Source organism: Dryas octopetala, chromosome 9 (assembly GCF_963921425.1).
Source record: "Dryas octopetala chromosome 9, drDryOcto1.1, whole genome shotgun sequence".
Lineage (NCBI taxonomy): Eukaryota > Viridiplantae > Streptophyta > Magnoliopsida > Rosales > Rosaceae > Dryas > Dryas octopetala.
In genome coordinates, this window is record NC_141374.1 from 6,383,189 (window position 1) to 6,453,184 (window position 69,996).

The 69,996-nt window shown below is 37.4% G+C and overlaps 7 protein-coding genes across 7 annotated transcripts in view; 3 read left to right on the forward strand and 4 right to left on the reverse strand.

The window, feature by feature from the left end:
* The first annotated feature begins 10,987 nt into the window (after positions 1-10,987).
* Positions 10,988-13,996, forward strand: LOC147273458 (SNARE associated Golgi protein family). Its single transcript, XM_086256574.1, has 4 exons — positions 10,988-11,406; positions 12,446-12,716; positions 12,795-12,965; positions 13,435-13,996. Exons 1-4 carry the CDS (start codon positions 11,198-11,200, stop codon positions 13,558-13,560), a joined length of 777 nt encoding a protein of 258 aa, XP_086112700.1. The 5' UTR covers positions 10,988-11,197; the 3' UTR covers positions 13,561-13,996.
* A 1,938-nt stretch (positions 13,997-15,934) lies between these two features.
* On the reverse strand, positions 15,935-19,231 carry LOC147273459 (RNA-binding (RRM/RBD/RNP motifs) family protein). The gene is made up of 6 exons (XM_086256573.1): positions 18,246-19,231; positions 18,074-18,132; positions 17,846-17,915; positions 17,600-17,725; positions 17,359-17,487; positions 15,935-16,634 (listed from the first exon to the last, which is right to left on the reverse strand). Exons 1-6 carry the CDS (start codon positions 19,134-19,136, stop codon positions 16,164-16,166), a joined length of 1,746 nt encoding a protein of 581 aa, XP_086112699.1. The 5' UTR covers positions 19,137-19,231; the 3' UTR covers positions 15,935-16,163.
* Positions 19,232-26,242: 7,011 nt separating this feature from the next.
* LOC147273460 (Tetratricopeptide repeat (TPR)-like superfamily protein) lies at positions 26,243-28,190 on the reverse strand. Its single transcript, XM_086227565.1, has 3 exons — positions 27,682-28,190; positions 27,405-27,577; positions 26,243-26,644 (listed from the first exon to the last, which is right to left on the reverse strand). Exons 1-3 carry the CDS (start codon positions 28,144-28,146, stop codon positions 26,524-26,526), a joined length of 759 nt encoding a protein of 252 aa, XP_086083691.1. The 5' UTR covers positions 28,147-28,190; the 3' UTR covers positions 26,243-26,523.
* A 7,291-nt stretch (positions 28,191-35,481) lies between these two features.
* LOC147273461 (ER-based factor for assembly of V-ATPase) lies at positions 35,482-38,974 on the reverse strand. The gene is made up of 4 exons (XM_086227446.1): positions 38,696-38,974; positions 38,428-38,566; positions 36,721-36,806; positions 35,482-36,356 (listed from the first exon to the last, which is right to left on the reverse strand). Exons 1-4 carry the CDS (start codon positions 38,957-38,959, stop codon positions 36,228-36,230), a joined length of 618 nt encoding a protein of 205 aa, XP_086083572.1. The 5' UTR covers positions 38,960-38,974; the 3' UTR covers positions 35,482-36,227.
* Positions 38,975-45,243: 6,269 nt separating this feature from the next.
* Positions 45,244-49,060, forward strand: LOC147273462 (cinnamoyl-CoA reductase-like SNL6). The gene is made up of 4 exons (XM_086257563.1): positions 45,244-45,481; positions 45,624-45,778; positions 47,183-47,374; positions 48,364-49,060. The coding sequence occupies exons 1-4, from the start codon at positions 45,343-45,345 to the stop codon at positions 48,805-48,807; spliced, it is 930 nt and encodes a 309-aa protein (XP_086113689.1). The 5' UTR covers positions 45,244-45,342; the 3' UTR covers positions 48,808-49,060.
* Positions 49,061-55,392: 6,332 nt separating this feature from the next.
* LOC147273463 (uncharacterized) lies at positions 55,393-61,195 on the reverse strand. Its single transcript, XM_086228221.1, has 2 exons — positions 60,928-61,195; positions 55,393-60,869 (listed from the first exon to the last, which is right to left on the reverse strand). Exons 1-2 carry the CDS (start codon positions 61,193-61,195, stop codon positions 55,393-55,395), a joined length of 5,745 nt encoding a protein of 1,914 aa, XP_086084347.1.
* A 3,814-nt stretch (positions 61,196-65,009) lies between these two features.
* LOC147273464 (Zinc finger (CCCH-type) family protein) overlaps positions 65,010-69,996 on the forward strand; it is a 5,189-nt gene continuing 202 nt past the window's right edge. Inside the window, exons 1-2 of the mRNA XM_086228506.1 lie at positions 65,010-66,441; positions 69,567-69,996. The exon at positions 69,567-69,996 is cut by the window's right edge and continues 202 nt beyond it. Coding sequence (XP_086084632.1) covers positions 65,694-66,441; positions 69,567-69,847 — 1,029 coding nt within the window. The 5' untranslated portion in view covers positions 65,010-65,693 and the 3' untranslated portion in view covers positions 69,848-69,996. The remainder of the gene's footprint in view (positions 66,442-69,566) is intronic.

The following is a 69,996-nucleotide window of genomic DNA, read 5'->3' on the forward strand; positions in this document are numbered from 1 at the left end:
GAGGTTTCGGTTTGGTATTGCAGTAACCGATGATTTAAGATTTCCAAACCGTCACCGCGACCAACGCTTCACCAGCGGTTCCGTTTCCCCGCCCCTCTAGTTTTTTTTTTATCGATTTTTTAGTTTTCTTCGATTAGTCGTTTAGATTCCCAGCCCTAATCATATATATTGGTGTACTGGTAATGGTAGACATATATTTCCTATTGAACGTTAACTAATTCGTCAATATACAATAGCAATAGATACATATCAAAGGGTAAGGTGGATGTGGAAAGTAATTTTCGAGGAACGAAACAAAAGAGTTTCTATAGTGGAATGAGAGATATATAAAATGTGCATGAAAGGGTAAAAAATCCAAAAACCAAAAATAGCATTCATATAATTCGACTACAACATACCAAGACGACCATAATACCAATAATTTTTCAATTATTTGGAGAAAAACATAAATAAAGCCATTCTCACCGGCCTGTTATGCGACAATCCAAAACATCTGATCTTAAACTCAAAATCAACTCTTCTACATCTAAGCAAAAAATATTCAGCCAATAAAAAGTCAAAAAAAAGGAAAGTTAAGGTTTTATATATATATATATATAATACATCATAAAATAAAATTGTTATACGAATTCATGAATCGATTTTATAGAAAAGTGTGATTAATTTTAAGGGTACTTTACCTAGAAGGCCAAAATGAGAAAGAAACTTACCCCACAATCCACCCAGTCCAATACTTAACTTCCAGGACAAAATTCTTACCGTCGAGCACTCAGAGATTGTAGATGCACCTTGCATCTGCAACCTAAACATGTGCATCTACATCTTAGAAACTGCATATGCAAGATCAAAAAACCCTAAAAATTGCATATGCAACTCCAAAATTAGTTTCAAATACAGATGCAGATGCATTTAAAAAAGCGACAAATGAAGGATTTATTTGCATCTTCTAAGCCCTTGGCAAGAATGTCGAGCGCTCAGCAACTTTTTTGACATTGTCGACCGCACGTGCGTAAAATAAAATGTCCTTTGACTTAATTTTATTTTTAGGTGAATTCCCACTTAAGAATAACCTTGCATCTTTTGTCCTTGGAAGTAATTTATTATAAATTTAAACCCCTAGCCATCATAAAAGGCTCCCAAAACCCCTTGTCATCTCAAAACTCTCCCAAAACCCTCTAGTCATCCCCAAAACTCTCAAAATCCCTAGCCATTTCAAAACTCTCCTAGAACCCTCTGACATCCACCTGACTCTAATTGTTTTTATTGTAATTAATTTTTAATGTAATTTTCTTTTTAATGTAATTCTTTTTAATTTATTGCAATTTTTTATTGTAATTATTTTTTATTGTGTTTTGTTGTAATTGTTTTTTATTGCAATTGTTATAGGATGGCAGGGGGTTTTGAGAGAGTTTTGGGGTAGCTACACGGTTTTTTGAGAGTTTTTAGATGGTAGATGGTTTTGGGAGAATTTTGGGATGATTAGGGGATTTATAATTAATAACTATAGTGTAACAACAAATAATTTTTTCTTTTTTGTCCTAATAAAGAGATGCCTATTATAATATAAGACATAAAGAAAAACTAAGCCCATTCGACCAAAAAATAAATAAATGCTAACTATTTAGTCCTACAAAAATAAAAAGGAAATGCTAATGTTATAAGTAAAAAAAAAAACTAATTATGATCAAATAAAAAAGAATAACATGGTGTTAATTTCATAAATCATCTTTACAAGAAATTAGACAAATAAAAAACTATCAATAATTCTAATTATAATCAAATAAAATTATGAACACAATAATAAACACATAAGAATGTATGTATGAAATCCAATAATTAATAAAGTAATTCTTCATTGTTGACCTTGATGTCTTTCTCTACATCTTAAAATACAAGCAGATCAACTAGTCCATTGAAGTTCTTTGATGCAAGTCTTTCTTTAGATCTTAACATAATTATTAATTGGTTCTAGATTTCTAGAACAAGTACTTGTTGTTTCATGCATGTCCCACATCTTAATTATGGTCCAATGAAGTTCAAATCAACTATAGTCCTCCCATAAAATATTCTTATCCAACACCTACATACAAGTGAAAACAAAAAATAAATTCCATCATAGTCCAAGTACAAAGATTCGCAATCACATGGATATCCATTGTCTGTAAATTTCAGTTAGAGCCAGCCAAGCTCATGCTATCTTTTTTTTTTTTCTTTCATTTGGCCTACCATAGAAAGTGAAAATTTTAAAATTGGAATAAGATAAGGAAAGGAAAACTGCCCATTCAGCAATTTGAGCTGTAGTTTTCAATCAAAATCTTTATATATACAAAACGGGTCTCACACAAAATGTGTTCTCAAATTGCAAATACTATAAGGATTTAGAATAAAGTGATGCTTAATGAATAAGAATGATTGGTTGAAGTGAGATAATATATAATTACCGTATTATCTTTAATTTTAATATGTATTATTATAATGATTTGGAATAATAAAAGTGTAATTGAGATTTTTATTTGACGATGGTATTTGACTATTTGGACTGAGCATCCCACTTGTCACACAATTTCAATCACCACAATTCCTCCAAAGTGAGTGAGCACTGAGCAGTGCGTGGGGCCCGCTGTGACATGAAACTTTGTATGCTAGTAATAATGGGAAGCGAGGAAAACATGCCAACTTGTTTAAGGGAAGCGTTTTTCATGAAGAAAAAAGTGCTTCTCGGAAAGAGCTTTTGGCTGAATATAGAGAAGAACTGAAGAAGTCACTGATGATGGAATCTTTTCTATACGTTACTGAGCAAAACAAACGCATTGTGCATGAAGCACTTTCAGAAAAGCTCTAAAAAGAACAAGAAAGGTGAGGGTTTTTGGTGTCAGTTTTCATAAAGTGAAAACAATTTTCACTCATGCCTGTGTTTTCTGCAGCTGCAGTTATATTGCTGCATGCAGTTACTTCAAAAGCTGAAACTAAAACAAAATTGAAGCACAGATCACGTTTTATGAGCTCATCAAATACACCTGTCAACAATCATATTCCCAATGACATGCAACCAATGGAACATTCACATCTACTGACATATATGGTCAGCAGTTAAGACTTCATTAATAAACAGATTACACCAAATTCATCCCTACTTTTGCACAATCTTCATCTTGGATACAAAAACATATGAGTGAAAAGGGAAAACCATCTTGGCCATACAAAAAAAAGGAATAAAGAAAAGGAAGCCCCTTTGGCACCAAATAAACCTCACTCAACTACAGGTTTATTCAATTACATACAGCTCAGGAAATGACTTGGCCCTAACATTTCTTTTTACTTGGGTTCTTAGGTTAATTTCCTTTAGCTGACAAGGCCTTTTTCTTAAAACTAATACAACCATGAAAATTGCATAGTATTGTCCAAAAGGAGTAATACTAATAAAAGGCTGCATAATGTTTTTTACATTTCCATTACTATCAATATATTGTGTTTAAAAAATAAGTCATGAAATAATAGTTCAGGAAACAAAGAAATAGGGCCATGGTACGTATTTTTGGAAACACCTATGCAATGTGACTCTGTCATGCACATGTGCAGACTGCATTTTGGATTCTCCTCTTTGAAGAATCCCAAAAGTGACATGGCTGAAACCTTCGATCATAACAATGAATCTAACTTTAGATGAAGGTTCTGCTAAAACTTCAGCAAATCTGCCACGTACCTCTATTACTCATTTAAACTCATTTTACAATCACACAATAGTAAATTTTCCAATCACAATTTACCGAAAAAAAAAATCAAAAATAAAAGATTATCAACCATGCAACCAAAAGCACCCTATGTTAGCAAACTTTAAAACCTTGATTATTTTGTTTTCATTTTTACCTTTCCAAATTTGTCTGAGTATCAATAATCTAACAGTCCAAAAACCAAAATTAATAACCTTTTTTCTCATTAACTTAATTTTGCCTGAACAATTTATTAATTATCACGGTTCTTTACTACTATATATTGTATTAACAGCAACACAACAGATAAAGATAATTATAGAGCTGCCCAAAGAAATAAACCACTGTATAATGAATGCATGTCCATTGCAATTCTATAAATTATGTAGGCAACTAGATAATTTAACATCGTACGTCCACTGCATTGCCCATCAATATTATTTCTAGAGTAATTTGTTTTAAAGTACGGTTCAGAAAATAGAAGGACAAACCGGCCCATTCTCAAAAACCCGCTGACAAGCCAGCCGGCTAACTTCAATGAAATGCACGCGACACGGAATCCACTTAGAGCTCAGTAAACAGTATTGAGCGCTTTGCACTCTTCACAAAGTGCTCGGCAATTGCCACCATGCAACCGTGCACTATTTGAAATTGTATAAAAATAATAATTATTGATATACATTATGTCTTTTCTTACATAAATATATCAAAAATTAATTAAACCAACATAAAACACAAATTTCAAGCTTATCGAGTCATATTCATTAACGTCGTTATAATTATCACTATTCGACAGTAACAATCTACCCAGATTCACAAACAAAGCACGTCGAGGACGCTCGGCGCAAAAAACAAAGAGCATGTTATAATGTGGGTTTATTTGTCAAAAATATTGTAAAATTGATTTTAAAATCATTAATTGTTATTTCTATGTAATTATAACCAGCAACGTACACTGCAACACAACCAGATAATCAACCACTGTTTGGTCCTCCATTACTATTATTCTGTTGATTTCTATGTAATAACCAGTAACACAACCAGATAATGTAGGCAATAAGCTTATAATAAAACATAAAAAATAAAATAAAAACGAAACTGAACAAATAGGAAATAGCTTTGGCCCTTTGAGAGTAATCCGAGCAAAACAAGCCTCTATTATCTGCAGAAGGATTGAAGGAAGAAGAAGAAGAACTGAAGTCTGAAGAACGAGAAGAACTGAAGTAGGTAGTGGGCTACCCACTGCCGAAGAACCGAAGATGAAGAACTTCAAGGAGGCCCCAAGGGGAATGGGTGGGCTGCCAGGGTTGGGCCGTTGGGTGCATAATGGGTTGCTGGAGAATGTAACTGCGACACCCAATTTTCCTTTAGTGGGCTTGGCTGGAGGGGTAGAACTAGTTGGTGGGCTTGTAAAGAAACCCCACAAATTTCTTTTGCAAACCCAGAACAAGAGAATTTCCTAAAATTTCCCTTTTCTCCCCTTGATTTCTCTCTTTCCTCTCCTTCTTTTCTCCCTCTCTCTCTCCCTCTCTCTCTCTCTCTCTTCTCTTTCACTTCATTTCTTTATATCTGCCCAACACTCCCTTATATGATCTTCTGCAATATATAGCGTTTAAAAAGATCGACCGTACTATGTCCCATTAATTTTTTTTCTTGTTTGTTGAACGGTTTAATATATCTTGAATTGTTCACAATATTTGTGCAACATATGGGAGAAAGAAGTAATAAATAAAATTAACCTGAATTTGAATCTAAACTTGAATAAGGACATAGAGGCTGGGGAGGAATCAGGAGAATATATAGAGTGTAGCACTTTTGTAGATCTCTGATCTAGAGGTCGGCAAGGTCACCTTTCTCTATATCTACACAACTCTGCGAAAACACAAGGGGGTCGGCAACCTTGGCGATCTCTAGATCAGAGGTTTACAAATTCTGCACTCGATGGATTATCCTGATTCCACCTTGCTTCTATTTCCTTATTCAGGTTTAGATTCAGAATCAGGTCAATTTTATTCATTGCTTCTTTCTCACATATGTTTACAAATATTGTGAACAATTCAAGTATATATTAAACTCTTCAACAAAACAAGAACAGAGTACAGTCGATCTCTTTAAACGCTATATATTGCAGATCGAAGATATCTCATATAAGGGAGAGTTAGCTATATATAGAGAAAAGAAGTGAAAGGGAAGAGAGAGAGAGAGAGAGAGAGAGAGAGAGAGAGAGAGAGAGAGAGAGAGAGAGAGAGGAAATAAAGAAACAAAGGAGAAAAAGAAGATATTTAGGAAATTCTTTAGAAAAAAGAAAATGAAATTTGTGGGCTTTCTTTAGAACATCTCTAATACCAAACTAGCATCAAATCTTTATATGCCATTATGCCCTACTCATAAAGAAAGATGAATCTAAAACCCATTGTTAATAGGGAAAACTGAACAAATACCCCGTATTATTGGCCTGTCTCATTTTATCACCTAGAAAAAATAATTTTACAATTGTAAACCTAGAGTTTGCTTTGCGTAACAATGCACCACCTCCATCTGACTCTATCTATTTTTCTGTTAGATCAAAATGATATTTTTGTCAATCCATGAGAGAACTTTTACACCCACTCCATTTACTAAGCATCTCCAATGCAAATTAAAGACCAAACTCAAACTTTTGGGTCCTCCAATTAGTGAATAATGCCTTTCTATTGGACAATTTTCAATTTTTTTGCAGTATTGCGGTCTTGGTATCCTAGGCCACCATAGGCTAGTAATTTGGACATGTCAATTTGGAGATCTCTTTCTTGATCTTAGAGATGTTGGGTTTGTTTAGGGTTTCTTCACAACTCTAGTTTTATTCTAGTTTAAGTGTCTTCGTGCCTCTGGAAGGGTCATGCATTTTCGTAAGCATGCGTCGTATTTTGTAGCCTTAAAGCAAGAAGGAAGAAATTGAGGTTTCGAGTATGGAGTAAATTGACAAGTAGCCTGCTGTGATTTTCCTTATTAAATTAAGAATGACTTCGGTCAATTGAGGAAACTACGTAGGGGATTAGGGGTGGTAATTCATGTCATTAGGTCATGTTCATGTTAAATTCTAGTCAAATATAACCTGACACATTTAATTAATTTAGTCGAATGGCTCAATCTCAACCTATTTATAATTGTGTCATGTTTGTGTTGACTCATATATCTTGTGGTCTAATATCGTAAACATAATTTATTTTATTTTAAACCTCACTATCACTTATAAAAGTGGTGGACCCATCAAGGGTCCAATGTGGGCAGTTTCCCCCTCTCACAATTCGGTCCACACATTCTCAAATATCTCAACTTTCTCTTTAATGTTTTCCTTAAGTGCAGGGGTAATATGCTTGATAAAATGTCTAAAAGAGGCTAAAGCAAAGACAATTAGGAATATTTGAGAGTTTTTTTTTTTCTTAAGAAAAAATTATATGAAAGCTTCCTCTTATTTCTCCCCCATGAAAAATTTTTTTTGGGTCCACCACTACTTATAAAACAAAATTTTATTTAATCATGATAATAACAAAACCATTAAAAAAAAAGTTATATAATTATACAAGAACTTATACAAATCATATTAAAAAAAATGAGAAAAGGTACTCGATCTTTTTCTTCATATAACACTAGTTAAACGTGTTTATAATGTCATAATTGTGTTACATATGCTTAACACTAACCCGAACCGTTTATTGTTCGTGTTTAGTGTGTCGTGTCATATTTGTATTCGTGTCAAGAAATGGTCAACCCTAAACCAACTAGCTTCATGTCGGAATCGAGTCATGTAAAAATTGCCACCTCTATTGGGGATGAAGGGTTTTCTTGTTTTGAATTTCTTAGTAGTCAAACATGGCGTGCAACTTCTTGTAGATGCAAGTTATTTATCTCTTATTGTGGGGTTAGACTTTCTTCAAACGTGCTCAATGTTTAATCATATGGCGGAGTATTGGATCCTAGAAGGACACCTTATTGGAGAGGTAAAATTTTTGTTAGTGCATCAAGGTCTTTCACCAATTCAATTTCAGTCAAGAAATTGTATTTTGGTGGGTCACTTTCAAGCTCATTTTAGGTTGAGTGAGTGTGTTATGAGTATGTAGTTATATAGTAGCCTAGAGTGGTCATGTCTTGTATTAAGAACAATAAGTTTGTTTTGACTTCGTATTTTAGTTTGATGTTGAAAAAAATTAAAATAAACATATGACAGGGTCACATTTTTTTAATAGTTTGGTAAATGTGATAATCAAATTTTTTGTTCAATAGAACTTGATCAATAATTCATAAAACAGTACTAAATTATTTTCTTTTAAAGTCAATGACCATTTGATTTAGTGGATGGTACCCAGCCTCCCCTTTATAAAAAGAGGTTATAAGTTCAAATCTTAAACAACAGTTGTTGATAGAAAAAAAAAATTGTATTTAAAAAAAGTTAAAAAAGAGTTATATGAATCCACTGCCCTTATTTGTATTCTAACTTCTAGGGGTGGGCACATTTCGATTAACCAAATTGTGAGGTGGAATCAGTAACCGAAGGGATTGTTATGCCATAAACGGAAATCGTCGCCTAGATGCCGATGAAGTCAAAACCGACGGATCAATATGCCGGTGTTTTGGATTGGTTGGTTTTGTCCTCGATCTTGTGTTGAGATCTAGAGACGTAGAGAGAGAAACAGAGAGAAAGAGAGAGAGAGAGAGAAAGAGAGAGAGAGAGAGAGAGAGAGAGAGAGAGAGAATGAGAAAGAAGACGCCAACAGATGCGACGACGTGATGAAGAAAAAGAGTCCTCGCGATAGAGAGAAATAGGGTGGTTAGATCGTGAGAGTGTGTGTGTGTGTGTGCGAGAGAGAGAGAGAGAGAGAGAGTGTGTGTGTGTGTGACGCTAAATAAATGAGCTATTGAGATGATTGTTGTGGGCTTGTGTTTTTCCTTTGTTTTTGATGGGCCTTAAGTATTAGTAAGTTGGGTTAAATACAAAAATGGTCCACGAATTTTACAGTGAATTTCAATTTAGTCCATTAAATATAAAAAGTGTCAATTTGGTCCAGGAACTTTCCAAGTTGTATCAAAGCAGTACAAACGTTAACTTCCATCCGAAAATTAACGAAATTGGTCACATGAAAATGTGATGAACGGACTAAAATGCTTTTGAAAATGTGGTCACTTGTTGTGTACATGACCAGTTTTCGTTAAATTTTTCAATGGAAGTTAACATTTGTACTGCTTTGCTACAACTTGAAAAGTTCATGGACCAAATTGACATTTTTTATAGTTAGTTGACCAAATTGAAATTCAGTGTAAAGTTCGTAGACAATTTTTGTATTTAACCCTAGTAAGTTAAAGTGTTTAAAATAAAAAAATAAGTGTTAAAAATAAATATTTTAATAAATAAATTTCAGTTTGGTTCGATATAACTATTGGATTGAAATTTTAAAACCGTAACCAAATTAGTTATCTCAGTTCGGTTCGATTACTTTAACTAAATAATTAAAAACAAAATAACCAAATAACCAAACCAAGAATGACGGTACGGTTTGGTATTTGGTTTTCCGGTATTTTTGCCTACCCCTACAAATCTCACCCTGCGGCCCATTGCTAATTTGCTATATTGAATTCTAACCCTTGGCTTCGACTTAGGGAAAAAGACAAAAGACTTGGCTCCAAAAATACACATATTTGGAGAATAATAGAAAAATGAAGGAATTCAAGACTTGAAGTTGCGTGAAGTGGAGCACATCCTCAGTTGACGTACGACAATGATCACATTTCTCTTTGCTTCCGCCATTCTCACTTCACGTGTTTATTGTGGCTACATAGCATTAGCATATGCCGCATATCTCCATCCAAAATAAAAAGCATATGCTTGAAGCTTATAGCTTTATTTATGAATACACTCGACACTAATAAATTATTCATTATTGAATTTGAGCCAAATAAATGGTTGAATTCATAGTTAACCATAACACGAAAACAAAAATAAAATTACCAAAACAAAAAGAATTTTTAAATTCGTTTAGAAACATTAATTTTGATAAAAAAAATATAAAGGATTTGATACATACGTATTCTCTCGAAAAATCTTATAGCCTGAAAATGGAGGGTCACATATTAAGATAAAATTAAAAAGACTTAACTAACATGAACAAACGAAAAAAAAAAAAATCTAAAAACAAGAGCTCTCATAAAATTTTATGAAAAATAACGATTTCTCTACAAATCATTAAAAAACTACGAGCTCTTTGAATAAATAATCGCAAGGTAAATCATTATTTGATTACTTTTATAAGTGTTCAGATTTTTTTTAATGTAGATTTCCTTGTCATTCTAGTAACATTTCCAGATTGAGATATCTCTTGATATATTATATTGAAATCTATCAAATCTTCATCCAACAGCCTAAAATCACCTAGATCGACAGTTCAAAAAATAGGGACTAGAGGTGCTAAAAATTGGTGCAAGTATTATGGCAGTGGCAACGGCATTTGTAGCGGTGGAGTGCGATGCACTGAGAGTTCAAAGTCTTCAAAAGAGATGAGTGTGTGAGAATGTAGAATGTGTTGTCCTACATTGAGAAATTATAGCCATGTGTAAATGCTTATAAGAGCCTTGGGCCTCTACTTGTGTAGCCAATTGGTTGTGTTGGATGCTCCAACAGTATCAGACCAAGTTCATCCACATGTTGGGTCTAATGGCCACACATGCTCTACGTCACTCAATATATATTGTTCACGTGTGTGAATGTGGAGTGTGTTATTGCACATTGAAAAATACCAAGGTGAATTGATGGATCTTGATTGTAATGAAGATTGGTGGTAATGGTGGGTTGATGAAGTGATTCTTGAATTTTTCTTGAAAACAAATAGATAATTTATCCTAAATTGAATATTTGAGTTTGATAAAATTGTCTTAAATTGCAAATAGCATAAAACACAAAGACTAAAGGTGGAGTTTTAAAACTATAGGAACCAAATATGTTTTCGGAGTAAAACACACAAGCAAAAAACGTTTTCTTCCTTTTTTTTTTTTTTTTTCAAGATTGAAATGAGAATAGGCGTTTGGGCACAACTTGTTGCAGCTATATGTCGTCTGTCGTATACTCGTATGAGTTGGGATATTTTGTGTCCCAGGGTTATTGTTTTTTGTTTCAATTTTATTTCCCGAAAGAGTTAGACTGTTAGTTGGTACTTGGTCGGCTTGGTACTTGGTCGGCTTGGTACTTACCTTTTTGGAGTTTAATCTCTTTATTTTGGCCATTTGAGTTTAATCTCTTTAGCGAATATGCTTTGTTTTGTCTCTCTCTCTCTCTCTCTCTCCAAATAAAATAAAAAAACCATAAAATAGAGGAGAGAGAAGATTGTAAAACAGAAAGAAGAAGAAGAGAACAGGAAGGAAGGGCTCCATAAATTTTCCTTCTTGTTTTCTTTCTAAACTTTTCCCGAGAAAATTACAGAAAGAAAAGAAGAGAAAGGAAAATTTAGAGAGAGAGAGAGATGGAGAAGATAAACGACAATGAGGATGTGAAGGTTGGTGGAGTGGGATCTAAAACTAAGTTCCCATTGAACTTTTTTGAGGTGGCTGTGGCTTCCACCGTCGTATTGGGCTTTGTGTTTGGCCTTCTGGGTGTTTACCTAACCATGCCCGCATCGGATTACAGCTTCCTCAAGCTCCCCCGTACCCTCCAAGACCTTCAAATCCTCAGGTACTTTGATACCCAAAAAACCTTTTTATGTAACTTATTGTCTCGGTTAAAATAAATTGTGAATTGCGCATGAAAGAGTAAATTAGCAATATTCTGGAGCTGAATTGGGTATATAAAAGGTTGGATTTTTGGGGAATCTTAGAGAAAAGAATCAACATTTAATGGGAAAATTTGTTGTTTTCTAGGGCGCGTAGTTCCAATCTGGGTTTGTTTTATGTTCTCTCTAATTGACACAAGCATATATTGTATCAGAGCTCTGTTAAGTTTATAGTAAATTATGGATTTTGGCTTTGGAAACTAATTTGTTTATCCAAACCTAACATCACTCCGAAAGAAAATTAGGAAAAAGCGTGATTTGTTTGCAAGGATTATCTTCCTGCTAAATAAATAGAAGCTTTTTATTTTCACAAATTACATTTCAAGAGTTGGAATTAATAGCAAGATGATTGCATCCTAATAGTTTGCCTTTGCGTTTTGTTTCCTTGAATGTTGGTAGGCCTTTTTGTTAGTGCCCAGGTATTGGTCCAACCGAGTTTAGATTCGGACATTTGGTTCTTGTCCTGAGAAATTTGATATGGTTGCATGCAGCTTCTCTATTACCTTTTTTTTGTTTTTGTAATGACTTTTTGTTATGGTACGAATGCCTCATATGTTTGAAGCAGTTTATTAGTGTGACTTAGGGATGTAACAGTATAAGGGATTGGAGTAATTTATGAGAGTAAAGTCCTTGCTTTATTGTTATAACCATTTAAAGACGTATTTCAGTTGCTAGAAAGGTGGAAGGAGATTCTTGTGGAATAATTGAACTTTAAGTTTGATGATTTTGTTGCTCAATCATTTCGTGAGGCACTTGTAACATCAGAAAAACCATGAACTTGGTTGGTTGTAGCTGTTATACTCCCCTACTTTGACGACTGATGTTCTATGTTTGTTCCCTTGCTGTATGTGCTTCATTTACAGAGAGATTGTGGAATGACTTTGATGGTATTTTTTGGGTTTTATTTATTTCTTTATTTTGTTATTGTTTTCTTCTGAGTAGAGTTCACCTTGAGGACTACACAAGTGACTACACTGCTCAGGTCCTGTTAGGGTACTGCATGGTTTATATATTCATGCAGACTTTCATGATTCCTGGAACTGTATTTATGTCCTTGCTTGCTGGTTCCCTTTTTGGAGTCTTCAAAGGTGTAGCTTTGGTGGTGTTCAATGCCACTGCTGGTGCTTCTTCTTGCTACTTCTTGTCAAAGCTGATAGGGCGGCCCCTTGTCTTCTCTCTTTGGCCTGACAAGCTGCAGTTTTTCCAAAACCAGGTAAACTCAGATGTGTCCTTGTCTCTAATTAATACTTAACTTCACAAATATGACTAAATCATATACTTTTTCTTCCAGGTGGCCAAAAGAAGGCAGCGGCTGTTGAACTACATGTTGTTCCTACGATTAACTCCAACCTTGCCAAACACGTTCATTAATGTTGCTTCACCAATAGTTGATGTGCCTTATCATATTTTCTTCCTGGCAACCTCTATTGGCCTGATACCTGCTGCTTATGTCACTGTCAGGGTATGTATCTTTCAGTTCTTTGAAAATTGTTTGGTTAAAATAAGTTTCATTGTTGTCTAAGAACATCAGATGGTCAAATGACCTAAAAAACAATTCACTATGCGAAGATGACTTCTTTTTTCAGAAGTTAGAAAGCTAGCCCTTTTTGTATAGAGAAATATCATTATACCTTCATCTTTGTCTCAACTTAACCCACATCGTGACTCATCTTGCAAAAAGGTTATGATTAGAGCTGAAAAGGATAATACCCTACCTACATGAGCTACAACCCACATAGTGGGATTGATAATTGTGTGTAGAAAGAAATTAGAGCTATCACAAGTATGTTAAGGTGGTAAGATAGAGTTAGGTCTAATCTGAAAAGGACAAAAGTATATTGGTGATTTACCCAAGTTCACTCATATTCATAATGCTACTCATATTTCACTGGTTGTGCCTCTGTATCACTGACTCTATGCTTTGTGCTCAGGCGGGATTAGCTCTTGGAGAGTTACGATCCCTTGGAGATCTCTATGACTTCAACTCAATAGCCACCTTGTTCTTCATTGGAGTTGTCTCAGTTACTCCCACGCTAGTGAGCAAGAGCAAATCATAGTAATCCACCAGCTGAACTTTGCTTGGTGTACATGGGGCCCTTGTTCTGCTTGCAGCCATATGGGTATAACCTCTGTACAGATTAGCATCCAATAATTGCAATATGCAGCTATCTGGCCGTATTTGGATATTATTGCCACGTTGGAGCTCCGTTGGATAAGATCATAAAAGTATAACGATTGTGTCCTTCGATGGGATTTACTGACTGTTGTGTTTTATTGGATTGGGTGGTGGGTTGAGGGTTAACTTCAATTTCATTGGGTTTGTATATCATGATCAAGAAGTATGTAAAGGCAGTCTGTAGTCAAGTTCTGATCTTATCATGGTTCTAGTGTTAATTTTTCGAAGTCTTAAGTTAATAGCTGTATTGTATTTCATCAACATGGTTATTTACAACAACATCAAGATGAAATTTCATTAAAACAATTAATTTGCAAGGCTGTCAGTTTCTCTATTTCGAAATCATACAGACTTAATTTCAGCCATTTGTTAATGCATGTGGCCTTCTATATCCAAAGAAAGGCAAGTGCTTCATAATGAAGCCTGTAAATCTCCTCTTGGCCAAAAAAAAAAAAAGCCTGTAAATCTCCTTAAATGCTTTAGCTGGTAGCCTGGTAAGCTTGGCATTTGTTTTTTTTATTTCATAGTTCCTTGTCTGTCTCAACAAATAGGAGAAAGTATGAATAAGGCAAGTAATGATAGCATTTGTCATTGCTTAGTAGGGAAATTTTGGTGCTTCAAGTAACTTGGCAGTTGGCTCTGCAAGTTTCCATTGGACCAAATTTTTTTTATTGAGATGCATTGGGGACTTGCTTGATCTGTATTAGGGAAACTTGATGCTTCATCTGATATTCATTCCAAGTTTGAGAGTGCTTCAGTTATTAGAGTAAACAATAATGTTTATGTGAGTGCCAAAAGCAAGTGATTTTCTGAGTGAAAGATAGAAGGGTGTATTTAGGGTTTTGGTAGCGAGGCTAATAATCTCCCAATGAACAGGAGTAAAACAATGAGTGAGAAATTTGAAAAGCTTCATACTTCATTTTCTTAATGAGATTGTGGTAATTCTGTTGGTTACTCAAATGAAGCCTCTCAATAATTGCCTAAGGCTCAGCTGCCAAGGAGGAGAAAGTGTTGATGGAGAGGATAGATCCGCCAATGACCACCAAGAGAATTCCTATTCTAATTCTGTAGTTTTCTCTAATCTCTTAGTGGATTTGGTCCCCATTTTCTGTGAGTGTACGTAATATTGTGGAACCAGATAAATCCTTTTGTGTCCTTTCATTCTTGTCCTATATTTTCGTATTACTATTGCTGAATCTTTCTCATGTCCATCCCATGGAGAATTTTTAATGTGTAACTGATACACAGCTACATGGTGTAACTGATACACAGCTACATGGTGTAACCAATTCAACGTGTAAAGGTATTGTTGGACGGTGTGTTTATCTCTCCTAGGGTATGATATTAATAACATTCACTCATATTATGACACGTTGGATTGATTACACCACGTGGCGCTATATCGGTCACACCAAAAAATCTCTCCATACCATGTGTGCCCATACAAGGAGAGATTCATTACAAATCTCAATCTTGTGTGTGCTAGTATATTTATGATGGATAATGAGGCTTAATAGACGCTTGAGCCATGGAAGCTGTGGACGCTCAGGTTTAACAAAGAATGAGTCACCACAATTCTTGCCTGATTGATTCACCATTATAACGCAGCCTATCCGTTTACGTGGATGAGACAATGGTATTGTGTAAAATGAAAAGGATTTGGGCTTAGAGGGGATTTTAATGGTCATGGCTCTCACCAAAGAAAAGTGAGATAATTATCATGGAGGTGGACCTATGGTTTGTTTTGGGCAAGATCTTGAGTGGGAGGTTGTGGTATGGAGGAGATGAAGTTAATAGTGAAAGTGAGGTGATATGGAAGTTTCTCTTGGTTTTGGCTATGGTTGGGGTGTTGGATTTTATAGAGAGGTTGAGGGTCAAAGGCATGTAGCTTTCCTCAATGAAAAGAAGAGGATAAAGCCCTCTAAAAATCCTCTTTTAGCTAGTAGTTTTTTTCGGAGAGGGAGAAAGAAAAATAATAATTTTCAATTTTTTAAAAATTATATAAACAAGGGTAAATTTGGTATTACAAATTTGTTGGGTATGATGAGAATAGGCTCGATGAGGATTACCTTTTTTTTAAATAAAAATAAATGGGAATCCAGATTTTGGTTTTTACTCCGTTAAATTTGAATACATACTCCTGGCCAAAAAAAAACATTGAATACATACTACATCCCTCTGCAAAATGAGAGCTAATAAAATGAAGCTATCTATTCCCACTCAACTATTTGTCAGCTCTCTCCTACCCCAAAAGAATCATCCTAATCCACGTCTCTACCATCAATATATTGGGAAACAGTTTAAGGAAATTCCTTAAAAATAATTTTATGAAACAATACAATCAAATAAACAATTTACTTGTTCAAGAAATTATAAGAAACTCAGACAGGGTACATATTTCATAATTTTCTCCGCACAGAACTGGAGTGAAGGAGCATTTCATCTGTTTAATGCCCATATATGGAGCCAATTATTTGTGTATTCCTATCTATATTTCTTCACTTTCTTCTTCTGCTGGGAGCTCCCTGGACTCCGGCTATCCAGCTTACGCTTCATACCTGCTTGTTTTGAAGCAGAATCACCTTTGACTGCTGCTTTAGCCTTTCTGGCAGCAACAGATGGTCTTTTATCTTTACGCTCTTTTGGCTTCACTCCACTCTGAGATCTTGATTCGAACTTAGCTGGCGACCTGCCTGTTGGGTGAACTTTCTTTTGGACACCAGACTTACCGGCACGCAGGCCCTGGTAGGACATAGTACCCTTTGAATTTACAGTCTTGTTAAAAACTGGAGTCCTTGAACCCACTGCTATCTTTTTGGCTGGGGACTTTGCTTCCGGTCCAGATGACGGGTTTTTCCTCTTAGATGGGGTGGAATCTGGTTTTGCAAAAGAGAGCCTGAGCTCACGATCCCCAATCTTCAAGTTTCGTTTCTTGACAACCGAATTTGCAGCTTCCTGCGCACCCAAATAGACACACACAACTCATTAGATATTTCGGTATCAGTTAATACAAGTTTAAAAAGAAGTGGCCCTTCGAGAAAAGTAGAACATATACAAATTTAGATACAGAGTCTACAGGATAATGACATTCTTCAAGCTGCCTTTGCCACTAGAAGTCAACTATGCGTATGAACTAATTCAGTAACTAATACTTTATTTATTTTAGTTCATACAAAATGCAACATTCAAGCTACAAGAATGTTTGCAATAAGCAATTAATTACACAACCCACATAATATAGTTCCAGAAATTACACCAGTAACAAGTTCATATTCTGCTTCAGTCCAAGTTTAAGATAAAGAGAAAGCAAAGGATATAGGCAGCAGACAATCGGTGACCAATATGCCATAGCTTAAAAATTGGCTGCAATCTTTCTTTTGGTTTCATTGTTTGTTTTCATTTTGTTTTTTGTTTTAAAACTACGTAAAGAACATCATAATTTTAGGGTGGAAAGACAAAGAATTCATAGATGTTCCATGGTACAATCTGGGGTCCTATCAACATCACCATGAGAACTCTGCCTCTAGAAAGGTACAGCACCATAAAAGGAACATAATTTACTTAAACAATAACACATCTGAGTTAAAAAAAAAAAAAAAAAAAAAGTTTAACATGGTTATGAAAAACAAAAAAAAGTTGAACGCAAATGCTCTGATAAGTAATGATAAAAATTGCATACCCTTGTTTTAAACAAAACATAAGCAATGCCCTTTCCAATACCATAGTGAGGATCCCTGACTATGCGAATGGCTTCAACGTTGGATTCCAGATTGTTGATACCACAAAACAACTGATAAACTTCTTCATCCTGAAAAAGATAAAAAGATCATCTAAATATATTACAAGTAAGATAGGCAACAATAATGCCAATTGGGAGAGCAAGTATTCCAAGCAGAAAAGATCGCAAAAGAGCAAATCACCTTTACATCAAATGGAAGGTTACCCACAAAAACAGTTCTCTTGGGATCATAGATAGAAGCATTCTCCCCTTTCAGCTTCTTACGAGGTGGGCATGCCCGGTCAACACGGATATGATGTCCTTCAACCTACATCAAAATGCATAATAAGTCAAGCCACAAGACCTCAAAAACTTCAGCTTTATTGTAGCTCAAATAACATCTTATCCAGAATGATACTGATCACCCAACTTCATCAGAATTACATACCACAGCCATGTTATGGGACAAAGAAGCCTGTGCAGATTCCTCTGTTTTGAAAACGACATACCCATTAACACTGCAAGACAAAATGTGTTATCAATGAATCACTTAAATGTGGAGTTATGTTCTCATACAACAAAAAGTGTCAATACTCTTTGTGCTCCAAAAACATTTATGCATCCAACAATCATTCCCAAAAAACAACCGAACAATCAAGTAATTCGACATCATTACCTGTCAGCTTTTTCATGGATTTGCTTCGTAAGTATTGCTCCCTTTCTAGGTCTTTTAGTCTGAACAAAAATTATCAAAGAGATAAATCAATAATCACAGCAATCAATTAATACTGAGTATGTAAACAGAAAGTCTTGAAACTCAAAAAACAAATTTATGCTAAAACACTCACATCCAAGAGAGGCACGGACCGAATCCTAATAGACTCCACCTCCCCAAACTTACTGAACTCCTTGATCAAAACCTTCTTCTTGACCTTCAAGGGCAAATTCCCAACAAAAACAGTCCTCAAGAGCTTACTCTCATCGTCGAAACCTTCGTTTGAAACCAACATATCGGCCGGATTATCCACCACCTTCCTCTTCTCCCCAACAACCTTTCCACCCACATCCTTGTCTCCATCCTCCTCGCTCTCCTTCACACCATACTTCTTCGCTTCATATTCCCTCTCAAGCTCATCCCTTTTCCTCTTCTTCTCGTTCTTCTTTGCCTCACTCGCTCCATCACCGTCTTTCCATTCAACACCCAAATTGGGGTTTCCCCCCTCAGACTTACTCAATGTCGCATTGGAATCAGAACCCAAACCTGGATTTTTCTCCTTGGATTTTTTTGCTTTTGATTTTGAACCCAAACCCAATTCGGAAGATTCAGATTTGTCTTTCTTTGACACCCCTTCAAATTCAGAACCCAAATTTGGGTTTTCCAAATTGGGTTTTTGTTGCAGTTTCCCCTTCTTCGATTTCTTGCTATCCAAGGGAGTCTCTGAAGCTTCTTCAGTAGCCAAACCCGAGGCCTCTTTCTCTTTCTTTCTCTTCCTCTTCTTCACCTCACTATTATCCACATGGTTCTCAGAACCGCCATGACTAACGTTTTCAACAGCTTCAACTGAAGGAGCAACAAACCCTAACCCTGGTTCCTGCGTCTTCCTCCTGAACGGGTTGCTTTCAGAGAAGATCGCAGGGGCAGCGTTTTCGGTCGTGACGTCGCCGAAGAGGGTCTTGAAAATGTCGGGCTGAGCTGAAACGGCGTCGCTCTGTGGTTCTTTGGGTTTCTTCCTCCCCATATTATTATGGTTAAGCTCAGGAAACGAAGACGCAGAGAGAGCAAAGTGGTGAGCTTTTCGGACAGAGAGAGGGAGGAGTGGGATTGAAATTTGAAACCCTAGTGCCAATTTTGTTCAGGAGGGACAAGGGAGTTTGAAAGAAAGTTGCAACAGTGGGCCGGGTTGAAACTAATTTCATAGACAGGCCCAATATTGGCGTTGAAAGTCCGGCGACGATTTATTTTGTATGGAATATTGAGAACAATATAAAATTGGCCAGTGCTATTCCGACCACCCTAAATTACTGAGTTGACCACCCTATTTCAAAATTTCAAATTTACCCTCAAAATAAAAAATTTTAATTTTATTTGTCGGGTCATTCGACAGTTATCTACCGAAATATTTATGGTTATTTGACAGTTATCTGCTGAACATTGGTGGATTATTCAATGGATAACTACCGAATAGAAATGAAAAAGGCATTCGACAGTTATCTGTCGAAATATTTGTATTTATTTGACACTTATCTGCCGAACATTAGTGGATGTTTCGGTAGATGACCACCGAATGAATTTGGGTGATTTTATCATGTTTTTACAATAAAAGGTAAACTAGGAAAAAAAAAGTTGAAAAAAATATATTAGAATGGTCAACTCAGCAACTAAGGGTGGTCTGCATAGCCTTACTTTATATAATTTTTTTTCTTTTTTTTTTTTTCTTTTTTTGTTTAGAATGGGATGGGTGGGGTGGGATGAGTTTTTTTTGTTTGTTTTATTTGTAAATAGATTTAAGTGTGCACCAAACATTTTACTTAAAAAAATAATTATAAAACAGTTTTATAAAAGGATTTTTTTCTAAATTAAATCATGGGCAAAATGGGAAGTTTGAAAAAAGAAAAAAAAACAGTATGATCTAAGAGCATCTGCAGTAGTGAGGTTCATTTCAATTTTATTGCAATAAATTGAACTAAAGCTAAAATAATGACTTGCAGTGGTAAAATTCATTTCAAATTAGGGATCAATAGTTCATTTCAGAGGTTAAAATAATCAACTCTGAAGTGAAATTCGTTTCAATAAAATGGCCCACCATGTGATAAAATATATATCTCTACAGCCTCTCTCATATTGACACGTGGACTACATTATATATCATTCTCTCTCATCTTAAATTTTTTACAGTAGTGCTAGACATCCCACATTTTTATACCACAATTTCATACCACCTTATGTGGCAACTTACATGGCATTCATACATTGGATACTAAAAAATAAAAACCAAAATCCAAAAAGAAAAAGAAAAACCTTGTCCAGTAAAATAATGACACGTAAGATGGTACAAAAATATGGTATAAAAATATGGTATATATAGCATTATTCAATTTTTTATCTTCTTTTTATTTTATTAAATAAATGTCTTATTTAGACCCTGTTTGAGATTGCGGTGAAGGACCCAAAAATTGTTGTGATTAACAATTCTCAATCATATATAGCAGTTTTGATGTTTGGTAAAAAAATTTAAAACTGTTTTTCCCTACAATTCTCAACTTCTCATAACAAAAACAGAAAGCATGTTTCTACATGCTTTTAAAAACTGCAGTAAATCACAGCAACAATTTTTAGTAATTATATACAGCCACAACACTTTTACATTCATATTTACCAAACACTTTGATACTGTTTTTTGCATTCACAGCACTTTTGAAAACATAGTTTATCAAACACTTAACTGTTTTACTTTACAGGTATTTTTTCTCACAACAATACCAAATTAACCCTTATTTTATGTAGTTGGCCTATTTCTATGAATTCTATCTTAGAACCATGCATATGCTTGAACGTTGGTTTCTATCAACTTAGTTGATGTACTTTTTTTTTTTTTTAATGTATTACAATTTTTTGTACCTCCATTTGCCTTTAATTTTTTTACTTTTTGAAAAGTACAAAAACCAAACATTGAATTCTATCTTGAACGTTGGTTTCTATCAACTTGGTTGATGTTCTTTATTAAAAATATAGAAAAAAAAAAAAAAAGATAAAACCAAGAAGTAAAATTTCGATTTCGACGGAAATTTTCGCGGAAATTTCAATTAAAATTTCGATTTCGATAAAATTGGACAAAAACGACGAAAATTTCTATCAAAATATGAAAATTTTGAATGAAACTTGACCATATATTTATTTAACATATTATCTACTAAATTGATAAAAAATATTGAAGAAACCAAATAATATAGTAGATTTCATGTGATATAAGGTAAATATAATGCGCGCTGGAGACAAATACTGTTAAATAAAAATAGTTCACTAATTAATAATTACATAAAAATGACATCTTTTTAAGGGATATTTAATCATTTTGAATCCAATTGTCCTTAAAACATATGTGGACAAATAAGAAAATGGCATGTATTGTTATTTTCTAAACCACTTAATCCAATAACCAAAACAATCTAAATAGATTGTGAGATCCCGAAAAGTTGGTTTATAATTTATTTTGAAGTAAATAGTGATTTATTGATAATTATCTTGTTAATTCGGAGATATTAGAATTTTTCTGAGAAATTTTGGAAGGAAATAAATTAATTTGAAGTCGTAGAAAAATAAAATTTATCAAGACGAGCTCACGAGATTTTACAAAACGTTTTTCAGACCTCGAAGTTAATTTTGGTAAGTTATTTGAATTTTAAGTGATTTCGGCGAGTCATTGAGGAACAATAAAAATTAGGAAAGACTCAGTCTTGATTTTAGTCTTGTTGGAAAAGTCTCCGGTCAACGAGCGCATAGACGCAAATGAAACGTGTTTTTTTTCTTTTTTTTCTTTTCTCTTCCTTTTTTTTTTCTTTCCTTCTTCCTTTTCACCTGTGACCAAGGGTTTAAATTTCGAAGTTTTCGGCGAAATTTCGCCGAAAATTTCGTTTTTTAGGGGTTCCGAAATTTTAACACGAATTCGACTAAATTTCGAAAAATTTCGGCGAAATATTCGAAATTTCGCCGAAATTTCGCTCGAAATTTCGAATGCCCCAACAGCAAGTTTTTTTGAATTTGAGCGAAATTTCGCTCAAATTTCGTCGAAATTTAACGAAATTTCGCTCAAATACCCATCCTACCACTGTAACAGTAACCTGAGCTCAAAATCTCAAATACCCAGTCTGGAAATCACAGCCCAGGTGACGAACCCCAGCAGCTCCTCAATCATAGCCATGGCGTCCTCCTCGGAGCAATAGTTCGTAGCCCAGTACCGAGCCAAGCTCAACCGCTTCCCTCGCTCCCAAATCTTCTGGGACGCCAAGGTCGCCTCTCGCGTCGGCGACAAGCTGGGCCTCGGCCTCAGAGAGATCGGAGTCACCGCCGTCGAGATCGACCTCGCCCAAGAGCTCTCCAGACCGGTCCACCACCGCCTCAGGGTCTTGCCGCTCTTTGACTCCGTCAAACGAGCTGGTGTTGTTGTCGATGGGGCTGAGAAGCTAGGGCTTCGTACAGCCTTGATTGATTAGTTTGATTGGAATGGACGGTGAGGATGGGTTTAGGTGTGAGCCAAGTGACACATGTTTTGTGAGGCCTATAGTTTATTTTAGAGAAAATTTTTCAAAAATGCATTAAAGTTAGTTAAGGATATGAACTATTAGTATACGTGAATGATCTAATGAGGGAGAGAGAAATTAACATAAAAAATTTAATTTTGAGTTTTTAAAACTCATGTTTATAAATTTACAAAAATTTATAAAACTCATTTTAAATGCTCATATATCTTAAACTATAGCTTCGATCGATGCACAGTTTACGTTTATGTATTCGTGTGTTCGAGACCTTTCCAACTAGTCACAAATCGAAGTCAAAAGTCCAATAGTTCGAAAAGTCAAAAAACGGGTCAAACTAATTTAAAACAAAAATTATAAAATTAACTCAAAATAGTTTATTTCTCAAATAAATTTTTAAAATAAAACTTGAAAAAATACGGGGTCTCACAATCTATCTCTCTTATAAGAATTTCGTCCTTGAAATTCCCAAAGAAAGTAATAATTGAATAACTTCAAATAAGCACAACAACAATAATCCAAAGCTGTGATAAGTTCTTTTCATTTATAAAAAACTGGAAATAAATTACACAACCTCTGAGGTGTTTGTTTAATCAAATTTATGTAATTATTAATTAGTGAAGCATTTTTTTAACAGTATTTGCCTCCAGCGCGCATTATATTCATCACATATCACATGAAACCTACCATATAATTTGGTTTTTTTCAATGTTTTTTATCAATGTAGTAGATAATATGTTAAATAAACATATTGTGAAGTTTCATTCAAAATTTCCGTATTTTGATAATAATTTCCATCGTTTCCGTCGAATTTTTGTCGAAATTTAAAAATTTTCGAAATTTCCGTCGAAATTTCCATCGAAATTTCCATCGAAATTTCCTCGAAACCCGAAATTTTATTCCTTGCCTGTGACCTCTTCTGCTCTCCAATCTTCCCTTTCTCTCTCCAGCCTTCATTTTCTCTTCTTTTCTCTTCCATTAGTTCTCACGCAGACATTTGACCAAAAAAAAGTTCTCACGCAGACAACACTTCTCCCTCCCCCCTCACTCCTCCCTCCTCTCTCCCTAATCTCTTCTCTCTCCTCTCTCTCCCTCCCTCTCCCTCCCCTTCCCCGATCTCCTTTTCTTCCGGAGCTCCTCTCCTCCCCGGATCTCCTTTCCCTCCAGCGACGGCGACCTCTTTCTTGCCGATCTCTTCTCTCCCTCCGGTGACGGCGGCCCTCTCTCCCTCCAGTCTCTGCCTCCCTTCGGTCTCTACGCCAAATTTCAGCGAAATTTCGCCTAAATTTAGAGAAATTTAACAAAAATGTGCTTGGAGCATTTTCAAAATCTCGTCGAAATTTTTCTGAAAAATAACGGATCTGTGATAAAATTTCGGGATCCCCAAAAAACGAAAAAATTTCTGCGAAATTCCGCCGAAATTTTTGAAATTTCGTTCCTTGGATAGAACATAGAATTAAAAACATAGAAATAAAACCAGTAGAACTAAAAACTTAGAATTAAAAACTAGTCATATCCTAATCCTTTTCACTCCCAAAGATGTTCAATGAGATCATTTTTCAAGTAATTGCATGTGAATAGTGTCCACTCTAACATGATCATAGCGATCAATGAGAGCATCAAGCGTTCCTCTATGTCCTCCCAATTCTGGGGCTTCAATAGTAAAACTTGATCCTCCGTCGGTTGGATCGTATTCATCCTAGGATTTGGAGCATCCTCTTGGTCCGAGTCGTACTCATTTTCAACGATTATATTATGCATGATTATGCACGCCTTCACAATGAGACATTTGCCTATATATTAATTTTTTTTGTAAATAATGAGCATCCTCTACTACTCCCTTTGCCTTATTGTTTTTGTAAAAAAACTTATAACATTGAAAATTATTTAAATATACAATTTTTTTGAGAATATCTAAATATAAATCTTGGGAATGAAATGAAATTTTTAAATATATATCCAAAATTGGTCTCTTTTTAAAAATCTCTTCCAGACCATTTTAATGGAATAATTTTTAATGTAATTAAATTTTTACATTTTATGTTATTTGAGTATGTAAAAAAATATTTAAAAAATATAGTTATTGATCTCAGTTCAATAGATGCTAGGGTCTTGACCAAAAAAACTTTAATGCTAGGGTGCCCAAATTTTGTGCCATAATGAAATGAACTTTCATTTCAATTAGAATATTTAATTTGGTTAAATATGTACATATCATAATTCATTGCCACATAAGATCTTAGAAAAAAAAAATTAACATTTTAAAATCTTACAAAACTTAAATTAAAATTTAAGAAAAAAGATTTTATTCCCAAATTTAAAAAATAAACCTAGAGAACGTATTTCTTGAAAAGAAAGTAGCCCCAATTTTAGAATCCTAAAAAGTTAATTCCCTTCCCTTTCATTCTGCAGTTATCTTCATAAAAAAACCAACCCAACCCACTTAGACAAAAGTCTCTTGCAACGATTTTCTAGCCTCTATTGGAAAGCAATTAAAAAACAAAGTATATTTTACGGTAAATGTTTTTTAAGTCTATTAATGTTTGAAAATGTTAAAAAGGTCTATCTAATTAGGTCCAAAATGACAAAATACCCTAATTGGCCGACTCACCTGCAAAAACACGGTGATTGACCGGTCCACTTTAATGAGCAGAGATCTCGGCAAAATACTTCTATGCGCTTTGAAATTGTCACTGTTAGACAGTAGCAATTAATGTTATTGTGCGACAGTAGCTATTCAAATTACGCAAACACCCTATAAATTGTGACAGTGGCAATTTTTCCATTAAAAAAAAAACCCCACCGAACGCTTGGTGCAAAAAATACGAAACAAAACATAACGTAGGCTTTATTTGTAAAAAGTAGAACCATTCATCATTCCAACTTTTTATATGGGTTTGGTTCTCATTAAGGGCTATAAAATAGACTTTAAAGTAGTTTACTTAATTAGCTATAAACCTACCTAATATTTCCAAATATTTAAAAGGTCCACCTAATTATAAACCGACCTTTTAAAAAAAATGTGGTTCTCTCTCTCTCTCTCTCGTGGTTATGCTCTCTCTCTCTCTCTCTCTCTCTCTCTCTCTCTCTCTTCTCTTCTCTTCACTACAACCCATCGTTGAAGCCATAATGGAGGCTAGTGTGACCTAGCCAGCCTCCAGACTAGAGTTTTTCGACCGTCGATTTGGAAGCACGTGTGGGCCTTTTAGATTGGAGTTTGTTAGTCACCAATTTGGAGGTATTATACCAATAAGCTTGAATTTTTGTGAGACGATAATTACTATTAGACAATGGCAATGATTTCTGACTATTGAAATTAGGATTGACTTCATAAGCTTAAATCTTTTTGTTTTATGTTGATTTATGATTTTTCAACATGTTTTATGAAAGAAAAATATAAAAGGTGTAATGTTTATGCTCTTTTTTAGTTGTTTGTTGCATAGTAAGTATAGCCACTATTCAAAAGCTACTATAATTAACACAACTAATTATGTAGGGTCTATCAATACCTAAATTTGTAGCTGTGTAGTTCTCTCGTTTGGGCTTGGGGCCCTCATTGCAAAACAAAAGTTTATACATAAAAACTGATAAAGATGCAGAATAGGGATAAAGATTAGATTAGAGTATTAGACTAGTTAATAAAAATTTACAAGGAAAGCAGAAAAGCAAATGAAATAAATAAACACACAGAGAAAGAGAAGCACTCTCGTTTATATATCTCATATCTTCTTGAAGTAGACTAGAACCCTTCACTTAGCTAGCTAGAGCTTCCATAGCTGTTTATTTCTTAGACTTGGGGTTAATTGGTTTAATTTCACAGTAAAAGCTATTCTCATATAGTACGACCTTAGTAATATAGTAAAAGCTTTTCGGCTAAAACGCAGGAACCAGAGCCGGTGATAAGACTTGAGTGTTGTTATTGTTGATTTCTTCATCGTTGTCTTCGTCTTCATCTGCTTCCCACATGAACTGTGCGTAGGAACCCAACACCATGCTGCATACACACATACACACTAATTAACCACGGAATTTGAACTTAATTTGCATCAATTGCTAAACCGATAATATAAATAACATGGATATGACCATTGACCAAGCACAAACTTTCTTCTTACTCTTTATGTTTCCAGAAAAAGTGAGGTGAGCAAACTTGAAAAGAGAAAAAAAGATCCGGTCTTGATATATGTTTGGTTCACAAGAAAACTATGGTTGAGAAAAGAACATGCGAGCTTCCAATTTGGGCAAAACGCCTGGCACCTTTTCCTTGACGGAGCTCACAATTAAATTAAAGTCAACATGGTTTTTCACCTTATCATTTGCTATCTTCAAATTTATTGATTTTTCATCAGTTTAGTTCATGTGTCTATTACATGAGGAGGCATGCCGCATGTTAGTCTATTTTTATGATGTCAACAAATTTGAAATCTTTCTAAAGTTCAGACTGATTTCGAAAGTATCGAAGAAGACTAAATGCTCTTGCCTCGTGGACGTGTTAGGGACACTGAAATTGAGTGAAAATCAAAGGATTTAACAACTTGAACCGACAGTGCAAACATTTTTGGTAACTACATGAACCAAATTGGAAAGATTTAAGCTGGACAGAATAAAGTAAAAACTCCAAAATGGTCTTAATATGAATTCATTGCATTTTCTAAGCAACCAAACAAGCAAGAAAACAGTTGATATATAGATAATCAATTCAGCTAAAATTATAATGCAAAAATAGAGAAAGATAGCATAATTAATTAACATACCAATCGTGAGGGGAAGCAGAAACGGCCTGATCAAAGTAAGACTTGGCTCGGTCCTCGTCTCTTTGCGTCTCCCAAATCAGCTTTCCGTACAACGACAGCAAGTCACCGTCTCCAGGACTCGCCAATATGCCTCTGCAATAGTACTCTTCAGCTCCCACACTATCCTTCTCCACCTGAAAATAATTCAATTCCATATAAAATCACACTCAGTTCTCTATAATTATTCATAGTTATCAATGATTTCAATGATCAATCACAATTACTAACTATATATTACCTCGTGCAAGAATTTGCCGTAGTTTCTCAGCAGCAGTGGATCGCCGGGATTTGACTTCAGCATCTCCCGGTAATACGCTCCGATCTTCCTCTGCTCCACTTTTTCCACCGTAGAGGTATTATTGATTCTGCAACTTTCACCGGAAAACCGTTCCTCCTCCACCGGAATTCTACTTTCCGGCCAAATTCCGGCTTGATTCTTTGCTTGGAAAGCCCGTGACTTGCCGGAAACCTCAGCCTCCGATCGCAGCATGTCGCTCTCCGACAGAGCTCGGCGGATCATCTTATCTCTCCGGCCGCGATTGACGTCGAAATGCAGAGAGATCCTGGGAGAGCTGACTGTGCTTCTGGAGCGGGAGAAAACGCCGGACAGCGAGTCGTTTCGGGATATGGACACTCTCGGTGAACCGGGGTGGACCGGAGTCGAACCAGTGATCGAACCAGTTCGGATCACAACTGCTTTCATCGAAGCTTTTCTGTCTACTTTTTCAGACTTGAGCAAAGTGAGAGTTTCTGGTTTCTACTTTCTAGTACTGGTGCGTCAATATATATATATATATAGTCGATTCTGGGCTGTTGGATGCGCTGACGGACTTGACTTGGGATTGTACGAGATTGAGACACGTGTAATAGTGCACGTGAGCTTGGCTACTGAGTAGGCCACTCCGATGGAGTCGGCGGGAAGAGCGTGATATGGGGGAACGAACCAAGGGGCTGCCAAATGCAGGAGTCGCGACAAGATTATGGGTGGGTCCCAGTAGTACGAACTGGTTTTAGACTTTTAGTAGATAAGGCCACACTATTTCTCATTAATATTGTATTTGTAGGCTTGTAGGCTTGTAGCTATCAAAAGGGTAGCGATTCCACACTCGTACACTTCCACTCATTTTTTTTTCTTTCTTTTATTTGTTTAATTATCAACGTATAAAAATTAGGAAAAAGTGTAAACTTATAAAATTAGAGTAACCTTATCAAAATTTGGATCCAAGTCCACTAAATTATATGTATTATTTTAAAACAAAGTTATTTCTTGTTCACTAAATGACGTGACAAAATTTTTTTGAATAAATTACTATATGATATTGACAATTATACTTTGTAACATACAATACATCTATTTTTTTAAATGTATTAATTAGGTAACAAATTAAAAATGTGGTAAGGGAGCTTGTTTAAAGCACCAGGTGGCATTTTCTTAAGAGAGAAACTTCCCTATCCCAGTGATAGGGAGAGGTGACATCCACACCTTCTTCTTATTGACTTTTTTTTTTTTTTTTCTCTCTCTCTCTCTCTTCTCTTTCTTCTCTTTTTTTCTCTCTGCCGTGACACCAGCTTGTCCTTATCATGGGGACAGGCAAGTTATTTTCTTCTTTTAATAAAGTATCTTTAACAATACTATCATTTCCTAGTGTTGTAGTTATTTTATGTTGAGTGTATTTACTTTCTCGAAGGGGTCGTATTTTTCGGTTGTTTGTTTAGCTCGGTTTTGTGATTTTCTACTTTGCTTTCAATTTCTTCTTCGCAATTTTGATATTGTTGTTAATCAATTGCTACAGTTTCCAGTTAGTTTAGCTCCGACTTGATTCTTAATTTTTGTTTTCAATTTCATTTATGATTTTGCGATTTTTTGTTTTCAATTTCGTTTCTGATTTTAATTAATTGATTAATTTGTAGCTTCTGATTTTGTGATTTTTTTCTTTTCAATTTAGTTTCCGATTTCAATTAATTGATTTGTAGGTTTTGATTTCGCGATTTTTTCTTTGCTCTCACTTTGTTCTTCGTGATTTTAATTTTGATGTTTATGTTCATTAATGGCTACAGTTTCAGGTTTTTTTGCTTCGATTTGATGCTTAATTTTTGTTTTGAATTAAGTTTCTGATTTCAATTTACTCATTCATAGGTATATTTCTTTGATTTTGATTGTTTGTTGTGATTGGCAAATTTAGACCTAGTCGTATATCGCGGTTAGTTTCAATTTCAATTTCAGTTTCAATTGCGGAGATTTCTTCTTTCTTGTTTGCTCTTTAGTTTAGGACTTGCTTTCTTTTTCTTCAGAGCTTTTACAAGTTAGTTTTTAAGTAGTGGCCACATGTTATGTTTGGGTGCTCGCTACATAAGAATGGGGCTTTGCGTGCTTTTAGTTAAGATTAAATGTTGTTAGACCCTCATAAATTCTCCCTGCAGGACGTTCATTTTTTAACTAAAGAACGAACGTATATGTTTTATGGTTTTTTTTTTTTCACCATTTGATCTTAAACTTGGCAGGATTTAATTAATTAGAGTATAAATCATCAATCGAGACATATTTTTTGGTTTTAAGTCTCATGATTTTGAATTCTCGTTCCTCGATTAGAATTTAGGTTTTAACTCCCAAATTTTGGGCGTAGCCCAAAACTCAAGAGTTAAAACCTAAACTATAACCTCGAACAATATTTTTGTACCCTAAAATATAGAACCCTATACACTAACATGTTGAACCCTGTAAAAAATGGCCTAAAAATTACAAAATGTCATAGAAATACTCATATCCGTTCTTTAATTAAAGAACGAACATCCTACAGAAAGAATTTGTGGTCAGACCGTAATAATTAATGGACACAATTTTATCAGATAAATTTTAATGAGGATACCTTCATTTTGGGAAAAGTAAAAATATCATTGTCATATTACTTCTACAATGTATTTTAACAAATTCGAACAGTCTATTTTTTATATTTATCATAAAAAATTATTTAAAAAATATTCAACAAAATCCAAATTCGTTTAGTTATATAATTGTCACCAACAAATGGATAAATACAATGTTTAAACATAGAAATAACTACAATAATAATCAAAAATAATTTTTAAATTGGTTAAATTTTTGCATGGATAATATTATATGATTATTTAAAGAAAATAAATAGTTTGGATCATAGAATTATATTTCGATATGAGCTCCTAACAAAATTGCTCACACTTTTCTTAAAATGAAGACATCCTCATATTTAAGTATTATCTAACAAAATATTAGAAACACCGAAGAAGTTGCACCTAAGTTTTTCTTTGGACAAATACATGCATATAAATTTGTCGGACATACATGGATTGTAGTCCTTTAGTAATGGCATATAGATAAGATAGATTACTATTGTAAAACAGTAACAAAATAAGTTGGGCATCCATAGATTTCTAATACTGAGATAGTGAGATCCCGATAGCAAATATGGAGAGGGACAGCACCACATCCTAAATTGTCCACTCCCTCCTAGGCTATGCTGAAAACTGGAAAGTAACTTAAATACCACGTCCCAAACAGGAAGGCCGCATATGGTTTGGCAGTCTCTGTTTTGCTACACTATTTATTTTATTAATTAATTTTATTCTTTTTTATCTCTTTTTGGTACGTGTCTATGTGAGAGACTTTTTAGTTTGCTTAAATTTGATGAGGTTGCAGAAATTAGGGTCCATCCCCCTCTGCCCTATTCTTGTTATTTTGTTTTTGTTTTGTTGTTTTCGTCCCAATCCATTTCATTCCTGATACAGTGAAACACTTCTTGGGGTGGGGGCCACCTGCCCCACGTGACCCCATGTTAGACTCTTATCTGCTAACTTATTTAAAATAATAAAAAACAATAAGAATCAGTCGGCCATTTTGACTCTTCTTCTTCCGACACACCACTTGCTTTCTTTGCATATGGGTTTTGTGAGGGAATGGAAGGGGATTAGTAAATTTTTGATTTGTAAACTGCGTAAACTGACCATCTGCAATGGAATGGGTTTTTCATCTTCTTCACAATCAAACTCCCTCTGTTTCTCATCACGCACGGACGAGCTTAAACACCAAAACCCATTATTTTCTTTCATTTCCATCTCCTTCAACCTCATCAGCTCATCTCTTCTCCATTCTTAATTTTCTCACTATCTATAGGTTCTCTGTTTTCCATACTCTTAATTATATATTAACACCTACCCATATTGGAAATTAACAATGAAAGATACATATTAATTTGAAGGGTGAATGCACCTGTAAAAAATTTCAGATGTTCTGTTTGGTTGAAAAGAACAAACATCAAAAGGCCAAGAACATTGCTCACAACTATAAATATGGGTTCAACACTTTAATGGCAAGTGGGTTTTTGAATTTGCAGTCCTTAATTTTCATCAATTTCATGACATAAGCAGAAAAAATTACCTCCTCCTAGCTATTGAAACTATTGTGCCCAGAAGATGAACACATTCTCGACTTAGAAAAATGAAAAAGGGCTTTTAATCATAGGGATTTAGCTTAATTCGAGTTGCGAGTTGCGACAAGGAAGGGTGGTGTAGGCGAAGGAGGTGCCCATGGACTTCAGTATTCAAGGGAGGAAGAGGAGGGCGGTGGGATATGGCCGCCGGAAAAATATCGAAGAAATACGGCCAATGTGATGCCACGTGACAATTTCTCACTTTTAGGTTTAGGCCATGTGGCAGAAACATTTGGAATTGGAATGGACCCACCTAATTAAGCAAACATGATTTTTTCTTCTTCTTTTTTTTTGGATTCTATTTTTGTGGAAAAGCAAACAGATTCAACCTTGACCATGGTGGGTCTGAAGAACAAGAACCATGTTAATTGTGATTTGTGACCGTACCATAGTGTTGGGCTTTAGGCCTTACCTATATTGGGTGAACGTTCTTTTAGGCTAAACTATATGTTCAATCTCTCTACTTCGAATCAAGTTTCACTTCAGTTCTTAAAATTCAATTGTGTCAATTTTGGAAATTTCTTAATAATTGCAATCCATGCTTAATTTAGTCAATTTGATCAACAAAAATAATATATGACATGCACGATTCAAGATTTTAAATAGTGACAATTAAGTTAAACCATCTAAAAGCCTAAAATACCTTTACCCACGCTTCATATGCCATTTTCATCAAATAAAATTGACGAAATAAAAAATGTGTCCTCGATTTGCTATCACTATGAAACTACATGGGTAAAATTGTCACAATTGAACTATAAGGACCAATGTAGAACTTGACCAAAACTACATAGACCGAAAATGTAATTTAGCATTCCTTTTATCTCATTCGCCCTAATTTAGTGAGCTTGCAATGTCTTCGAGCTTGACATATAAGCTAGCCATTAATTGGGCTTGGGGCTGTTGCCAAGGGGCCCAAGACTAGGGCTTAAGCCCACCAAAGAAGCTCTTCAACTGACCTAGAGGTGTCAAACAGGCTGGACAAGCCTGAGAATGGCACGAGTAAATGGGTCAGGCCGAAGTTTTTAGCTCATTAGGCACGACACGAGCACGAATGAGCCCGAATTAGGCATAACATTATTATTTATTAACATTGTTTTTTCTATTTTTAAAAAACTTTTCAACAAGAATATTCAATTTCCATGCAAAAGAATGTTATTATTTAATTATAAAGAAGAAAAAATATCATAAGATTAGTATTCTCACCCTAAAATAAAAAATAAAAAAGGCTTGTGGGCCGGCCCGTTTAAGGCACGACAAGAGCACGAATGACCCGCGGGCTGTGCTAGGCCTAGGTCTTAACTATATGGGTTGGCCTAAACATGACACGAAAGAAGGATATGCCCAACTTAAACGGCTGGCCGACCTCTGGGATATATAGTTTATGGGATACATGTCTTGTCCAAAACTACGGAAAATTTTCATGATTTACAACACGTGTATCGGGAAGCCAATATAACAAAAAATGCTCTTACAACTTATGTTCATAAAGTATATCATATGTTGGAAGTGGTTTGGTCGCAATTACTTTTCAACATGTATCAAATCGGTATGTCCCATGGACAACAAAAGTAATGTTTCTTTTTTAACAGTGCAAAATGATTGATTACTTAGCATAGAGGCCTAGTTTTTCGTTAATGACATGTAGGAACTATATTTCAGCGTTTCTCAACGAATTTAATCGTTCCTAATCGATCATTATCGTTCTAATATAAATTTATCATCCATTGACAATTCTATTTCTATTAAGTTGGGTATGAAGCAACGAGTAATCTTATATTTAACTGATACATTTTTTGTTCAAACATATAAATGAGTGGATCAAACCTAGGGGTGTGATTTGGATTGGAAAATCCGAATCCGACCGATTCCTATCCGAAAATTTCCAATTTTATGCCGAATCCGAAAATGCCGAATCCGAAAATGCCGAAATCCGAAAATTTCGAAAAAAATTGGATTGGAATTGGAATGTTTATGTAAATTCCGATTCCGATCCGATATTTCCGAAATTATGCCAATTTATTCCATATTTATATTAATATTATATATTTTATCATTTATTTAGTATGATACATATAACATATATTTTAAAAAAGATGACTAATACTATTAATATAAATATATGTACATTATAAATATATGTGTATCATAATAACATAAATGGTAAGTTGGTAACACAAACACCCACATTTTTCCGTACATGTAATTACTATTTTTTTTTTATTAGGGAGGGGAATTGAAGATATGGGGCAATTCTATAGTTGTTCCAACTGGAATATCCCACCAATTGTAATTACTAATTACTAAATATTTAAGCTTATTATATTCAAAATTTCAAACATGATATATATATATGAGTAACATGTATCTACTAGTGACATTTATTCTAACAATGTTGGATAAGGTCCAAAGATTAATCCCCCACCTATAAGATATGTGCTATTAAGCCTATTATACATTCATAGTGACATTTATTTCTCTTATATATTATGTGTGTTATAATATATACCATTAAACATATATAATATATACCATACATAATTTATTTCGCTTATAACATACATAATATATACCATACATAATTTATTTCTCTTATAACATACATAATATATACCGTACATTAATGGGATTAGTTCGCGCCTAAAAATTTGATGCCGATGAAAAGATACAATAGCTAATAGCCGATTGAGGTGGCCGACGAAAGCTTTTTTCTAACAAGTGAGTTGAACCGACAAAATGTAGAATTTTGTCAGCAGAGAGTTTTGTTGATGCGCTTTGGGAGACCAAACTATTATGAAAAAAAATCCGAACATGTTCTAAAAAATATTATGAAAATGTGAAAATTCTGATTTTTTATTCGAAAATTTCAAATGTTTATCCAAAAGTTCCGAAAATGTTATATTCCGAAAAATTCCGAAAATTCCGAGAAATCCGAAAATTTCGAATCGGAATGAGATGTTGAAATTCCGATTTTTTGGAATGGAAATTGGAACATAAATTCCATTCCAAATTTTTTTGGATTGGAATTGAAACACCCTATTTCCGATCCGATCCGGCCGAAACACACCCCTATTCAAACCTATATATAATTTAGTTTCCGATGTTTGTTCAAAAAGTTTGTGATTCAGTAGGTAATCTCAACTTTCCCTTTATTTATTTTTTATTTTGTCAAGGGATCATGATCTTCCACCATCATATAAACATGCACTAGAATGTGAGACAGTGAGAGCTTGTCGCTCTAAACTCCACAAGCTAAGTTCAGCAGTACAAGAAAGTATCCAAAGTGCTAGGCTTCCAGAAAATCAAACTGAAAGACAGCTCTTTATGACTGTATGTAAAAACAATGTACCTGGTTTCAAGTATACGAGTGCACATAGACAATTCACATCTTCTGTTTACGTTTCTTCGACAAAATTTAACTTCAAGATAATAGACTACAATTAACACATCACAGAAGAGTACCAATAGACTACAATTAGCACCACTTTTTCAAGTGAAAAGAGTCATCCTGATGTAGTACCAATAGGGAGATAAGAGAAATCAATTATGAAAGAAAGTAGGGGAGAAAATTAAAAGAGAAATTCTACTTTATTCAATAATCAACTCTACTAACAATGGAACACAATGACCTTATTTACAGAGGCCAACAAAACCATTTAAACACTTGTGAAATAATCTGAGATAGACACTAAAATCCTAGATTATCATTAAAAAATTACATCAAAGAATGAAAGTGGATGAAAGCTAATCTCCCATCCCTAACCACGCATTCAAATAAGATAGTCAAAAATAACCTTACATGTGAGTATCATTACCCGAATCAGTATCCATATTAACATGGTTGTTAAGCTATTAAGTAGCATGTTTTAGTTGCTAGAAGTTGTTAACAACTTGCCAGTCAGCTGAGAGGTTAGTTAACAGAATAAGATGAACTTCGAATGTACGGCTGGCTATGCAGGGCCATTACAAATGAGAGTGAATATATGTAATCCCATTTTAGTGAAAGGAAGAAACCATTTCAATTCTTTGTTAAACACTTCATTTACACCGTTATGCTATTCTTGGTAGATTCATAACCAGCCTTAAACTGGAAGCTTGTCCTAATCTGTTAATCAACCTCCCAGCTCAACAATTTGTTACTTCTCTGTTAACTGATACATGTCACTAACTAGCTTAACAATCATGCTAATATGGATAGTGAATATATGGTTGCTATCATTATATTGTCCAGATCTTTAGTACTTAGGATGTTACAATAAGAATAGATTTACAACTTTCAATAAAAACATTGGGAAAAAAAAACAACCTTTAAAGACCAAGTCTATTGATTCTTCTTCAGCTTGGATGTGGAAGAAGATGATCTACGATCTTGATATGAAGATCTAATCATGAATATAAGTGTTTCTACAAGCATGCCAACGACCAATCCAAGAATGCCTCCAGCAGCATTCTGAAACGAGAATATAACAGTGTCATCAACTTCTATAAGAGTACTAATACACTTGCCAAATTTGTTTACCAAATTTTGTTCACCAAATGATGTGACAATTTTTCATTTATACAAATTTGGGCTCACTCTGAACCTCATTTTTTTTCTAATAGATAAAACACTGATATGTGTACTGACACATCATTTGGTCCACAAATTTGGTGACTCTAGCATTATTGCTTCAAAAACACGAGAAAAAGTGAAAAAACGAAAACTTGAAATAATAACCCAATAATAAATCACCAAGGCTAATAGCCTAATATATCACAGTGCCCAAGAAACAAGAAAAGAATGTTCTAAATAGAAAATGGTGTTTTGAAGATACCATCACAGGACTGTGGTTAAACAATGCTCTGAATGCAGCATATCCAATCAAATAGCAGGTAAACATTGTCACCACAACATGCAAACCTGTAAAATATTTTGACTGATTATAGATTCGAAGCATCCAAAATATATTGGCAAAGCAAAATATAAAATAAACAGAAAAAGGACAGAACAAAAATGACAAAAAGAGAGAAACTTAAAGAATATAAATCACTCATTAATAAAGTGGAAGTAAAAAAAAATTAAAAGCATAATAATTGATGCATTAAATTATAGTAAACAACTCAACTCTATTTACAAGAGGAATGAATTTGCAGGAATATAAATTAATCTCAACAGTCACGTTAAAACGCCATCAAATCATAAACTAGGCAAGTCGTGAAGCATATGCCAGTAAGCTTATTTAAAAAATCATCTTCAAGCAGAGTCTGAAATATGTAATTGAACTATTTCAGTAAATTCTCAACACAAAAATGCTTCCAAAGAAGCAAATCTTGTCATCTAGGGAGCCTGCACTAGTCAAAGCCTTTAATTCAGTTTCAAGTTTTCAACTAAGACCACTAACATATCCCAGCTTCCTGAACTAATTCAATGTGATTATATAGTATATATTTTTCAAAAAAGTAATGTCATACTATCCTGATGATTAAGTGCACATGCATCCAACACGCTTCTGATTTGATCCCATAACCATCACCGGTACCTTCCCCCCAATTGCCTACCACCAGTTTATTATATACTCTAGGTCCAATTACCCAAATTCCTCAACCAGAACTTGCAATTGCTTTTTTTAATATCTTCTGTTAAGTGAGGTTTTCAGAATTTTAATGTGTTAATGTAATTACAAGTGACAAATATTAACCACATAAAATGTATGGCATTAATACACAGAAAAGAAAAAATAAAAAAAGTTGATTTCATCAATCAAGTGCTTCTGTAATTCTTTGATGCTCACTAAGGCACCTAAATTACATCAAGACTTCCATTAACAGAAACAAAAAAGGCTATTAAGACAGCAAACTCAAATAAGTGCTAAATGCAACAACTAAAACACTAAGAAAATCATACATTCTTTTTTATGTACTCATATTTTCCATATAGATGGCATCATTTAAAACTCACAAGTTAGCATACTAGAACATGTTTGACCTGCCCATGGAAATGGAACAGACATCATACCTTTGGTCCCTTTAACATTTTAGATGCAAAAGAGGCCAAAGAAGGCTACTAATAGACGACATCTCATAGTTGATCCCTTTAACATATTAGAATAGATTTCACGTTTCTTCATTTTTTGAAAAATTTTGATCATCCCATTTCAATTACCATGTGAAATTCAAACAGTTTTCTGTATACAATTCGAAACCTGCTACCCTCACACTACATGTCATGATTCTAGATTTTCGGAACAACCTGATTGTTTGAAATGCAAAGCAACATCCTTATATTATGTATTCAACCATCTAACTTCCAATCTGTTCATAGTAATCCTCCCATACCCCTCCAATGCATTCATATAAAAATTAATAACCATCTGTAGGCTAAGTAATAACTAAAATATAAAAATTATTTAAAATATGTATACAATTTAATGAAACTTATGCCCTCATCTTAAAATTGGATAAAAGCTCTTACTCAATGCATTGCTATTCAAACAAACAAAATCAAATATCACGTTATATATGTATAGGCTATTCAAACTCACCAAAACCCAACTGATCCTTGTAAGAAGAGAAAGGCTCATTGATTTCTTTCTTGGGTGTAATATCCTTCACAAGTTCTGCATATTCCTTCCTCTCCGACATTTCTGCCAGCTTCTCAAGTCTAGCCTTCAACTCCTCACTCTGAAACGCAACAAGAAACAAAATTTACACCCCATTTGGCTTCCCCAGAAAATAGAGGAAAAAATTAACAAAATTTTCTCGCCAACCAAACCAACCACAAAAGGGTAAAGTACGGTGCTGTTTTCTCACCTTTTCTCTGGGTTTGGGGCTGGTGAAGACGAAATCGGAGCCGGAGAAGAGTTGGATCAAGTGGGGTCGGGTCGAGGCCTGGGAAGCGACCCAGAGAGCTCGGACCGACCTGTACGGTACATTGGGTTTGGAGGAGAGATTGGAAGCGATTTGCTGGAGTTCCTGAGAGAGGTGTGGGTCTGTGGAGGCTGAGCTGAGGAATGAGAGGATGGGTTCGGTGGTGGAGATGACCAGTCCCGGTGTGTTTGAAGGGTCACTGCTCATTTTCCTGCCAATTCTTCCAGATTCTCGGCGTTTCCGGGAAAATTCTTAATCATGGGTGGTTTGAACAAGTTTTGGGTGAGTTTAGGAAACTTGGGCCCCAAAGCTGACAAAGAGAGAATGGCAATCATGGGCCTCTCAGAATCTCTACAACAAGTTCCTCAAATATTGGGTTCGGGTTCAATAGCATGGCCCATGGGCCTATTCATCTTTGTGTTTTCTTATTAAATTGCTTATTACATTTTCCATTATAGTTATCCTCAAGATCTCATAAGAAAATTTAAATGGATTTATCTAGCCATCCTAAAAGACTGTTACCCTTTTTCTTCACTTAATGAGATTTCTACTTTTAGTGGTTGAGAGCAGTTACTCATATGTACACTCAAAATCAAAGTACAAACTAAAAGATCATAAATTGTCTGCCAACTTGTAGAGAGTCATGTGTCTTGTTCCAAAATTATAGGATGAGGTTGCCCTAGTTTAAAGTTGAGCTACTCAATAAAAGGGGTCACGCGAATGCTAAAGTGGTGAGCTTTTGGAGTCAAAGAGGTCTACGATGAAGAGAGCCTCTGCATCCACAAAACTGAGGGCATATGCCAAAGAGCCTCAATTGAGACTTACCACCCTCTCAATTGAGCAGACATATATAGAGTATGCCAATTTTTATATGGATTCATCAATGTCCATTTGATGACCCTCTTAACTAGGAACAATTTATAAACTAAGTTATAGAGTGATGTTGATCCCGATCTCTCTAACATATTAGATCATCATTACTATTCAATGAACTTTAACCATAATTTTGCATGAATGAGTGTCATGCTACATAAAAAGAGGGTTCTTAAATATCATAATGAAAGTTTTAGGGTATATTAGAGAAACTTCTATGTAGTGGCAGAACCAAACACATGGCTGGGCTATAGCCTAGCCAAGAATTCTGCTAAAAAAAAGTGATTATATATATATGTATCATATAGAAGCCTAGTAGCTATAGAAGTTAGTCAATCAATGACTTATATAATACCTTTTACTTTGAAAAAATTCAAAAATAGGATCTGAAAGTCAGAAAGAAATTTTTTAAATTTATTAACCCTTTTTTTTTTGTCAATTAAGTTATTAACCTAACATAGCTATATCTAATATTAGGTATTCAGAATAACTTTAAAACTTCAAAAACTTTCACGGCATATAAAAAAAAATAGAAAATTAGGATTAAATATCAAATGCTAATAATTTTTTGGTATAGCATGAAGACTATATAATATTTCAATTGAACTATTAAATTTAAATGTAGTTTTTTAGATTAGGTCACAAATATATTGACTCCTTTGATTTGAGCCTTTTCTATTTGACATTTTTGTCTTTTGACCCACATATGATGGGTGTTAGTTAAAATTTATAAAGTTTTGACAAAATTACCCTTGAGACTTTTATATTATCTTGAAAATTTGCTAATGTAGTCTCAACTTCACATTTAATTGTGACTGTACGACACTCACAACTTCAAATTTAGTTGTGACTGAACGACAGTCACATCTAAGTTGTAAGACAGTCACAGTTAAGTTGTGACTTAATTGAATTATTTTTAGAGAAATTATACTACAATATAGTATAAATAGAGGTCAAAACAATACTTTTACTCAAAATAATACATAATATAGTGGTGTGAGTTGTCTCTTTCAATTTACCAAGACAGTCACATTTAAGTTGTGACTGGATTGATTTTTTTTTTTAGTACAATATAGTATAAATTAATATTTGTGATGTAATATTTTTTTTTAATTGTAGTGGCATGTAATGTAATATTTGTAAATTTTAATACCTTTTACTTTATTATTTTGTTTGACTTTTCAACTAGTACCTAATCTAAAATGCTATTTAATTTTGGGACATAAACTAAAAAATTATTAAAATTTAGTCGTTAAAATCAATGGACCTTAAAAAAATTGCTCCCCCTTTATTCTTTCATCACAAATCTCCAAATTATCATCCATCAATCTCATGCCTAAGTAAGTATAATTTTGAGTTATTTTCAATATTTAATTTAATTTTGATTTAAAATTTGAATTGAAAATTTAATTTAGAGTTTAGAGTTTAAGATTAGGGTTTAATCTTATTCCATATTAATATAATGAGAAAGCACAAATTATTAATATTTTTATGTTGCATTTTATTTAGGAGATTTTCAGCTATTGTACATGTTTGCTTTGTTGAGCTTGCTTATTCCTACTATTGGAAGCCACTAGCCAAGTTAGTAACTTAGTATGTTAGTGTTTCTTTCAATTAGAATTTGTTGGTATGATTGGTGAAATTTATATAAAATTTGTGTGTTTGCTGCCATATTTTTTCGAGCATATGCTTACAAATTTTTATAGTTTAATTAATGTTTGTATAGATATGCAAACTGAGGTGTAAGGTTCAATATGTCCTCTCCTGACTAGGTGTATCTTTTTTTACATATTAATAAAATTCTCTCGTATTGTCGAGGGTTTTTTTTTTTTTTTTTCAAGTTCCTGTATAAATATTTTATGTGTATTTTTTTACTAGGAAAAAAATTGTCAAGAGATTTAGCCCACCCGAGTTTTAAATCCTGGTTCCGCCACTGTTTCTATGGGACAGTTCTATATTTTTTATTTAATTATCTTTTTCATAACGTCATTTATCACGTGATGAAAAAGATAAACACAATATATAAAATGAGTATGACGTTGGTAACGTACTCTAGGCAACATTTATTAAAGTTGAAAAAAAAAAAAGGTTACTTGAAATAAGAAAAGAAAATAAAATCAAAATAAAATGTAGTTGAAGGAGTTTGACTTGCATTAATTGACATGCTCACCTCTTTCAAGGTATTGACTATACCATTTTTTTAAGTATTGTCCTTTTATAAAATCCTTGAAATTTATGGATAAGATTGTAGAATAGTGTTATGGTAATCTAACGATCTTATCAGTTTGTTAGAGTTCCTATCAATGATAATTTTATTAAAAAAAAAAATTGAAAACCAATTTTTTTTATTGAGAGATTTTTTTTGTTGAAGAAAAATGAGAAGCATAACATTAGAATAAAATTATTGTTAAAGTCATACAAGAGTTTTCCCTGCCCAACTAGTAAGATCTCTATAATGTAAAGCAAAACAAGTAACAACTAGTTTTGGCCCATTACAAAAACTACAACTAGCCTAAAAAAATTGAATCAAATTCCTCTTATTCTCCAAAAGGTGCCCATCAGAGACTAAATTCTCCTCCATCTTAATTTTGAAATCAAGAGATGATGGTTTAAACACCATACTCCATAAGGATAGAAGAAAACCCAGCACTCAAGAAAAATCGAATCTCATGCAAAAATGCCAATATCTTTGCTTGTTAGGGAATACGACCAAGAGGTCATGCCATAACCATCACAACCTCTCTGTGCGAATCATGAAACCACCCACCCCCAAAATAGAATCGAAAGCACGTACCCTCGAATATGAAAAACAATTGAAAAAAAAAAAACAACTATAACTAACTAAAGTTCATCTCTATGGACAATAAGTCAGGAAAACACTAGACAAACCCTTTATAAGAACAAATTTAGAGACTCGACAAACCAAAACTAAACTAGACTTTATGAAGGAATCCTAGACAAACTCTCCATCAAGAGATGGACTCGATGAACTAAGATAACTAAATCACTATTTAGGCCACCACAGACTAAATCACTATTTAGGCCACCACAGTTAATTAACAATATTATTATTTTAGTATTTTATTAGATATGCTGCACTGATTTATTTGGTGATTAATAAATTTTAGTTTATTTGACTTTTTAGAAGAACAGACATAATCATGAACCAACAGGTCCGCTCTTTTTTTAAAAGGAGGACATTTTCTTAGAAGTTTTAATATTTTTTCTATAGAAAATACTAACTTTTTTTTTTTTAGTACAATTATTTAGTTTCTTTATAAAACTACTTAACTTTACATGCATTACAAAATTTATTCTTAAAAACTACTTGGACTTTGAGTTAGTTTTCACTTCACGACCTAAATTAAAAATTAGGTCAATTTACCTTTTTAATTTATAATTTTTTGTAAGGTCAAACTTCGGCGATTTCCGTCACACTTTTCGTTAAAAATAAACATGTGCGTTGTACATGACCCATTTTTAAGAAGTTTTTTTGGTCTTTTTAGGCCTGAATGAAATACCTAATGCTATTAGGGGTCCATTTTAGGCTCTTTTTAAGTGGCAAAAAACCTGAGAAAAAAACTAAAAAGACCATTTAGTATTTCTTTTAGGCTAAAAGACCAAAAATCTTTAAAAAATGGGTCACGTGCAACACACGTGCTTATTTTTAACGGAAAAGAGTGATAGAAATCGACATTACAAAAAATCATAAATTAAGATGGTAAATTAATTTAATTTAGGTGATGAAGTGAAAACGAGTCCAAAGTTCAAGTAGTTTTTAAGAACAAATTTTAATTTTCATTCAATTTTATCCTTATAATTTTGGCCTTTTGCAATTTAAGAAAAAACTTTAATTTCCATTAAATCACTACAAAGAAAAACTTGGTAATTACGCAAGTAAAATGTGGTTTTTTTTTTTTGGTCGAATAAAAAAATGTGGTTGTATACTTGTATGTAAAAAATTTCTCTATTAATTATGACATTGAATTCTGCTAGACACAAAAAGCCAGCAAAGTCCAATGGATAATTTAATTTTTTTTTTTGGCCACAATGGATAATTTAATTAAATAACTCTTTTTAATATGAAATAAGATTTTTTGAGCTTTTTCTCTCAAAATTTACTTTTCTAACCCTTGTGAAATGTCGAATTTATCCTCGTAATAAAAAGTCCTTTTTTGACTAGATCTAGAAAGAAAAGCTGCTTTTTTTTTTTTTTATTTGGGTTGGGAGAGAAGGAAAGAGAGAGAGATAGAGAGAGGAGATGATGGTTTGTTGGCCAGTGAGGGTGGTGAGGCAGGCAAGTGGGGAGGGACAGGTTTGGGTTGTCGCCCTCGACGGCTTTCGTCGTTTCCATGGATGCTGCATGAAGAAGGTGGAGGTGAATTTTTTTGTCAAATATGCTGTTTGCATATGATATATTATATATATATATAAGGGGTATTTTAGTTTTGAAAAATGTAAAAAAATTGCGTATTAAAAAAGATTATTGAATTAAATTACCCAATCCAATTAGGTCTCTGTCAAAAAGTCTCTGAGTCTCTGTTGGCTCCAAGTGTCAGACTGAGAGCACTAACTGCTAAACAGAGGAAATTGGAAACACCAGAAAGCTCCAAAAACAGGGTTCGAGAAAATAATAATAATGACTAAAAAAAATATTAAACATATTATACAGTTGTTATTGTAAGTAGGTGTATGTGAATGTCTGGTACGTGAATGCAAATTAATGGTTACACATGTTCCCACCAAACTCCATAACTTATTGATGTGTACCGGATTACCTCTTTTTAAGTTTTAACAACAACTACCTCCCAACCATTCCCATCTCCACGCTCTTTGAATGCTAGCCACCCGTCTTCTTCTATTATTAGACAACTTCAATCTTCATGCTATTGCTTCCCTACTTTTTTTGTTTTTCTCAATGCAATAATTTATTCACATAACACTTATTCATGATCTAGAAACTACCCTTTGTTTAGCCCAAATAAGAATTAATTTGATGACATGTTCTTGAGCTAGTTGGTCTAGTGGTTTTCCCTCCATATTGTAACCGTTGGATGTGTTAATTATAAGTTCGAATCCTACCTCCCCCATATAATTAAAAAAATTAATATGAAATACCTTTTTCATAGTGTTATAAAACATTTCAAAAATATGGTAGCTTCTACATGAGAATGGAATGTCCATGAATAGGAGAATCAAAGACCTTGAATGACAAATCCTTGAGTTTAATTTCCATTCTTATTTCTCTATTTCATGTGTCCTAATTTAAAAATACTCTTTATATCCTAAAAATTATGATTACTAACTCCTATAATTTCCAAAAAGCCGAACAAGAACGAAAATAATATTGGCAGCAAACTTATTCCGTGAAGCAAAATGCTACTCAACGGCTAATTTTATCAGATAATAATCGTATATATTTTCTGAATACTACAAATAATAAGTTTTTTTTTTTCTTTGTATAGTGAAATTAGTAGAAAAAATCTGATATTTTGTCTTATTAATAATTCTGAAATATTTTTTACATCTTAGATGTGGGTAACGTGTGGGACTACTCTGTCTACTCGTTTGTATATAAAGCACATCACTCCCCCCTCTACCCAAAACTTGCACCCTCACTCACTAATATGTTGCCAGCTCTTTAAAACCCAAAAGCCTCTCTCTCTTCCAAAAAAAGAAAAAAAAAAAAAAAAGCTTCTCATCGCTATCTCTCAGAAATGGCACCAGCTTCGAATTCTCTCCACCACACATCCAACACAGTGTGTGTAATGGACGCATCGGGCCACCTAGGCTCCACCCTCGTCGAGCGGCTTCTTCAAAAGGGCTATACAGTCCACGCAGCGCTTCAAAACCATGGTGGGTTTTTTTTTTTTTTTTTTTTTTTTTTTCTGGGTTTCTCTTCATGTTTTTTCTTCGATTTGTTCATGAATTGTGACCATTTTCAGCTGCTAATTTGTTGGACTGATTGGTTTGTTTTGTTTTGGGGTATGGTGTTTAGGTGAATCGCATTTGGGTGGGATTGCTTGTGAGAACAAGAAGCTGAGGATTTTCCATTTGGACCCATTCGACTACCAGAGCATACTTGATGCCTTGAAAGGCTGTTCTGGTTTGTTCTATTCTTTTGAGCCTCCACAAGACCAACCCACCTATGACGTATGTTCATTTTCCTTATTCTAATTCACTTTATCCTCTTTCTAATTCAGTTTCATTTGCTAATTTTCTCATTTATTTATTTTAATTATTATTGCCCTTTTTTTTTTGGAAAATATTATTTCTCCCTACTATTCTTTCTAACTTGATATTCTCTTTTTTATTTTTTAGAATTCTTTAACTTGATATTCATATACTGAACTTAAAAAAAAAAAAAGAAATAAACAAGATAAATTCTATCATATATTTCATAATATGAGTGTTGAAGGTTATATTTCACATCACATCGGATAAATATACGGTATGCTCCAATATTTTCACTCAGCACTAAAACAACATTTATTTGGGATAAAGTATTGAATATAAACTTTAGTCATGTTAAGAGATGCACTTAAGCTTTTTCTGATTGGAGATTCTGTTTTTGTGCACTTGCAACGGTGGCTAGAGTGACAACATTCATTTACGTCAAGCAACTCATGTAATTTTAGTTAATTTGTTTCTAAAAAAAGATATAGTTAATTTGTTTCTAAAAAAATATATAGTTAATTTGCTTATTAATTCCAATTTGCATCTGTTGCTTCCTTGGTCAATTCAGTTACTGGGTTTATTTTTCTATTTGATACGGGTCTATTTATATCCAAATCCTTTTAGAGAAAGGATTTGGATGTTAAAATAAAGTTAGATTAGTTAAAAAAGTATAATAAACATTATTAGATATAATATTATTTGAATTCTCTTGATACAATGTAACATTTTGGATTTAAAATGACTAGATACAAGTATACAACCAATCATTTGGAAATCTCATGTACTCATCATCCTCTTTTTCTTTCAATAATTTATATTGTATATTGGTAATAGTTTATTCAAGTATAACTAAATTCCTGGCCAAAAAAAAAAAAGTAATTTAACTATATAGAGTTTTTCTTTTATTTGGGGACGAGGTGAGTTGAACTTGTACATTAACAACGGTGACCAATAAATATTGATTAAATAGATTTGAAATCACTCTTTCCAAATGGGACCTATACTTATATGTATTCAATTAATAACAGTTTAGCAAACGATGTTTAAAACAGAAAGTGGGTTATTGGTGATCCATTTAGATCATATATGAACCAACTAAAAAAATATAATTCTAAAAGAAAGATGAGATGCTATTACTTAGATTAGTTGCTCAATTAATTTTTACTTATTATATCTGTACTGATTTTAAATACATTTTTGGTATTCCATCTAGACAACTCACAAGAAAAAAATTCAGCCCCTTAGATTATTTCATTAAGAAATAAAATTTTTGGATCATCATAATATTTTTTACATTTTGGGCCATTTATTAAAATTTGATTAGAAGTGTGGTCAAGTTTAGAATTTGAGAATAATTATTATTGTGCATGTTGCGTGTAGGAATACATGGCGGAAGTAGAGGTGAGAGCAGCACACAATGTTCTAGAAGCATGTGCCCGAACAGAAACCATTGACAAGGTTGTGTTCACATCTTCGATCACAGCCGTTGTTTGGAGAAACGACCGCAAGTCAACGGCTCTGGAGTTTGATGAAAGACACTGGACTGATGTCAATTTTTGCCGCAATTTCAAGGTATAACTCATTAATTTGAGACACAACAAAATGAATTAATTTTTTTTTTTGGGTCGACCTCAAAATTAAATTTGTGTGTGTTGTCTGTCAATTGAATGGGCTTTGGGTGGTGGTGGGCCCAAAGCCCAGCAAACAAGTTGGAGAAACTATCTGTTGCCAGCAAAGGCATGGTGTCCCCACACTCACTTAAGAGTGATGGATACACGTAGAACCAACTAAATGAATGAGAGAGACCCATACACTAGTGCACCATATGCATACCCTGCAATTCAAGGGTCTACAATTATGTCCAAACAATATCCTACAATTCCAGGGTCTACAACTGTCCAAGTGTGAATTTAACCAAAAGAAAATGATGGCTCTAAATTGTTGATTGTTGTGGAATTTATGATAAGATTCACATCAATCAACGTTTGTTGAGCGAGCATTTACTAACATTTAGTTAAATTACAATTTTGACCCTTATAATTTGAATTATTTGTTACTTTGGTCCTTTTAGTTTTAATTCTATCAAACATATATATATATATATATAGTTAATTGGTGCTTACAATTAAGGCAAATTAAGATTTTTGCAAATTAATCGACTAAATGCCTACGTGGCACCTACATGCAATGTTATTTCGGTCTTGCACGCACATAGATTGTGCTAAGGTCATTTCAGCCTTGCACTAACATATGTAGTGCTTTAAGTTTGCGCTCCATGGAGAATTCCATTAATTGATTTGATAAAAATCTTAATTTGACCTTAACTATGGATACAATTGGAAAAATTGAAACTATATGAATTAAATTGAAACTATATGAATTAAAGTGAAAAATGATTCAAATAATTAAATTACAAACATGAAAACTATAATTTGACCTCTTCCTTGTGTCCAAAAGTGGCTTTGAATTAGATTGGCTCCTAGATCTACTTGATTTTGACTCTTAACATAATGAAAATTTCAAAATTCTAACCCTTCCAAAATTGAAATGGTTACAAACAGTTGTGGCATGCCCTATCAAAAACCCTAGCAGAGAAGTCAGCTTGGGCCTTGGCAATGGACAGGAGCTTGAATATGGTGTCAATGAACGTAGGGTTGGTGATGGGTCCTGATTTGTCGATAACCAATCCGTATCTGAAAGGAGCGGCCGAGATGTACGAAGACGGCGTGCTGGTGACCGTCGATGTAAATTTCGTGGTGGATGCCCACATCTGCGTCTTTGAAGACATATCATCGTATGGTCGATATTTATGTTTCAATAACATCATCAATCAGTCTGAAGAGGCCATCAAGCTAGCTCGGAAGTTGACCCATTCTGCCCCTACATTTCCTCAAAGCTATGACCAGGACATGAGGATCATACAGGAGAGGATAAGCAACAAGAAATTGAATAAAATGATGGTGGGTTTCAAGAGTAGATCACAAGGCAGTTGTCATGAAGATTAAACATATGTATGTATGTATGTATTAATTATATATATAGCATACATATTGTTAGTAGCTATTTGATTTCCTTCTTTTGGAGCTGGAAATTTTTCTATGTTGTTGCACTGCTATTTCAGAAGCCAATCAAGGCACTGATTAAGTGGACATAGAGAAACAAATTAGTTTCAAATTGCTTTGTAAGTTACAACTTACAATTCGTAGACTGTAGTTCCGGTCTTGCTTATCCATACTATCTTACTTCTTTGTCTGGAAATCGATCTTGAAGTTCTAAGATTAATTTAAACAGGCTCTAATGGGAGCTTGGCCCTATGAGATTTTAGTTTTTCTAGGTAAATAAATCAACATCCAATGCAATCAAACTAGAAAAAAACCAATAAATCGAATAGAAGCTATACCAAAAAAGATTGTTCAACAATATAGGATTTTTACTCGCGTTTCACTATATACATGCACTCAAAGTCTCAAAACATGTTATAAATCGACTACTCTTTTGTCCACAAACATTCCCTATATCGAGTATGATATTGGGCAGAGCAGCCCATATCAAATTGTTATAAATCGACCACTCTTTTGTCCACAAACATTCCCTATATCAACTACGATACTGGGCAGAGCAACCCGTATCAAATTGTAGCCCAGTTGCAGTCAATTTGTTTGCAACCATTTTGTGTTCCTTGTGGATGTGCTGGACCCATTGGAGGACCATGGTTTCCTTATGAAGGTTCCACAACCCATAACCAACCCAAATAGGGGACTGTGTGAAGACATCGTGTAATATGAATAGTCTACACCTTGATAACGAGAGAGAGGCCCAAAACCCTTATAATTAAACTACTATTCAAGGCCATACTTTACTATGTGGGACTTTCTCTTTTCACTTGACAATATTCAGTGCCACATTGTTGAGTCCACTTCGACGGTTCAATCACAAACGGGTGTAACTCGTCTCCTAGGCCATTTGTTAACCGTGCCAAAGACCCCCATAATTCAACACTCTCCTCCCAATTACATACTTGATAGCTGTCAAATGATTAAAAGATTTTGGGAAAATTTTTCAAATAGGACACGTACTTTAGGGTCAATTTTATTTAGGATACACGTTTGAGTTTGTATTATTATAAGACACATATTTACAGTTTGTATTGTTTCTCTCTGCCCACCCTTTCACTCTGCCCCAACCATCTCCGGCGGTGGCCTTACCGCCAGTGACGACCCACCCTCCCCTCTCTCTCTCTTTCTCTCTCTCTATCTCTTTCTTTCTCTCTTTCTCTATCCCTCTATCTCTCCTTCTCTCTATCTCTCTGCTACTGGATGTGTTGATGCTAAAAAACGGTAAAACAGTCAACGTCGAGTCGAACCACGTAGGCCCGTTGACCCACCACTGAGTGGATGACACGTCGAAGTGGGGCAGGAACGGGTAGCTGGGTCCGACTGGTGAGTAATGAGAGATAATGATATCCAAGCACCCTGCACAGGTACACAAAAGTGAGCGGGAAGGGCACCGGTGTGGTGCCGGCCAAAGCTCCTCTGACGCTCAAGTCAGTGTTCAGAGAGATCTGAGAGCAGAGTGAGTGAATAGTATAATAATGATTTCAGTCGTCCTTTTGTGACAAGAAGGTACCTCTTTTATAGTACCTTTGGAAGAGTGTCAACCAATCCGGTGACGACACGTGTCCTTTGTGGTGACTTGCACTGTAGGAGCGCCACGTGGCACCGGTCTCGAGGATCCGAGTTAGTTGACACGGGCCGGGGGCCCGGGAGGCTTGAGCTTGGGAGGCCGGAGCCTAAGAGGCCGGGGCCCAGGGGGCCGGAGCCCATGAGGCCGGAGCCTAGTGGATCATGGGCTAGGAGCCCAGGAAGGGCTTAGTCTTTTGGGTCTAGGCCCAAACAGCATGGTGTTGGGCCTTGTGTGACTTGTCGTTATGCCGAGATGATTAGTCATACGAACAGAAGTCCCCCAAGTTTCCGAGCAAAAGATACTTCTTGGTTGGGAACTTTGTACACAAAAGAGTCCGAGCAGAACGACAAGTAACCACACACTTGTTCACACTTGTTCCTGCTTAAGCTACTGTTTAGAAGTCCCCCAAGTTCCTTAGCAAGAAAAGCTGTACTGCAGGAAAGCTTGGGGGTTCAGATGACACTTTATTTCTTTTTCCCTTCTTTTTTTTTTTTTTTTTTTTTTTTTTTTTTTTTTTTTCTCATCACCCTGTATTCCGAGCAGTAGACACTTTATGTAATCCCAGTAAACCTCGTCCGACTGTAATGGTGGGATGTTGCCGTCTGTAAAGAGGATGGTAGAATTACAGTGTATAGCTCAGATATAAAAGACCCACCCCCAAATCTCACATTGGGTACTGTAGATTTATTTGGGAGAGAGAGAGAGTTGATATTAAAAACCAATCAAAGAGCAGCTGGGTTTTCGAAATAGGAAAAAAGGAAGAGCTGCTCGGGTAGGATTTGTGAGGGGAGGGCTCGGGCCGGAAAAAGTAGGGGGTGGCTGGGGCCTGCTCGGGTCGTGAAGGAGGAGGGCTCGGGTCGGAAGGAAGAGGCGAGCTCGGGTCGGGTTCTGCGCGGGCGGAAGAGAAGAGGCAGCTCGGGCAGCTCGGGCGAGTGTGGGACTCGGGTGGGCTGGAGCGTTGCTCGGGTCGGAGGGAAGAGCTCGGGCCGGAAGGAGGTGGGCGGGCCGGATCTCACTCGGGGCGGAGGCTCGCATCAGAGGTGCTGGGATTGTCGCCGTTGCAGGGGGCGGCTGAGTGGCTGATCGCGGCTGCTCGGAGTACTGCAAGGCGCGGGTTGGGTGGAAGCCGCGGGCTGGGCTCGGGTCTGCAGTGGAGCGGGCGAGCGGAAGAAGAGCAGGGGGCTCGGGTCGGAGTTGCGGTGGGCTCGGGCCGGAGAGTTTGTGCGCGGAGGCTGCGGGTTCGTCTGGGCTGCATCCGAGCTTGGAAGAAGAGCACCACTGCTGCGCGTGGGTCAGAATCACCGACGTGGAAGAAGAGGGAGCTGCTGCTGCTCAGCGGGGGGGGGGGGGTGCTGCTGCTCAGCGCGGGTCGGAGCTGTGGTCTGCGCTGCTCGTCGAGCTCGGATCGGAGAGAGAGGGTCGGCTCGGGCTGTTGCTTGCAGCAGTGGGCTGCTCGTGTTGGGTCAATTGCCACACTTTGAGGTAATTCAAATAAGAATTTTTTCTACCCACTTGATATATTGATTTTGCCTGTGAAAATTGAGAACTGTGAGCAACTGTGGTTGTCCAGCCTGAGGCGGACCTTGGAATTCTGTTTGTCAATTTTGTGGATAATGTGAGTAGGGGCAGGTGGAGGTGCAAGTGGGTCGGAGCCTTGCCGAGCACTGGGTAGGCGACATGCCTTCATTTTTTTTTGACTATGTAATTTATTGGGTGTTGTGTTGTTGTCCAGGTACCGAGGAGGCAAGAGAAGTGGGTCGGAACCCGTCTGAGCCGTTGTAGCCACGGAACATAGGTAAAGCCTTGATTTTTTATTGCTTGTCTGCTTGAATTGATATTGTGAATACTGGCATTGATAAATGATTGGTGGCTGAGCATGTGAAAGGGTGAATGTTGTCAAATTGGGTGTATCCGAGCACATACGGGGGGTAGGAAACCGGTATTGATCTGATATGTCCATGGTGTTGTCTTGGATGGGCAGGTGTGCTGAGGTCGGACATTTTCATGGCTTCCTCAGATGAGAACAGTTCTACAGATGAGGGAGAGTCTGATCGGACGTCCGCAAGTGATGGGACGCCGATGAGGCCCAATATGCCCCGACCCCGGATGGGGTGTGGAAATATGGGGGTGGGCAAAGTGCTCAAGACCGTCCAGGAGAGCTTGTCCATGGTGATGGGGAGTGAGGGGAAAGGCTCTAGTAGTGAGGACAGCGATGATGGAGAGACGCCCACCAGTTGTGATGATGTGGGTAGGCACATTGTGCCTGAGACATACTGGTCCGTGGATGGATTGTGTGAGAACAGGATGACGGAGGAGGACCTTGAAAAATTGAGGATGGAGTTCCACATTCCCGATTATATCCACCTGAGCCTCCCGGGAGAGGATGATGTCTTGAGTGACCCGCCGGAGGGGCATATTTTGTGTTTTGCCAAGAGTTTCCACCATGGGTTTAGGCTGCCACTCCACCCCTATTTCCAGTATATGTTGAGGAAGTTAGGGATTGCACCAGCTCAGCTGACGCCCAATAGTTGGAGAACATTGATTGGGCTGTATGTATTGTTCCGAGATGAGGGGTATGATGCCCCAACCATGGCTCAATTCTCAAACTTGTTTGAGATTAAGGCGAGCCCCAAATTGCGAGGGTGGATGTACTGCTCACAGTTGGCAAATGGGCAGTTCACTGATGGTGCGACTCGCCAAATACAGTTGAGCCACCCGGACGCTCATAAGGAATGGAAGAAAAAATGGTTTTTCGCGAGTGGAGCTTGGGAATTCGGCCGGAGTGATAGGATGACCACGTATAGGGTGCCGACGAATTTCCACATAATAGGTTGCCTGGCTGGGCCGATGCATTGGTCTATGTACACTTGGATTATTAGCTGATGTTATGCTTATACTAATAGTAGTCTTTTGTTGTTTGATTTTGCAGGGGGTGAGTGGGAGAGGCTTCCATTGTCGGAGGATAGCGCGGAAGAGGTGCGGAGGGTGCTTAGCCGACCTGCCCGAAAGTTGAGCGCTGCCTACCTCTTGTCTCCTGAAAAGTTGGCCAAGTACGGCTTCGGAGTCCCAGGTGAGCTTCTGTACTTCCCCTCTTGGAGTATTAGCTGATGAGATAATAATTTGTGCTCATTGAATTTTATTTTGGTCTTTCAGTGAAGATGGCCAACACGAAGAAAACAAGTAGACCGGTTGGTCATGCCCCGCCCGCTCAGAGGAGGATGATGATGGGGGCGCTGTTGGCCGGAGGTGGCTCGTCCCAGGGGAATGCAAGTAGAGGTGCAACGGTGCCCGGGGGTATGAGGCATAGTGGGTCTACCAACACCCAGGTTCCGAAGGCGGCTTCTCCCGGGAGGAAAAGGAAGACGGTATTAGATGCGGCCGAGCCCGGGAGAGAGGGCAAGAGGGCAGCCACAGCCACTGCGTCTGATCCAGCCCCAGAGGAGGATCGTCTGGCACAGCAGGCAGTGACAGACTTTGGAGGATCCCTGAAGAAGGGGAGGGATGACCGGGTGATTGGCGATGAGGTTGAGCCACTATCCGTCTTGCAGCGGGCCTTTACTGAGCAGTCCCAGGTAAGGGAAAGTGGTATAGTATGACGAGATGTCCAAAGTTTAAACTTTATAGCTTGTAATAACATTTTCGTGGCATCCGACCTGGCAGGCACTGTTCTTCACTTATCGGGCACATGTCGGGGTCCTGGCCATGGTGGAGAAGATGAAGGACGAGATGTCGAGCTTCGTGGTGTGGAAGGACAGAGCGCTCTCAGCTGAGGAGAGGGTCGGTACCCTGGTTGCCCAGAACCAGGCGTTGCAGGCCGAGCTGCTGCAGGCCAAGAAGGAGGCAGACCAGGCTAGGCAGGAGTTGGAGCAGAGCGGGCAGGAGCTGAGCCAAGCCAAGCAAGAGGCGGACCAGGCTAGGCAGGAGTTGGACAATGAGTACAACAGCGGCTATGCCATGGGCTTTGGCGATTGCAAATTGGAGCTCGAGGAGATGTGCCCTGACTTTGACTGGGACCGCGTGCGTGGTCTGCTAGGGGCTGGCAACGAAGTGCCTGGCAACGTCCCGGAGGAAGGTGCCCAGGAGGTAGAGCATGAGGACATAGCATCCCCAGTTGGAGAGCGTGATATGGGAGAGGATCCCAAATAGGCATCTGTTGCACTTATGGCCCGGGGGCAGGGGTGGGCGGACCATTACCCTATTTTGATTTGAGTTGTATGGTCGGGTCGGATGTGGCCCGTGCCAACTTGCAAACTCTTTTGATTATTAAGTTTTGTACTTAATTGTTATTTGGATGATTTGGAGGGTGTCCGACCCGTTATGGGGTAGGATGCCCTTCTTTTGAATACATGGTATTGCAGAATTTTATCGAATGCATGGTACTTAGTTTCCCTTGGATGCATGAAATTGATTTTTCTCTGAATGCATGGTACTTAGTTTCCCTTGAATGCATGAGATTGATTTTCTCTTGAATGCATGGTACTTAAGTTCCCTTGAATGCATGTGCCATAGCCGCGCCCTGAATGCATGGTACTTAGCTTCCCTTGAATGCATGGGCGGATATGGGCAGGGTCGGATGTCTGATGGCCCGGGGGTCCATACAGCCAATTAACACTTTGAATAAAAATGAAGAAAAATGTGTTTGTGGTAGGACTGCCGTGAATGCATGGTACTTAGTTTCCCTTGAATGCATTTGCCATAGCCGCGCCCTGAATGCATGGTACTTAGCTTCCCTTGAATGCACGGGGCGGATATGGGCAGGGTCGGATGTCTGATGACCCGGGGGTCCATACAGCCAATTAACACTTTAAAGAAAATGAAGAAAAACGTGTCCGTGGTAGGACTTGTATTTATTGAAAGTGATAACATAGATAAAATTGAAAAAAGTCCCCGGGGGGTACAACATTTGTCTACTTGTAAAAGTAGCGGAGGTGCTCGGCGTGCCAAGGGTGGCCGAGTTCCTTGCCGGTTGTGGCGCGGAGCCTATATGTGCCTGGGCGGATGACTTCAATAATTTCATACGGTCCTTCCCAATTAGGTTTCAGAGCACCTGTTTTGGCCAAGGTAGTGCTGCGTAGGACCCAGTCCCCCACTCGGAAGTGGCGAGGCTTAACTTTAGAATTGTAGTATCGAGTAGCCCGTTGCTGGTAGGCGTACTTGTGTAGCTCAGCCTGGGCCCGATGCTCTTCAGCGAGGTCGAGACTGAGGGCTAGCTGGTCAGCATTGTGCTCAGGCTGAAATGTATCAAGTCGGTAAGAGGCAAGCCCGACCTCAACTGGGATGACGGCTTCAGAAGCAAAGGCCAAAGAAAAGGGGGTTTCCCCGGTCGAGGATCGACAGGTCGTCCGGTAGGACCATAAGACTTCGGGTAGGAGGTCAGGCCACTTTCCCTTTTTTGCATCGAGCTTGGTCTTCAAGGTATGTTTAATGGTCTTGTTGACTGCCTCGACCTGCCCGTTGGCCTGAGGATGACCAGGAGAGGCAAAGAAAACCTTGATGTTGAAGGCGGAGCAAAATGACTTAAACTCTTTGTTGTCGAACTGCTTGCCATTGTCAGTGATAATGGCGTAAGGGAGACCAAAGCGGCAAATTATGTTCTTCCATACAAAGCTCTTGATGGTCTGGGTGGTTGCCTTTGCCAAGGGCTCGGCCTCTGCCCACTTAGTGAAGTAGTCCACTGCGACTACTGCCATTTTGACCTTGCCCTTCCCCTCGGTCATTGGTCCGATTAAGTCAATGCCCCATTGGGCAAAGGGCCAAGGACTGTTCATGGTAGTTAGGGGCTCGGGTGGTTGGTGCGGAAAAGTTGCAAATTTTTTGCACTTGATGCATTTCTGGGTGAGCTTTCTTGCATCAGCGCGGAGGGTCGGCCAATAATAGCCTTGGCGGATGGCCTTGTGGGCTAAAGAGTGGGCTCCTGCATGATTGCCACACACCCCTTCATGGATCTCCCGGAGGATGTAGTCGCCTTGTTCGGGGGTAAGGCAGCGCAAGTATGGCAGGGAGAAGCCCCGCTTGTATAACTTGTCGTTGATAATGGTGTACCGGGAAGCTCTATGGCGAAGGCGCCGAGCCTCAGCCTTGTCCGCGGGCGGGTTCCCATGCTTAAGAAATGCAAGAAGAGGGTCCATCCAACTAGCTTGTTGCGCAGATTGGCAGACTTCCATAACATCAATGCTGCGCTGAGGTAAGAACTCAACTGGGACAGACCTCCCAGGTTCATGGTCGACTGCCGAGGCAAGGCGAGCTAGGGCATCCGCCCTTTCATTGTCCGCCCTAGGGATTTGTATGAGCTGGTATGCTGAGAATTGATTGAGTAAGCTTTGAACTTTGGTGAAGTAGGCGGTCATGCGCTCACCCTTGGTCTGGTATTCCTGTGTGACCTGGTTCACTACAAGTTGAGAATCGCTGTAGATTCGTAGTTGCTCCACGTCCATATGTAGTGCCAAAGATAAGCCGGCAATGAGGGCCTCATATTCAGCCTCATTGTTGGATGCCTGGAAGCCGAAGCGAAGAGCATACTCAATGGTGGTCTGGTCAGGGGCGATCAAAACGAGTCCGGCTCCACTGCCCTGTTGATTAGAAGACCCATCAACATATAAAGACCAGATTGGGCGATCCGGCCTGATTGCCGGAGTAGAAGAAGTTGGTGGATCGGTGGTCGACACAATGGCGGAGGAGGGCTCAGCCTCGGGTAGGAATGTAGACTCTGAAATGAAGTCTGCAATGGCTTGTCCCTTGATTGCGGGCCTTGGGCGGTAGGAAATGTCAAATTCGCTCAACTCAATGGACCATTTGATAAGTCGGCCAGAGACCTCAGGCCGCTGCAATACTTGCCTAAGTGGTTGATTGGTGAGAACCACGATAGGGTGAGCCTGGAAGTATGGGCGGAGGCGCCGGGCTGATGTGACCAAGGCAAGGGCTAATTTTTCTATCTCTGGATACCTGGTCTCAGCATCTTGCAGGGCCTTGCTGGTATAGTACACCGGGTGCTCAACCCTATCCTTAAGTCGAATGAGGACTGAGCTGGTGGCTGTCAGGGAAACGGACAAGTAGAGGAGTAGCTCTTCCCCTGGCTCGGGTTTAGAAAGTAGAGGTGATTTGCCCATGTACTCCTTTAGATCTTGGAAGGCCTTCTCACACTCCGGAGTCCAGTCAATGTATTTTGTCCGAGCCTTAAGGGTTTTGAAGAATGGGGCGCAACGGTCGGTGGCCTTGGATATGAATCTTGTCAAGGCGGCGACCCTGCCCGTTAGGCTCTGCACTTCCTTCTGAGTTCTGGGAGATTGCATATCGATCAAGGCTTTGATTTTTTCAGGGTTGGCCTCTATCCCCCTTTGGCTCACCATGAAGCCAAGGAATTTTCCCGAAAATACGCCGAACGTGCACTTGGCAGGGTTCAGGCGCATTTGGTACTTCTTGAGCACGGAAAACATCTCAGAGAGTTTTTGGACGTGGTCCTCCGCCCGGACACTCTTGACGAGCATGTCGTCCACATAGACCTCCATGGACTTACCAATGTATTCTGAAAAAATGGAGTTGACCAAACGCTGGTAGGTGGCCCCGGCATTTTTGAGTCCGAAAGGCATGACTTTGTAACAATATAGGCCCCTGTCAGTGATGAAGGCCGTATTGTCCTGGTCGGAGTTGTGCATAAGGATTTGGTTATAGCCGGAGTAGGCGTCCATGAAACTAAGGAGTGCATGGCCTGCTGTGGCATCAACCAGTTGGTCAATTCGTGGAAGAGGAAAGCTATCCTTGGGGCAGGCCTTGTTGAGGTCAGTGAAGTCGACGCACATCCGCCACTTGCCATTTGATTTTTTGACCATCACAACATTGGCCAGCCAATCCGGGTAGGAAACCTCGCGGATGAAACCAATTTTCTGTAACTTGTCGACTTCTTCTTTCATAGCAGCATAGATTTCGGGCTTGTACTGCCTGCGTTTTTGGCGGATGGGGCGGTGCCGCGGATTAAGACTTAGGCGATGGGAGATCACCTCCGGAGAGATCCCAGGCATGTCATCATAGGACCAGGCAAAGACTTCAGCATTGGCACGAAGGAAGTTGATGAGGTCGTCTCGGAGGGCAATACTGAGTTGAGTTCCGACCCGTACCTTGCGGTCCGGGTAGGCAGGTGAGATGAGCACTTCCTCCACATGACTGTCATCTGGTTGGGCGATGGCTCTGAAAGATGAATCACGAGGATCTTCGGGAAGATCCGGGGTAGGGCAAGTGGGGGAGACAGAAACAGCCATAGAGGGCATGGCCTCTTTCTTCTTCTTGACGGAAGTCGTATAGCAGGACCTGGCTGACACTTGGTTGCCTTTGACTACCCCCGTGCCACATGGGGTCGGGAACTTGATCAAAAGCAAGTGAGTGGAAATCATAACCTTCAGTTGGTTAAGGGCTGGTCGTCCCAGGATGACGTTGTACGCTGTGGGGCAGTCGACCACCAAAAACTGAGTGGTCGTGGTAGCGGACGAAGGATACCTCCCAAGGGTGAGTGGAAGGTAGATCCCGCCAAGAGGGGTGACCATGTCGCCCGAAAAGCTAAGTAAAGGAGCGACCGACCGGTCAAGCCTCTCTTGGTCAATCCCAAGAGCTGTGAAGGCGGAGGCGAAGAGGATGTTGACGGAGCTACCACAATCGACAAGGATCCGAGCCACATCAAAATTAGCTATGGTGGCTTCAATGACCAAGGGGTCATCGTGTGGGAAGATCAAATCGCGTTCCTCTTCCTCGGCAAAGGAAATGGGCGACCACCCGAGCTTAGGAGTCTTTTTTCCACGGTGGAGGTCTACAGCCATAACGCCGGAGCATTGCTGAGCACTTCGGGCGTATTCCTTCCTAGCCCTGTTGGAGTTGCCAGCGAGGGTCGGGCCCCCACAGATGGTGTTGACCCGCCCCCGTCGTTGTCCTTCGGCCTTGGCCTTCTCGGTGGCCTCCTTGTCTATAAAACCATCCAATTTTCCTTCCTGTACCAAAGTTTCTATTGCCTCTTTAAAGGCTCTGCATGCCTCGGTGTCATGGCCATGGTCATTATGATAAAGGCAAAAGAAGTTCTTGTTGGCTCGGTACCGTGTTTGTGGTGGGCGGGGTGGTAGCTTGGGAAGGATGTCCTTGATCTGAGGATACAATTCTGTATAAGTAACATTGAGAATTGTATAGACTTTGAACCTGGAGGCGTAGGATGTCTGATAGGTTTCCTCCCTTCGTTGTCCTCCACCTCTACCATCACCAAATTGCTTCTTGGTGAATTTACTGAACTTTTTCCCGGACCCCCCATGCTGGCTACCTGAGTAGGGCTTGGGCTGGGGTGGCACTATGATGGCCTGGTCGGTACTTGGGCGATCCATGGTGGGCGGCTTCTTTCCATATGTTTTGAATTCCGCAGTAGCATAGGCAATGGCCTCTTGCATAAGTTCTTTGTAGGTGCGCGGATTGCGGCGGTTGAGTTCAAACAAGAAGTCCCCCTCTAGGAGACCATCCTTGAAGGCGGCGAAGGCTACCTTCTCATCACAGTCGCGACACCGAGATCGCTCTAGCTGAAATCGAGTAATGTATTCCCGGAGGGATTCCCTGCTGCCCTGTCGGACTCGAGTCAGGTCATCCGTGGTGTAGATTCTATCGGTCTGGATGATATACTGACCTAGGAAGAGCTCTCGGAGCTCGTTGAAGCAATCAACCGAGCCCGGAGGAAGTTGGTAGAACCAGTCCCTTGCACTGCCAGAGAGGGTGGAAGGGAAGATTCGACACTTCGTAATGTCATCAGCACCTTTAGATTCCAGAGCGGATCTGAAACTCATGAGGTGATCATATGGGTCTTCCTTCCCTGTGTATGGAGTGATTTTGGGAGGTCGGACGTCGCCAACCGGAGGAGCGGATAGGATGCGAGCTGTGAAAGGTCCAGGCAGCTCCCTTGTTTCTAAAGATGGGTGCCCACCCCGACTTCCTCCTTCCACTCTTTTCAGGCGCTCACTGATGTCCATGAGAAGTTGCTGGAGCTGGTCTGGTGGAAGAGAGCCGCTGTTACCGGAGTCAGCGACTTGTTCACTTATATAAGTGTTACTTTCTGCGCGGCGCCCAGCCGAGAGGACCTGCTCTTCTCCCCGTCGTCGCTTGGGACGGGGGGCCTGCTCTTCCTCCAAGTCTCGGGGGCGCGGGTTGGATCGCCCCTGCTCCTCCTCCAAGTCTCGGGGACGCGGGTTGGATTCGCCCCGGTTCGTCCGCTGCTCTTCTCGCCGAGAGCGGTTGTCGTCGAGCAGATGACGACAGTCCCGGTAAATGTGGAACTCCTCAGAGCGGGTAGGATGCTCGCCAGATCGAGCCCGGCTGACCGGGTGGACAAGTCTCTTTTGGAAACCTGGGGGCGGATGGCTACCTTGCCCTGCATCCAATTGGCGGGGAACATTTTGGTCCCTTCGGGGGGGGATCCCTCATCTCACCACTCCGGAGAGCGGTGTGTTCGTCCCTGTCATGGGGGTTCCTCCTCTCACCACTCCGGGGAGTGGTATGTCCTTCCCTGTCACGGAGGAGTCGCTCATAAAGCTGTGTTGCACCTTTTTGGAGGTCGAGCTGTTCCTGGGTTCGTTGGAGCTGAGCCTCCAAACGCTGGATGTACTCTTCCTGATCAGATTCGGCAGTCTTCTTACCTCGCTTGTCAACCAGCGGGGTGTTGTCGACTTGATCGAGGATAGGACCTCCGTCAGACATTGTGAGGGTCGGTAGCTCGGAAGCTAGGGAGCTCGGAAGCTAGGGAGCTCGGAAGCTCGGAAGGTTTTTGCACCTCAACTGAGGGTAGAGAATTCAATGGGGAAAAGTCGTAACTTTCCCACAGACGGCGCCAAACTGTTGATGCTCAAAAACGGTAAAGCAGTCAACGTCGAGTCGAACCACGTAGGCCCGTTGACCCACCACTGAGTGGATGACACGTCGAAGTGGGGCAGGAACGGGTAGCTGGGTCCGACTGGTGAGTAATGAGAGATAATGATATCCAAGCACCCTGCACAGGTACACAAAAGTGAGCGGGAAGGGCACCGGTGTGGTGCCGGCCAAAGCTCCTCCGACGCTCAAGTCAGTGTTCAGAGAGATCTGAGAGCAGAGTGAGTGAATAGTATAATAATGATTTCAGTCGTCCTTTTGTGACAAGAAGGTACCTCTTTTATAGTACCTTTGGAAGAGTGTCAACCAATCCGGTGACGACACGTGTCCTTTGTGGTGACTTGCACTGTAGGAGCGCCACGTGGCACCGGTCTCGAGGATCCGAGTTAGTTGACACGGGCCGGGGGCCCGGGAGGCTTGAGCTTGGGAGGCCGGAGCCTAAGAGGCCGGGGCCCAGGGGGCCGGAGCCCATGAGGCCGGAGCCTAGTGGATCATGGGCTAGGAGCCCAGGAAGGGCTTAGTCTTTTGGGTCTAGGCCCAAACAGCATGGTGTTGGGCCTTGTGTGACTTGTCGTTATGCCGAGATGATTAGTCATACGAACAGGATGTGCTCACACCTTCAGTCTTACTGCAAGTCTAAAGAAAGAAAAGAGCAAATTAACCACTTGCTATTCTCTTTATCAATTCCTCTATCATTCCCATCTATGTTCGAGCAACTTGGTTTGCTAGAAAATGCAGACTCAAAGTCTCAAAATTTTCTTTTGATTTGTAATTTTTTTTTACTTGATAGTTTCTATAGATTTTTGGTTTTGGAATAAAAATGAGAAAATATTCAAGGAGAAAGATTGCTCCATTTGGGGGTGGGTGGAAAGCAAATTGAGGTTCAGATCTAATTATAATTCTTGAAAATTTCATAAATAAATTCATATACATTGAAATTTCATCCATCTCTTAGAAAACCTTAAGAGAGACAGAGAAATAGAGAGAGAAAAAGCGACATAGAGAGGAAGAGGGAAATAAAGGGAGAGATGAAAAGAGAGAAAGGGTAGGGTGGGTTGTCGCTGGCGGGTAAGGCTACCGCCAGAGGTGGTTGGGGCGATCTACAGAGAAATAGAAAGGGGAAAAAAAGGGGGGGGGTGCGATTTGCATAGAAATAGAGAGAAAACGAGAGAAAGAGAGAAAGAGAGATGGAGAGAGGGAGAGATGGAGAGAGAGAAAGAGAGAGAGAGGGTGGGGTCACCGCCAGAAGGTAGGGCCACCGAAGGTGGGTTGGGGCTGGGTAGAGAAGGGGTGCACTACCATCTTGTTCTTTTTTCTTTTTAGTTTTAGTTTTGTTTTTTAAATTTTTTTAAGGGAGACTTAGAGTTCAGTCTTTTATGAGTTTTTCTTAAACTAAAATCAGTAGTGATTTAGGGTTTTTAATTAAGTCATTTTATTTTTCTTCTTTGACAACTTTATATTAGATTTTAACTCTGAGATTTTGGGCGAATTTATGTTAGGTTTTAACTACGAAATTTTAGGCGGACATGCAGCCTCTACAAAAGGTCATTTTATACGCTAGAAGAGGAAATACCCTTCAAATAGGGGAAATATTTTATTATGAATGAAAAAGATTTTCTTATAAATTAAAAAGACTTTATTATGAATTAAAAATATTTTCTTATAAATTATTATGAATTAAAAAGATTTTCTTATAAATTTTAAAACACTCCCGATCTTCATCTAAAAACTTTCTAAAGAATCTAAGCCTAATTATCCTTTTTTTAATATATTATGGTGAATTGTCCATTTTGCCCCATGAAAATAGGTCATGCGCGTGACACATGTCTATTTTTAATGGAATTTTTGACGGAGGTGACGATTTGTCCCACAAAAACGCAAATTGTAAATATGTGTCCTACACTAACACAAACTTAAACATGTGTCCTAAAATATGATTGACCCAAAAATACTTGTCATGAATGAAAAATTTTCCCAAAGATTTTTAATTTAGTTGATTATTTTAAAGAGATAATATTGTCGATCATAAAATTATACTACTAATTAGGAGGGAGAAGGTGGAAATGAAAAAGTAGCAAAGTAGTATGACCAAAAAAATAAAAAATTAAGATTAAACACCAAATACCAATACTTTTTCAGTAAATCAGTAAGTCACTCATTTTTTTTTAGTTTAGGTACAAACCAAAAACATTACATTTTGAATTAAGTCACAAACATGTATGAAACGAGAATTTTTCGACACCGATCACTTGGCCAAAGTGCTAAGCGCTCGATGGTATTCCGTTGGCTTTTTTGTTTGTTTGCTATATAGTTGTGACTGTCATGTAGTCATAGTTGTGACTGTATGAAATTCTTAAAAATTCAAAGTTTATAAAGGTTTAATGCTTTTGATTTATGCTTAGGGGATGAAATCCTGCAACATAGAGACTAAATATTAAAGCTTAAGCCTTGCAAACATTGAAAAAAATAACAAATCAATAAAAAAGTTGTGACTGTTATACAATCATAGTTAAGTTTTTGTAAACAAAAAAATTTACTCCTGGGCACTCGGTGAACAGTGCCGAGTGCTCGGTAAAACAACTTTTTCAAAGTTAGTACATAAACTAAAATTTAATATCTAAAATGAAATGACATAAAAATTTTATAAGTTAAAATAAAAAAACATTGAAAGTTGGTACTTAAAATCAACAGACCTAAAAAAAATGCCCACTTACAAAATGCACCAATGAAGTATAAAAGATATTTCAGATTGGTTTATGAACAAAAATAAAATGAGAAATGGTTTATCTACCTTCTCTTCTGACTTTATCCTTTGTTATTCTCATTTTGCAGTATAGTTTCATGATCAGAACTGTTTATTTTTATATTACAATTTAAAGATAATCTTTGCAAAAGTCAACCAAATAAAAAATTATTTGGTCATGTAAGTATAATCAAATAAAAAAATAATAAATTTAACTATCACCAAAACCGTCTATTCATTTGATCAACTAAATCATTTTCGATTTAATTAATTTTTACAGAGATGATTTTTAAAGGGTGATATAAAAAATGAACAATTTCAACTATAAAACTACACTGTGGAATAAAAATAATAGAGTAGAAAGTCGGTGGAGAAAATAAATAGCATTTTTTTAAAAATATTTCAAATTTATATCTTAAGTAACAAAAACATATAAAATAGCACATTCATTAGAATTTTCATTAAGAAAACAGTTAAATCTAACCAAGGACAACACAAACATGGCTTTTTTAATAAAGTAGACACCAAATTTACACTACATTGATAAAAATTATTAACAAATACTAAATTTTTTAAAGCTCCTAAAAGTTTTGTTAGTTTTTGTCTATTATTTGGCGCACGTCATTAAACCACATTAGCTTTGTCCAAAGTGACATTTAATGATTTTCTTGATGAAAATTCTGACGAGCGTGCTATTTTCTACGGTTTGAATATGAATATAAAATGCTTGTTTGTTAGTGGAGCAATCTAAAATGCTTCCCATATAATTGGCGAGTGCATTTTGTAATCGATAAAAAAAAAACTATTTCCGGGCCAAAAAAAAGAGAAAAAAAAAACTATTTCAGAATTGGCTTTACTAGATGAGGCAGTAGACGATCACTTCATAGTAAAAGACAAAACACTTAAAAATAAAAACAAATAATGAGAATGGTTAAAAAAATGGAACCAAAGTACAGAGCCTCTTTTAAGTCTTTCCTCCGGCCTCCCAACATACAACATTTTACATGTGAAGTTTGGAAATGTGTTCTCCTCCTTTTGGGGGTCTCTCTTAATCAAATCTATCTCTAAATTCTCATTTTCATTTCCTAATTATTATCCCCACTTCTATCAATCACTCAACCACGTTCCCCTCACTGTGTTAACAATTTCCCATTTTGCTAAGCCCCTTTCTGATGGCCCCAGCATTATCTTTTGGATATTTTGAGGCTGTAGATCCAACCGCAATTCCAACTTGGTAACTTGTTCCATTTTCTTTAGATTTTCACTAAGGCATCTTTCTTTAATCTGTTGTACTTGTACTCCTATTTGTTCTTGTTGTTGTTGTAATTGTAGTTTCTTATTTTCTCGGGAAGTTTTATAGCTGAAAGCTGTATAATTCGGTGTATTAGATGTGTTATTGAAATACCCATTTCTCCTATTGATAAGATTTTTCCAAAATTCATCAATTTTCATAGAATTTCGGTGAATTCAGTTTGTGGGTAATTTCCTATGTGCTGCGAGAACCTGTAAGATAGCACTTAGGGTTTGTATACAACACTCTTGTTTTCTTTGAAGGACTGTAATTGTTGGTGAGGAATTTTACTTCCAATGGATTATGGTAGAGACAGCGGGAACGTAGTGCAAGTAATCACTGGGAATAGTAGTGGTGTTGATATTTGGTCCGGTGACCAAGCAGTTTGGGCTACTGAGGATGAGTACCGAGTTTGGAATAATGGCGATGCGTTGGCAGACATGTCCAACTCGAATTACGAACAAAGGCAGTCCCAAAGTCGCTCTGGAAGCGAACCCCCAAGCAAGAAATCAAGGAACTCCCAAGATGTAACTTCGTCTAACCGGTCGAAAGCCATCGGGAAAATGTTTTTCAAGACCAAGCTTTGTTGCAAATTCCGTGCTGGGACGTGCCCGTATGTCACTAATTGCAACTTTGCTCATAGCATTGAGGAGCTTCGGCGGCCGCCTCCTAATTGGCAAGAAATTGTGGCTGCCCATGAGGAAGAAAAGGCGGTATCTTCGGAGCCCAGGGAAGAGTTTCAGATTCCAATTGTGTCTACAGGTTATGGTGTGGAGACTCCGAGGTCGTATAAAGGGAGGCATTGCAAGAAGTTTTATACTGAGGAAGGGTGCCCTTATGGGGATAATTGCACTTTTCTTCATGATGAGCAGTCAAAGAATCGAGAGAGTGTGGCAATAAGTTTAGGTCCTGGTGGGTATGGTGGTGCTGGGAGTGGACCAAATAACAAGCCATCAAATTGGAAAACAAGGATTTGCAATAAGTGGGAATTGACAGGATATTGCCCATTTGGAAGCAAATGCCATTTTGCCCATGGTGTTGCAGGTATGATTTATTCAATGTTTCCATTTTGTTTAGAGAACGGAATGCATTTGATGTTGATTCCTTATATATGCTAATATTAGTCTTTATAGCCCTAATTTGGAAATTCAGTAATTTTTCTTGCTGCCAGTAAAGATCTGATTTGAGAATGAGATTGATTCTATCTTCTATAATATGTTGCCATTTTTCAATGTAACTATTCTTAGAACTAGCATCTTGCCTGGGCTTCGATTCTAGAACTTTGTTCCATGTTTTCAATTTCATTATTGATTCTTGGTGTCCTGAATTTCAGATGTCCTAAATAAGTAGAGTGCCTCTAAAGATTTTGCGGTAGAAATTTTAATTTCATGCAACATTTAAGCCTAACTCTGTACATATTTGATTGCTTTTCATTTGGAAAAGTACTTGAGTATATTAAGTGATGCATTTATGGTTAGCTACTATATAGTTGCTCTTGTAATAGTTTCAATATTATGGTATACTGGCTAACTTGTTCTTTTGGTGCATCATTAACAAAGATAAACTATCCATGTGTTTCCCCTGTGAAACATCAAGACAGGATTATTATTTTTTCCTCATAAAGCAAAGACACTGGTTAACATGTTTCCGTGTTCTTGTCTTTCATAACATAAGAATTTATTCCCAACCACCAATCCCACCTGGAATCTTGATATGATCTTAAGCTATAGGGGCACTTCAAGGAACAGTTGTGTCAACAGAAATATGCAAACTATATTGTCAAATTATTGCTTGCTCATTTAGCTGTGGTATTGCTGTATTGGTTATGACAGAGAGTGTACACTCGTTATGCACGGAGGAAACCCCTCTCTGTTGTAGTTTGTCAAATCATCCATGGCCTTGAAGCAAGGTGCTATTGAACTTGCCTGTGCTGATAGGGACAATTGAATAGCTTCTCTGTTTCTTAATTCTTAATTTAAGTATAGATGAGTATCATTAGAGAATAGGAAGAGACCTAAGGAAGAAGGCTCCAGCAGCCAAGTAAGAAGTTACCATCACTCCAGAAGCACCGCAGAATGAACATAGACAACAACAGACCACCTAGAATCAAAAAGTCATCCAGGGGGGTGGGCTGTGATGCAATAACTACTGCTTGGTTAGAAAAGAAGTATCCTGTTTGGAAGCTTAAGACAAAGCCCATTTGGTCTAATCTAACAATAAAGCCTTGTGGGTCTAAAGTGAAATGCCCATGGTAGTGCAAGAATTAGAAAATAATACAAAACTATATAAATATGTCAAAGAGTCTAAGAGTTAATGTCAAGTGTTGTGAAGAGTCAATGTAATTGTCTTAGAAAGACTCAATGTCTTTAAGTTTTCTAGGAGTCGCCTATTGTTTATGAGTCTTGTATATTTAATGAGTTTTAATATTTCTATAATGTTTAATGATATTTCTAGGAGTCACTAAGTTTTCTGTCTAACACCTATAAATATGGCTATTTCCTGTAATGCAAATCAGAGTTGGATGAAGAAAAATTAAGTGTTGTTGAAGGCTGGTGCCTTGAGATCTTCTCTCTTCTCCTCCCTATTATTCTCTGTTTCTCTAATTTCTCTAAAATTGCAGCAACCCTAAAACTTTCCTTTCCCTAAATCTTTTCTAATTCCAAAATTTCTATCTAAAGCCCACCTTGTCTTTAACCTGTATCAGGTTGTTCCCTAACCCACTCAAAAGGACAGTGTTTTGCTCCTTACAAACCAATCACATATTGATACATGTTACAAGGAGTTTTTTTTTTTTTTTTTTGTTTTTTCTGGTAAGGAGGAAGTGGTACTTAAGAGAAAAAAAGAAGAAGAAAATAATCAATATGTGTCAACAGTGATTGGCTTGTAAGAAAGAATGGCTCCTTAGAGGTAAGGAGCCAAGCATTTTTCCAAAAAAAAAAAACTAGTAGAAGAACTAGGACAGAACTAATAAGTCTAAAAAAGGCCTACATCAAATACTAAGGGCACAAGTTTCATTAGAAATTTTTTAATGAAAAGCATCTTTAAGTCTAGGCTAGGGAAGTTCCTAATTGAAAGCTTCTATTTCATTTTTTTCATTCTTTGTAATCAAAATAAGACTGGGCAGACCACAAAGCTTTCTACATAATGAGAAGTGGAGAGCGAGATGGTGTATTGACTCCTCACTATTGACACAAACACTATTTATGGAAACTTGTATTGTCTGGATCTGCCCCTAAATTTTCTTTACCTACTGCCATATGAAAAAAATAAAATACTTTGGAAGGTAGAAAACTATTCATCAAAATGAGGTCTTGCTAAATAAATACAAGCCGTTTGAATTTCTAACTTGTATATGTCTTCAAATGAGGGAGAAATCAAAATTCATTCTCTCTAGTTCCTAGCCATATAAATTCCTCAGAAACCTGGGGTATTTAGTATTCAAACCTGTTAGCTTGATATGCACTGTTGGACCGTTCTCTAACAACTTAAACTTTTGGGTTCAGTGGTAACATGGTATCACAGTTCTGGTTGCAGGAGGTCCTGGGTTTGAATCCTCTAGTTCCTATTCTCCATTTCTTAGCAGCTGAAGCTTTTAGGGTCCAGTGGTTGTCTAACACAACCAACTTACATAGTATACCACCTGAGCAACTATACTGATGCTGATAAATACAAATTAGGGACCAACTTAAGAGATTGGCTACCTGCTGCTGTTACAACTTAAAATTGTATTATGAGTTTGTTAAGGATCACCAGTTTGTGTTACTTATTTATGTTTTTTTTTTTCTATAATGTTTTAGTTTATTTGCTACTGTACTGAAGTAGCAGGACAAGTTTGTAAGGTGATGTTTCTGTTAAGGTCACGAGTTTTCACACTTAAGTGCAAACATGCTCTTATGTGGAAGCACTTGGCATCGTTTGTTGGTTTTAAATTTTTGTGCCCCTGAAGAGTAGCATGCTATTTTATTGTCTGGAATCTGGATGATTAGTCTGCAGCTACTTGAGGGTGCTTTTCCTGTTTTAGTTGGGTACGATTTCTATTGAGACTAGTTATAGCAATCAGATTAATATCCTCAATATAATAATCAAATTTCCTTTTTTAAATATGGAATTTATGATGCATTTGGAATTGTTCACTATCTGACTTAAGAAATTTTGAATTCTTACGACAGAATTACACCGATATGGCGGTGGGCTTGTAGAGGGAGAAGTTAGAGATTCTTCTCAAGCCCCTTCTGACAATAAGCAGGGAGGAGTACCTTCAAAAATATCAGCAGATACTGTGGTAGTATCGATCCCTACAGTACCTCTTTCTGATATTTATCACATTGGAGTTCCGTCACAAAGGTCATCTATAGTAAATCAGAGGCCAGGGCAGAGAGCGCATCAGAAATGGAAGGGACCAGACAAAATCAGTAGGATATATGGCGACTGGATTGATGATGTCGAATAGAATTTGGGATTCCTTTTCTGCAAATGTTGAAAATGCACCACGGTAACTAGAATGTATCCTCCATGGAATTAGATAGAGAACTAGATCTGTAAGAGATTACGGGATCATGTTGCTGTAACTTTTCTGTTGAAGAAGATTTTGTATGCTTG

What these genes read in the sequence shown, in the direction of transcription:
- LOC147273458 (XM_086256574.1), top strand. Translation starts at nt 11,198, where the DNA reads ATGGAGAAGATAAACGACAATGAGGATGTGAAGGTTGGTGGAGTGGGA. An exon ending in TGCAGTTTTTCCAAAACCAG is followed by an intron (nt 12,717 to 12,794) that starts GTAAACTCAGAT and finishes TTTTTCTTCCAG; the next exon opens with GTGGCCAAAAGAAGGCAGCG. An exon ending in CTGCTTATGTCACTGTCAGG is followed by an intron (nt 12,966 to 13,434) that starts GTATGTATCTTT and finishes CTTTGTGCTCAG; the next exon opens with GCGGGATTAGCTCTTGGAGA.
- LOC147273459 (XM_086256573.1), bottom strand. Translation starts at nt 19,136, where the DNA reads ATGGGGAGGAAGAAACCCAAAGAACCACAGAGCGACGCCGTTTCAGCT. An exon ending in TGTCCCATAACATGGCTGTG is followed by an intron (nt 17,726 to 17,845) that starts GTATGTAATTCT and finishes ATTTTGATGTAG; the next exon opens with GTTGAAGGACATCATATCCG. An exon ending in ACCTTCCATTTGATGTAAAG is followed by an intron (nt 17,488 to 17,599) that starts GTGATTTGCTCT and finishes TATCTTTTTCAG; the next exon opens with GATGAAGAAGTTTATCAGTT.
- LOC147273460 (XM_086227565.1), bottom strand. Translation starts at nt 28,146, where the DNA reads ATGAAAGCAGTTGTGATCCGAACTGGTTCGATCACTGGTTCGACTCCG. An exon ending in ACGGCAAATTCTTGCACGAG is followed by an intron (nt 27,578 to 27,681) that starts GTAATATATAGT and finishes AATTATTTTCAG; the next exon opens with GTGGAGAAGGATAGTGTGGG. An exon ending in TCTGCTTCCCCTCACGATTG is followed by an intron (nt 26,645 to 27,404) that starts GTATGTTAATTA and finishes GTGTGTATGCAG; the next exon opens with CATGGTGTTGGGTTCCTACG.
- LOC147273461 (XM_086227446.1), bottom strand. Translation starts at nt 38,959, where the DNA reads ATGAGCAGTGACCCTTCAAACACACCGGGACTGGTCATCTCCACCACC. An exon ending in CAAGGATCAGTTGGGTTTTG is followed by an intron (nt 36,807 to 38,427) that starts GTGAGTTTGAAT and finishes AATATTTTACAG; the next exon opens with GTTTGCATGTTGTGGTGACA. An exon ending in TTAACCACAGTCCTGTGATG is followed by an intron (nt 36,357 to 36,720) that starts GTATCTTCAAAA and finishes TTCTCGTTTCAG; the next exon opens with AATGCTGCTGGAGGCATTCT.
- LOC147273462 (XM_086257563.1), top strand. Translation starts at nt 45,343, where the DNA reads ATGGCACCAGCTTCGAATTCTCTCCACCACACATCCAACACAGTGTGT. An exon ending in CGCAGCGCTTCAAAACCATG is followed by an intron (nt 45,482 to 45,623) that starts GTGGGTTTTTTT and finishes TATGGTGTTTAG; the next exon opens with GTGAATCGCATTTGGGTGGG. An exon ending in AAGACCAACCCACCTATGAC is followed by an intron (nt 45,779 to 47,182) that starts GTATGTTCATTT and finishes TGTTGCGTGTAG; the next exon opens with GAATACATGGCGGAAGTAGA.
- LOC147273463 (XM_086228221.1), bottom strand. Translation starts at nt 61,195, where the DNA reads ATGTCTGACGGAGGTCCTATCCTCGATCAAGTCGACAACACCCCGCTG. An exon ending in ACACACCGCTCTCCGGAGTG is followed by an intron (nt 60,870 to 60,927) that starts GTGAGATGAGGG and finishes AATTGGATGCAG; the next exon opens with GGCAAGGTAGCCATCCGCCC.